The following is a 60,948-nucleotide window of genomic DNA, read 5'->3' on the forward strand; positions in this document are numbered from 1 at the left end:
CCTTTTCACTGGTCTCATCTCTCCCAGCTCATGACAAGTCACAAATTTGTGTTCACAAATGATCACCCCTTTCTTTTTCTTTACAGCACTTATATCACAATTTTATTGTTATTATCTTATTTCTCTATTATTTCATTTGCATAAGCCTCTCTCTTCTATAAGAGCTACATGAAGCCAGAAGCCTTATTTCTATCTTGTTTAGCGTTGTATCTGCAATGTTAAATGAGCCTGGCATGGAACAAGTACTCAGTAAATATTTGTTTAGTGAGCAAATGAATGAACAAATGAACACGAGGCAGTAGTATTGACCATCCATGTTTCCATGACTGAGAGTTAGAAAATGAAGTGACGATGAAGTCCACCCACAATGATGTTAATATACAAGACGTCTCTGTGCCTGCGGGTAGTTGAAAAGAAGTAAATGTGAAAGTTTTAACAGTTGAGAAAGTAGTGCATAATAATTGCAAACATATTGTTTTTGTTTGTTTGTCAGGCATTGTTCTAAGAAAAGGAAGCGTATTAATTCTTTAAGTCTCACTATAACCCCACCAAATAGAAGCTGTTATTAGCACCCATACTTTATAGATGAGGAAATAGTTGCAAAGGAGTTGAGTAAACTGATGCTGAAGGTCACACAGTTAGCAAACGTGAGGGGAGGATGTGAATCGAACAATCTTGTCCACATAGCTACCCCACTCTATGACTCTCTAAAGTAGTCTAACAGGCTCATCAACATGATACAGATGCTGAATGATGCAAGCAAGGATCATAGCTCATAACTGTTCATCTCCACTTAGCAGTTAATTCTCTGCCTTACATGTGCTGGTCATAGATCAGGTTGAATCGGAATTCAGCAGAGCAGGTGAGAAAAGAAAAGTCTTCAGCGAGACCTTAAAAATCAACACGTTAGTTGAAAGAATATTCTAGAGGAGGTCATCAGGAAAAACAAGATGATAAATAAAAACAGGGAACATTTTGATAATACAGATGATAAGATTTTTATAGAATCCAAAAAAAAGTCGAATGATTGAATGTTTCCAGGGAAAGAACAGCATCCCAAAGAAAGAGGGTAGCTTGACTAGACAACACAAATACATGATGAAACTGGCAAACAGAACCCTTCAGTGGAGAGGAATGATTCATGAGGCTTCATAGCTTGATGAAAATATGATGAAAATATCGTCTTTAGGGGCCATGCAAGTTTTAATTCACTGATTCCATACAGTGACTCCTTGGTACCCACGGGAGATTGGTTCCAGGACAACCTCACAGCTCTGTGTGTGTGTGCTAAGTTGCTTCAGTTGTGTCCAAACCTTTATGACCCCATGGACTATTGCCTGCCAGGCTCCTCTGTCCATGAAATTCTCCAGGCAAGAATACTGGAGTGGGTTGTCATAATGCCCTCCTCCAAGGGATCTTCCTGACTTCCCCCACAATACCAACAATTTCCAGATGCTCAAGTCCCTTATATAAAATGGAAAAATATTAACACATAACCTATACACATCCTCCTGTATATATTACATTATCTCTAGATTACTTATGAAACCTAATACAATGTAAATGCTACGTAAATAGTAATAAATACAATGTAAATGTCACACTGTGAATTGTTGCCAGTTTGCAGCAAATTCCAATTTTACTTTTTGGAACTTTCTGAATTTTTTCCAATTATTTTCAATCTGCAATTAGTTGAATCTGTAGATGTGGATCCTATGGGTACAGAGGGCCAGCTGTATTTACCAAGTAAACTTCAAATTTAAATTCAATTTCTCAATGTTTCCTGACCTGGAAAAGAAAGGTCCAAGATCATAGGCAGACTTGTTGTTGCCAATAGGGATGTGGGTATGGAAGGGATGGATTGGAAGTTTGGGATTTGCAGATAAAAACTATTATATATAGAATGGATAAACAACAAGGTCTTACTGGGAACTATATTCAGTATGGTTCTGTAATAAACCATAATGGATAAGAATATGAAAAAGAATATATACATGTATAACTGAATCATTTTGCTATAAGCAGAAACAAACACAACATTATGGTAAAGAATCTGCCTGCAATGCAAGTGGCCTTGATTGGATCCCTGGGTTAGGAAGATCCCCTGGAGAGGGGAATAGCTACCCGCTCCAGTATTTTTGCCTGGAGAATTCCATGGACAGAGGTTAATTGTCTATGGGGTCACAAAGTGTCGGACACAGCTGACCAGCTAACACACACTATACTTCCGCAGGAGTAGAGACTCAGATATAGAGAACAGACTAATGGATACAGAGGGGGAAGGATAGGGTGGGACAAATTGAGAGAGTACCATGGAAATATATACATTACCATATATAAAACAGATAGCTGGTGGGAAATTGCTGTGTAACACAGGGAGCTCAACCTGGTGCTGTGTTATGACCTAGAGACATGAGATATGGGGGCCGGGGACTGATAAGATAAGAGGGAGGTTTAAGGAGGGGGGTCATATGGGTGCCTATGACTGATTCATGCTGATGTATGGCAGAAACCAACCCAACATTGTAAAGCAATTATGCTCCAATTAAAAATAAATCCATTTTAAAAAGAGTTTGTTTTCAATCAAGAATTATGTATCTTAATCTCTCTAGTACACACACAGACATGCATGTGAGCACACACACTTCTTTCTCCCAGCATACAGTTATATACTATTCTAATACTATCATCCCCCTGACACAGACTACACCTGTAGACATCATAAGGGGTGAGAACTGGGAAAAGGAGCATGGAGTGACATTGATTGAAAGACTTGAATGAATTTGTTTACCCAACATGGTCTGATTTTCAGCATTATCCCAAGAGTTTTGGTGCCTGGGTCCTTCCCAAGGCTCACATTAATCAGTTGACATAAAAACACTCATAATTACATAGATCTTAGATAATAACTGGGGATACAGATAAAACGTATTCTAAAATAAAGGCAGTGCAGTTCATCACAGAAGGGCTCTGTTCAGTGGATAGGAAATAGAGGCTGGATGGCTGTAACATTACTTTATACTCTTGGAAATATGACCTTGACACCCTGGACTGTGTGGCAAGGCCTCCAGTCTTTCTCCAGTCTTAATTGAAATCAAACTAAACTAAATATAAGGCTTTCCTTCCCTCCCCCCTTCTCTCCTTCATTCCATTACTTTTTCATAGTTAATGTCTATGTGGAACTAACTGGCTGCACTGTTTTTCAATTCATTCTCCCCAAAGCCTCCTCTGGAGCCATAAAACCATGAATAAGAGGAATTAGCAAACAGAAAGCCTATGATTTTAGAGTATCTGGGGTAAATGGGAATATAATTAGGCTGGTGCTGGTTTACAATTAGGAGAGGGATTATATCTGCCTTTGCTCACTGTCTACCAAGGTAACCTGGAGAAATACGACTAATTTGGAAGAGAATTATCACGTTAGCCCATAGCTGTCGTTCAGCGTCTCTCTCCCCCAGCTGCGGTAACTCCACCTGCCCCTTCTTGCACAGAAAGCCCCCACTACCACCCCTGCTGCTTTATAAATGCTCTCTTCAACCCGAAGGGATTGTGCTCACAGCACAGTGCAATTTTCATTTAGAAATGGACTTCCAATCGTGTTGACACACCTCATTAGCTAAGACCGACCTCTTAAGTCAGGGAGTTTCATACAGGTGTTAAGTACTGGAGGAAAAAACAAAAAACAAAAAAACCCTAACAAGTCAACGAAGAAAAGCTTTATTCTTCACCCAAATAAATAAGGGAAGACAGCATTGCTTACTCCAAGTCCCTTGTACCGTGTAACTCTAAGCGTGATGATCTTCGCTGTTGCTATTGTTTTATTTTATTTTCTTTTTCTCCACTCTAGGGTGGAAAGTCGCATTATTTGTAGATGATGCGGGTGCGGTTACACACGAGTTTGGCTTTCTAGAATTATAGAAGAATGGCGCAATATTGTTTTTCTCTCCATGGCTTCCGCCCATGTGCGTTCTCCTCGTCAGGTGTGCCATTTGGAAGTATTCAGTTAAATGTATTTAAATGTTTAATTTGATCAGCCTCTGCTGAGCGTGCATTTGGCACTTTATTTTACTTATTGGTTTATCCGATGAGCTGTTTCTCAGTTGTCTAAGGGAGTATGTGTACTGATAACTGTGGCAGGTGTTTAAGCGTTTGGCAGGATTTGTCACTTGGAAGAGAACCAGCCCAGCTTGGGCCCTGTCCTGTGGTAGTAAATTTCAGCTCCGATGTAGGTTTCTCCTGCTCATCGATGATTTACTTGTCAGGGAAGAGCCTCTAAGAGGTTCTATTGAGTTAGATGACTCTGCCATCCTCAGAAATATTTAATGAATCAGTTCCCATTATAAGAGTAGGCTGGAGACAATCGCTTGTCTATTTTGCTCTTTTTCTTCCTGTTTCTTTCTAAGCCTTTTCCTGACAAAGAAAATTGCATCTAAACCTGCCCTATGTAATTAATGTATGATCCTTGCCTTTTTTTTTTTTTTTTTTTTGGACATCATTTTATGTTTCATGATGAGCGTTTGCTAACAGCAGAAATGGGATAGAGGATGTCAGGAGAGAGAAACTACTCGAAAGGCTTTATGTGATGAACCACATTGTCAAGCATTACTGGAAAAAATACAACCGCAGAACAATGACAAAACACAGGGAAGAGACACCAGTGACACCCACAGATAACCATGTGCATTTAAGTTCCTCTAACTTCCTTATTCACAGGTAGACGTTCTGCAAAGCAGATTCTGGAATGCTATTGGGGTAGATTGATAGCTTTTAGAACCAGGATGCTTTTCTTAGTAAACTTGGTGTCCCTCTCCAGGTTTCATGGAATCATTTTTGTTTTAACTCTCCTTCTAAGTCTTTTTCACTTGACCTATCTGTAATCTTGCTTCATTCTAACTATAGACTCTCTCTAATGATGTTTCCAGAGATGTGAAACAGTGACACTTTGGGGAGTTTTTGTTTTTAAAATTTTATTTCTTTTAAGTTAATTTTTTACTTTGTTTTTAAACTTTTGGCTTTGTGTTGGAGTATTAACAATGTTGTGATAGTTTCAGGCACACAGCAAAGGGACTCAGGCATATATATACATGTATCCATTCTCTCCCAAACTCTCCTCCCATCCAGGCTGCCACATAACATTGAGCAGAGTTCCACTTGCTACACAGTGGATTGTACCACCTCACTTAAAACAAGCAGCGACTAGCCCACTTCCTGATACACATACCCTGTTCTGTTCAGAAACATTTTCTGTGATTCAGGATTGGTGGCTTAGTCACTCAGCTGTATCTGAATCTTGTGACCCCATGGACTGTGGCCTGCCAGGCTCCTCTGTTCATGGGATTTCCCAGGCAAGAATACTAGGGTAGGTTGCCATTTCCTTCTGCAGGGATGTAACCCACATCTCCTGCACTGCAGGCAGATTCTTTACCACTGAGTCACCAGGGAAGTAGTGGTGTTAGAGTTTTTATTTGCTCACTTAAGACACTCGGATATCATCATAATTCTAGTTGGTTTCAGATTGTGTTCTGGAAAAAAATGCTCTAGTGCATCGTTACCAAAGCCTTAATAACTGTAAGAGTGATGCTGCTGCTGCTAAGTTGCTTCAGTTGTGTCCGACTCTGTGCGAGCCCATAGATGGCAGCCCACTACACTCCCCCATCCCTGGGATTCTCCAGGCAAGAACACTGGAGTGGGTTGCCATTTCCCTCTCCAATGCATGAAAGTGAAAAGTGAAAGTGAAGCCGCTCAGTTGTGTCTGACTCTTAGCGACCCCACGGACTGCAGCCTACCAGGTTCCTCTGTCCATGGGACTTTCCAGGCAAGAGTACTGGAGTGGGGTGCCATTGCCTTCTCCAACTGTAAGAATAACCTTCTTGAAGAATGTAGATTCTAGCCAGAAACTAGATTGACTTGGATCAGAATCTACAGAGGGAGGAGCCCAGGAATCTATAACTTTGACAAAGGCTTACTTTTACTATCAGACAATTTTGAGAAACATTGCTGTGTGTCTGTGAGCTGTTGGTCTAGGGAAAAGAAAATGGTCTATGAAGACAGGCAGACGTGGACTTGAGTCTCGGCTTTCTCATTTCCTAATTATGTGGCCTGGCAAGTAAACTTCTCTGATCCTCATTTTTCTAATCATTAGATTAAGGATAATACTAATAGAGACTGATATTAAAAATATTTGACAGCCTGGTGGCATGGCAGCCACCAATTAGAATCAATACTAGCCAGAGCTCTGTGCCAGGCATCGACTTCTTTTTTAAGTCTTTATTGAATTTGTTCAATAAAGACTTGGACTTTATTGTAAGTCCAAGGGTCCAATACAGAAGATCCAACCAGTCCATCCTAAAGGAGATCAGTCCTGGGTGTTCATTGGAAGGAGTCATGTTGAAGCTGAAACTCCAATACTTTGTCCAGCTCATGCGAAGAGTTGACTCATTGGAAAAGACCCTAATGCTGGGAAGGATTGGGGGCAGGAGGAGAAGGGGACGACAGAGGATGAGATGGCTGGATGGCATCACCGACTCGATGGACATGAGTCTGAGTAAACTCTGGGAGTTGGTGATTGACAGGGAGGCCAGGCGTGCTTGGATTCATGGGGTCAAAAAGAGTCAGACAGGACTGAGCAACTGAACTGAATTTGTTACAACTGTCTCTGTTTTCTGTTTTGGTTTTTGGCCATGAGGTATGTTGAATCATAGCTCCCTGAGTAGGGATCAAACCTGTGCCCCCTAAACTGGAAGATATAGTCTTAACCACTGGACCATCAGAGAAGTCCCCAGGCATCAACTTTTTAGTTCTCATTCATGGGGAGAGCAGTTGATGGCAAGAGAGCCTGGGAGTTGAGTCAGGTGGGGAGCACTTGGAAGACTAAGGCCGTGGGTATTTACTAACCCATGAGAAAACATTATAGTATTCCCATAATTGGGAAGGCTATGTCCTTATGCCTATCATCAGGCTAGCAGCTCTCAATAAATTCAGATGGTTGGGAATATTAAAATAATGCTTAAAACTGCAGTGCCTAGAATCCTGTAGGTATTCGAAAAGTAAAAGTTACTACTGGCATTCATGCTTTTTATTACTTATTACATATATTATTGTGGAACTGAACCAGACCAGAGAAGATCAGGTTTAAGAGTCCACAGACACTCCCAGAATCTCTAGAATAAGATTATAATCAAGTTATTGATCTAGCCTTGGGAGGGCAAGGATGTGAGTACAGAAAGGGGACTTGAAATTGGGAAATGATTCCAAGTGTGGAAAAACAGCTAAGATATGAATGAGGGTTAGAGGGAACCTCATGTGTCACCTTAAGCAGAGACAGAGCAGATAGTTACAGGGTCCACTGAGACCCCAACCCTGTAGAGAGAACTACCAAGAATCTAAAGAGACATGTATTCAGATACTCAGTAGTGGATGCCAAGAGCCTAGCTGCAGGGATGGGGTGCAAATTAGGTGAAAGACTAGGTGGTAAAGGTGACGCAGCAACTAGAATCCAGCCTTGAGGAGACTTGGTTGCACAAGTCACAGGGTCATAATAGCAAAAAAAAATGATGTAATGTGTTGATAAAGCTTCTTTAAAAGGAACACTTAGTCCTCTGCCTAAGGACTGGGCTGATTTTGCCCTATGGGTCAAATTGTAGCCTACAGAGGAAGGCTAACTGGACAATTATCCAAGCAATAACTCTGATCTATGTGATGATGGAGAAGCCCAGTGTTGCAAATTCCAGCGAGGGACTGAGAAAGGAGTGGGTGAGAGAGGATGGCGGTGATTTGCAGAGGTGGGGGCAGGGAAAAAGAAAAGAGGAGAGCTCAGCAGGCAAGGAGATGTCCTTCAGAGACCTGTCAGTCTTTTTCCTCCCACACTCACCGGCTGTCTCTGCCTTTAGACCGTTTTCCTCTCATCCATTGACATTTGCTCCCCAAATAATGTAATTGTGGAAGCCAATCTCTATTGCCCTAGGAAAGCATTATACACATTTATTAAATGGAAACAGAGCTATTTGTAGAGAGCTTAACTTAAAAAAAAAAGAAAAGAAAAGAAAAGAAACTACTACTCTTCAGGTAGTGACCGCAGTGCAGCCTGCAACCCTGTCATTGAGCCACTGCTGGAAGGAAGAACCCAGCTGTTGGCACTTCTGTGGGAGAAGCCCAAATTGAGAAAACTTCATGTTTTGTAACCCACAGCAGTATTGATTATTTTATGCTGCCTTCTGTGGGAACCAGAAATGATTTCAGCAAGAAGGCTGGCTGGGGGCAAATAGAAAAACAGGTTTCTGAGTAGTTCAAGAAGCACCAGAGAGGGAGCACTACCAAGTGGGACTTTGGTTCTCCTGCTGCCTTTCGCAACCACCACTTCTTCCATTTACCTCTGGCCAATGTTGATGTGGAGCCATTGGGAACATTAGAAAACCCCAAAGGGAAAAGTTACCAAACTGCTTCTTGGTTGCTCTCATTTCTGAATGTTGACACTGTTGACTTAGAGTGATTTCCAAGACGGGTACCTGGTCCTTCAGGACTTAAATAATGCATATTTATTTATATCTTTAAATAAGTTTCTTTAGGCACCTCCTATTCTCAGAACTGTCACAGTTAAGCTGAAGGGGGTGAGTTTGGGCTGGAAAGACAGTTTCTTTCTCTGGAGTTTAAATTAAATCCTTGACATTATGAAACGTTACAGATCCATTACCATTGTCGATTATGTACTCTTCCTATGTTTTTCCTATTGCATTATTCAGAATTAAGTTAAGAATTCTTTTTATTGTGTCTTAATGTTTCTGGGATGTGGACAGATCAATATTTCCAGCCTGTGCACACTCTACCTAAGGGCTGTGAGTCATATCTGCTTTGAAAGAAATAGCACTTAAGGACTGTCAGTCAAGTCAGTTGTAAGAAACATAGAACTCTTTAAGAATTACTCTGCCTCCTCCTCACATCTAAATATAGCCAACTAGTTGGAGTGTCTAAGGCAGATAGCTAAGCCGTATTTTTAAAATGGTACAATTGCAATTGATCTACACAAATAAAAAGCTCAATGTCTTATTACCTATGTATAGCAAATATATAATCTTTGTTAAACTAAAAACTATATAACAATATGAGTAAGGAATATAGGTAAGAAAATGACCCAGTTTCCTAAAGTCATTTGGACATCAATATTAACAGTATATTGTTTTACTAGGTCCTTGTGCCCAGGTTGGAAAAGCACTGGGGCAGGGTATGTGAAGATGAGATTTCTAGTCTCTGTTTGGTCACTGCTTAACTGCATGACCTTTATAAACTACTGCCTTCGACGCTTCCTTCCCAAGGTCTGAGTCTCCTTTCAGACTGCAGGTTAAGGACTACATATTAAGAATGGACTGTGTATTTTCAGATTCACTTGCTGCTTCTTTGTGAGAACTTGGAGTTCATATCAATCAGCTTGATATAGAAGAAATCCCCCTTTAACACTCAAACCGGCTTGCCTCATTAGAATTTGCTCATTGTTCCTGGAAGTAAATAAAAGCAAAATTGTTCCTCTGGTATCTAATATACTAATAACATAACAAGTATTTATTCAGTGATGACTTACCTTAAGCTCATCTCTGTGCTAGGTCTGTAGTTAATTGTCTCTCTGTATGAGCTTCCACTTACTGACCACATAATTTATATTTGCAAAGTGATATTTGGATTCTTCCAAATTATTGCCAAGAGCACTGATAAAGGAATCATACTATGCCCTAATATCCCTGATTATATTTGTATCAGTGTCATAGAGGTTGTATCAGCAGACAGAACAATGGACTGTACCATTAAATTAGCACAATTTTGCAGCACCGTCTGGCAGAAGCTCACACTTAATCCAAGAGGTTATTCAACCCTATCCAATATGATTACTCTATAAATATTTGCCCAAGCTCAGCACCAGCCGTTATATCACTAATCACACACAGGTTGGTTATAGCAAAGACCCCCAGTGTCAGCAATTTGAAAAACAAAGCTAATTAGTTTTGATTTAGGGATGGGAAGACTTATTAAGTTGAAAGTGGAGAGTTCTCACAGTATAGTGGCTATTTAGAGCACATAGGAATATGAAGGAGATTTACTCTTATTTGCATAGGATTTTGAGAAGGAATGGAAGGACTGCCAGGCTAAGAATACAGGCATGTGTGACAATAAGTGGCCTCAGTGTAGTGATGGCTGGGGGGTTGGGGTGGGCAATAGAATAACCCTATTAAAATAGAATGACCCCCTAAAAGCATGATCCTAAATGAATATTCATTAAGTAATCAGTGTGTTTCTATATATACCAACTTTAAGACAAGTCCTTGGTTTCCTTTTCCAAACAGAGTACTGATCCTAACTCTTCAACAGAGAATCCTGGTACCAACTACAGTGTTGACCCATGAGGTTTGATATGGAGGGTAGCAAAGGAATCCCTTCTGCCTGCATCCTTGAACCACCAGTCTACTGTGGTACTTGGGTTTATTATTATTATAGTCTTTCCATCCTCTAAGAATATTTTGAATCGGAAAAATTTTACTTAGTGACATTTTTCACTTAGCCCTAAATAATGCAGAGCTATTTATTCCACTTTTTGAAAGGCTATGTTTAACAGAAAGACCTCCTTAGACACTAAACCCTGGATAAGGGAGCCATTGGAGGCAAGCACTCCGGTGCCCTTGCCTGGAGAATTCCATGGACAGAGGTGCCTGGTGGGCTACATTCCCTGGAGTCACAAAGAGTCAGACAGGACTGAGATGTTAGCAGTCACACACAGACACTAAAGGAAGAGAAGGAACATTAATCAGCCCTTACATGGGACCAAGCTGGGACTTCCCTGGCAGTGGTTAGGACTTCATCTTCCAAGGCAGAGGGTACAGACTTGACCCATGGTCAGGGAGCTAGGGTCCCACATATCTTGGGGTCAAAACACCAAAAAAACATAATACAGAAGCAATATTGTAACAAATTCCACAAGACTTTAAAAACAGTCCACACCGTTCTTAGGTGTTTAGGTGTTTTTAGGTGTTTAGGCCAAAAATTGGAGTAAACACTGTTCTACCCTCTTTAAATACTCTCTCATTTAATTTAAAACTCATTACAATTTTCTTTTTAAGGTTCTTAATTTCCCCTTTAAAGATGAAGAAACTGAGACCCAGTGGGGTTAAATAATTTAGCTTGGGGCATTTCATACTCTTCCACTGATTACCAGATTTTTCTACTCACAGTTGAGATCTTGGGAAAGTCGTTCCTTTCTTTGATGTCACTTGCCTCCTCGGTGGAGTAACAGGAATAGCTAAGATCACCGGTCTCTCAACTTTTTTGATTATACTATCTTATTAATTTAAAAAAATTTGTGGTATTGGCACAAAGACAGAAATATAGATCAATGGAACAAAATAGAAAGCCCAGAGATAAATCCACACACATATGGACACCTTATCTTTGACAAAGGACACAAGAATATACAATGGAGTAAAGACAATCTCTTTAACAAGTGGTGCTGGGAAAACTGGTCAACCACTTGTAAAAGAATGAAACTAGATCACTTTCTAACACTGCACACAAAGATAAACTCAAAATGGATTAAAGATCTAAATGTAAGACCAGAAACTATAAAACTCCTAGAAGAGAACATAGGCAAAACACTCTCCAACATAAATCACAGCAGGATCCTCTATGATCCACCTCCCAGAATTCTGGAAATAAAAGCAAAAATAAACCAATGGGACCTAATTAAAATTAAAAGCTTCTGCACAACAAAGGAAAATATAAGCAAAGTGAAAAGACAGTCTTCCAAATGGGAGAAAATAATACCAAATGAAGCAACTGACAAACAACTAATCTCAAAAATATACAAGCAACTCCTGCAGCTCAATTCCAGAAAAATAAATGACCCAATCAAAAAATGGGCCAAAGAACTAAATAGACATTTCTCCAAAGAAGACATATGGATGGCTAACAAACACATGAAAAGATGCTCAACATCACTCATTATTAGAGAAATGCAAATCAAAACCACAATGAGGTACCACTTCACACCAGTCAGAATGTCTGCGATCCAAAAATCTGCAAGTAATAAATGCTGGAGAGGGTGTGGAGAGAAGGGAACCCTCCTACACTGTTGGTGGGAATGCCAGCTAGTACAGCCACTATGGAGAACAGTGTGGAGATTCCTTAAAAAATTGCAAATAGAACTGCCTTATGACCCAGCAATCCCACTGCTGGGCATACACACACTGAGGAAACCAGAATTGAAAGAGACACATGTACCCCAATGTTCATCGCAGCACTGTTTATAATAGCCAGGACATGGAAACAACCTAGATGTCCATCAGCAGATGAATGGATAAGAAAGCAGTGGTACATATACACAATGGAGTATTACTCAGCCGTTAAAAAGAATACATTTGAATCAGTTCTGATGAGATGGATGAAACTGGAACCAATTATACAGAGTGAAGTAAGCCAGAAAGAAAAACACCAATACAGTATACTAACACATATATATGGAATTTAGAAAGATGGCAATGATGACCCTGTATGCAGGACAGCAAAAAAGACACAGATGTGTATAATGGACTTTTGGACTCAGTGGGAGAGGGAGAGGGTGAGATGACTTGGGAGAATGGCATTGAAACATGTATAATATCATGTAAGAATCGAATTGCCAGTCTATGTCTGATGCAGGATATGGCACGCTTGGGGCTGGTGCGCGGGGATGACCCAGGGAGATGTTGTGGGGAGGGGGGTGGGAGGGGGGTTCAGGTTTGGGAGTGCATATACACCCGTGGTGGATTCATGTCAATGTATGGCAAAACCAATACAGAATTGTAAAGTAAAATAAAAAATAAATTAATTAAAACTTAAAAAAAAAGATGTGATTAAAAAAATAAAAATAAAAATAACATAAAAAAATCTTGGAGCATTTATAGACAAATATGTATTTACAGTAAGTCACACATATAATATTGTAAATCCATTCATTAATTAATGAGCTTATGGCTTTCTTAATTTTACACTAAAAATATAAATCTTTGTATTTTCCCCTCAGGATTGAATCAAGATATCAAGATCATATGCGCCCTACTTTGTAAACTGCAGGACTCAATGATCTCCACCAGCTTTCAAAATCTATGATTCCAGGCTGTCCGTTCAGCTTTGTAAATTATAGAAAGAGTACGTTGATGAAAATCTTCTTGGCATGAGTAAATTATGATTGAAGAGGCAGAAGCAACTGAAAAAACTAGGCCAGGAATGCTCAGTTGAAAGCCCTGGGCAATGTAATGTAGAAAAACTGGAAACCCAATAAATGGTGAGGAAGAAGAAGAGATGGGAGGAGATGATGATGATAATAACAACACAGTAGAATACTTGCTATGTTTTGGCCCTGAGTCATTTTACAAAATTTCTTTATTTTTGTAATCACCACCACAACACTACAAGGTAGGAGCTATTAAATGGGGAATGGAGGAGATGGAAATGAGGAACAGAGAAGTCAGGTATCTTTATTGATTGTATATCTAATAAAAAGCTGAACTGAGATTCAAAGCCAGTCTCTGGGTCTCAGAAATGAGACCAAAGGTCATAGAAAATTGCAAAGTATTAGTGGACATTTCTTCATTGTCTTATTATGACCAACTCAGTGATTGTTTTAGTCAGAGTTCTCTAAGACAGAGAAGGGTAGATAAGTAGACAGATAGATAGATGATAGATAGAGTTATTATTAAAAAACTGTGATGATAGAAGCTGGGAAGTCTGTAATCTTCAGTGTGGGCTGGCAGCTTGAAGACCCGGGAGACCAATGGTGCAGATGAAGACCAAAAGCAATTGGCTGAAAAAGTCCTTCTTGCTTTGGGAGGCCAACTTATTTTGTTCTATTTAGGTCTTCAACTGATTGGATGCAGCCCTCCCATATTATGGAGGACAATAGGCTTATTTGGTGTTCATCAATTTTAAAATTAATCTCATTCAAAAATATCTTCCAAGTTGACCTTACCACCTCATCAGTGTAAGCCATTCAGTGTATTTCATTTAAACTGTTTCTGAGATTCCAAGGTAAGGAGCAGCAGCTGCACTTTGCTGGAGCAGCCGTGAAGAGATACCCCATGCCCAAGGTAAGAAAAACCCAAGTAAGATGGTAGGTGTTGCAAGAGGGCAGACACACTGAAACCATAATCACAGAAAACTAGTTAATCTAATCACACTAGGACCACAGCCTTGTCTAACTCAATGAAACTAAGCCACGCCCTGTGGGGCCACCCCAGATAGGAGGGCATGGTGGAGAGGTCTGACACAATGTGGTCCACTGGAGAAGGGAATGGCAAACCACTTCAGTATTCTTGCCTTGAGAACCCCATGACCAGTATGAAAAGGCAAAATGATAGGATACTGAAAGAGGAACTCCCCAGGTCAGTAGGTGCCCAATATGCTACTGGAGATCAGTGGAGAAATAACTCCAGAAAGAATGAAGGGATGGAGCCAAAGCAAAAACAATACCCAGTTGTGGATGTGACTGGTGATAGAAGCAAGGTCCGATGCTGTAAAGAGCAATATTGCATAGGAACCTGGAATGTCAGGTCCATGAATCAAGGTAAATAGGAAGTGGTCAAACAGGAGATGGCAAGAGTGAACCTCGACATTCTAGGAATCAGCAAACTAAAATGGACTGGAATGGGTGAATTTAACTTAGATGACCATTATATTTACTACTGCGGGCAGGAATCCCTCAGAAGAAATGGAGTACCCATCATGGGCAACACAAGAGTCTGAAATGCAGTACTTGGATGCAGTCTCAAAAACGACAGAATGATCTCTGTTCGTTTTAATCCAAGTCTATGCCCCAACCAGCAATGCTGAAGAAGCTGAAGTTGAACGGTTCTATGAAGACCTACAAGACCTTTTAGAACTAACACCCAAGAAAGATGTCCTTTTCATTATAGGGGACTGGAATGCAAAAGTAGGAATTCAATAAACAGCTGGAGTAACAGGCAAATTTGGCCTTGGAATGCAGAACGAAGCAGGGCAAAGACTAATAGAGTTTTGCCAAGAAAATGCACTGGTCATAGCAAATACCCTCTTCCAACAACACAAGAGAAGACTCTACACATGGACATCACCAGATGGTCAAAACCGAAATCAGATTGATTATATTCTTTGCAGCCAAAAATGGAGAAGCTCTATACAGTCAACAAAAACAAGACCAGGAGCTGACTGTGGCTCAGATCATGAACTCCTTACTGCCAAATTCAGACTCCAACTGAAGAAAGTAGGGAAAACCACTAGATCATTCAGGTATGACCTAAATCAAATCCCTTATGATTATACAGTGGAAGTGAGAAATAGATTTAAGGGCCCAGGTCTGATAGAGTGCCTGATGATCTATGGACTGAGGTTCGTGACATTGTACAAGAGACAGGGATCAAGACCATCCCCACAGAAAAGAAATGCAAAAATGCCAAATGGCTGTCTGGGGAGGCCTTACAAATAGCTGTGAAAAGAAGAGAAATGAAAAGCCAGGGAGAAAAGGAAAGATATAAGCATCCAAATGCAGAGTTCCAAAGAATAGCAAGAAGAGATAAGAAAGCTTTCTTCAGCAATCAATGCAAAGAAATAGAGGAAAAGAACAGAATGGGAAAGACTAGAGATCTCTTCAAGAAAATTAGAGACACCAAGGGAACATTTCATGCAAAGATGCGCTTGATAAAGGACAGAAATTGTATGGACCTAACAGAAGCAGAAGATATTAAGAAGAGGTGGCAAGAATACACAGAAGAACTGTACAAAAAAGATCTTCACAACCAAGATGATCACGATGTTGTGATCACTCACCTAGAGTCAGATATCTTGGAATGTGAAATCAAGTGGGCCTTAGAAAGCATCACTATGAACAAATCTAGTGGAGGTGATGGAATTCCAGTTGAGCTATTTCAAATCCTGAAAGATGATGCTGTGAAAGTGCTGCACTCAATATGCCAGCAAATTTGGAAAACTCAGCAGTGGCCACAGGACTGGAAAAGGTCAGTTTTCATTCCAATCCCAAAGAAAGGCAATGCCAAAGAATGCTCAAACTACCACACAATTGCACTCATCTCACACGCTAGTAAAGTAATGCTCAAAGTTCTCCAAGCCAGGCTTCAGCAATATGTGAACCATGAACTTCCTGATGTTCAAGCTGGTTTTAGAAAAGGCAGAGGAACCAGAGATCAAATTGTCAACATCTGCTGGATCATGGAAAAAGCAAGAGAGTTCCAGTAAAACATCTATTTCTGCTTTATTGACTATGCCAAAGCCTTTGACTGTGTGGATCACAATAAACTGTGAAAAATTCTGAAAGAGACGGGAATCCCAGACCACCTGACCTGCCTCTTGAGAAACCTGTATGCAGGTCAGGAAGCAACAGTTAGAACTGGACATGGAACAACAGACTGGTTCCAAATAGGAAAAAGAGAACCTCAAGGCTATATATTGTCACCTTGTTTATTTAACTTACATTCAGAGTACATCATGAGAAACGCTGGGCTGGAAGAAGCACAAGCTGGAATCAAGATTGCCGGGAGAAATATCAATAAGCTCAGATATGCAGATGACACCGTCCTTATGCAGAAAGTGAAGAGGAACTAAAAAGCCTCTTGATGAAAGTGAAAGAGGAGAGTGAAAAAGTTGGCTTAAAGCTCAATAATGAGAAAACGAAGATCATGGCATCTGGTCCCATCACTTCATGGGAAATAGATGAGGAAACAGTGGAAACAGTGTCAGACAATTGTTTTGGGCTCCAAAATCACTGCGGATGGTGACTGCAGCCATGAAATTAAAAGATGCTTACTCCTTGGAAGAAAAGTTATGACTAACCTAGATAGCATATTGAAAAGCAGAGACATTACTTTGCCAACAAAGGTCCATCTAGTCAAGGCTATGGTTTTTCTAGTGGTCATGTATGGATGTGAGAGTTGGACTGTGAAGAAAGTGGAGTGCCAAAGAACTGATGCTTTTGAACTGTGGTGTTGGAGAAGACTCTTGAGAGTCCCTTGGACTGCAAGGAGATCCAACCAGTCCAACCTAAAGGAGATCAGCCCTAAGATTTCTTTGGAAGGAATGATGCTAAAGCTGAAACTCCAGTACTTTGGCCACCTCATGTGAAGAGTTGACTCATTGGAAAAGACTCTGATGCTGGGAGGCGTTGGGGGCAGGAGGAGAAGAGGACAACACAGGATGAGATTGCTGGATGGCATCACTGACGCAAGGGACTTGAGTCTGAGTGAACTCTGGGAGTTGGTGATGGGCAGGGAGGCCTGGCGTGCTGGATTCATGGGGTTGCAAAGAGTCAGACACAACTGTGAAGGACTGAACTGAACTGATATGGAGATGGATTCTTGACCTGATTAAAACCAATTAAGGCCAAGAAAGCTTATCTCTGTGATTTAATGTGTTTCCAGAGACAGGACTCTCTTGCAAATATGAGGGAAGAGGTTTCCTGGAGCACAGCCAACACCAAGGAAGCAAAGCAGAGTGGCAGAGAGACATCCCAATTTTATCTTATGAAACTTTATCCAAGCATTGTAGAAGCTAGATATACCTGTGGACTATCCAATTATGAGACTTGATAAATCTTTTCTAATTGAATTTGAGTATTCTGATACTTGCAACATAAAATGTTCTAACAAATATATAGAGAGAAGTTTGGCAGGGAATGATCCCAAAGGTTTTGAGATCAACTTCAGGTTATAGGCAGCTACCATGATTTATTGGGCTTCCCAGATGGTGTAGTGGTAAAGAATCTGCTAGGAGACGTAAGAGATGCAAGTTCAATCCCTGTGTGGGGAAGATCCCCTGGAGGAGGAAACGGCACTCCACTCCAATATTCTTGCCTGGAGAATTCCATGGAAAGAGGAGCCTGGAGGGCAATAGTCCATGGAGTCCCAAAGTGTGGGACATGACTGAGTGACTGAACATACCCCCCCACCTCCACACACACACACCATCAAAAAGACTGCAGCAGCTGACTATTAGACAGGTCCAAGAAAGCATTGCAGGCAGTTTTGTGTATTTCTAGGTTCAAGGAAAAGCCAGGCTGACCTTTTCTGCCAGATGAACTATTGCCTGCTTCATGGTTTCACCTAAGACTCAGTTAATGACAACAGATAAAGAGAAGGAGGTGGCCATACATCAATAAAATAAAACCAGAATTTTTTGAAGGCTTGGTGACTAAAATTGCTTTAATGTACTCTAGAAAACAATTCTTCTTAAGCTCCAGCAAAAATAATCTTTCACAAGTCCCTTGTACAAACATTTTCCTTTTTTTCTCAATCCTGGTCAATCTCACTGTATTTCAGACTTTTCTTTTGCTCACGTTGTCTCCCTGCTAACTGTCTATCTGATGGTACCAAAAAGTGCTGTCCTCTTCAAGAGCATTTTCCTGTTTGTTTTCACTCAGATTGATCTTTTTCTAAAACCATCAAGGTTGGTATTGCCTTTTCTACTCATCTGAGCACTTGGTCATGTCTTGTATGGACTCGTGTCCTTGAAAGAAAGAGAGATGAACCACTCCAATTCGTTCTTAGAAGAGCAAATTAGAATGCACTCAAAGATTTGCCCTATAGGTCAGGCAAGAAAGAAAACAGAACAGGGAAAGATCTAGATGTATTGCTTAACCTTAACTTAGAGATAGGCACAAGGAGACTGGAATGCTTTCAATTGCAAAATCAGACCATATTAGACAAAAAGGATGTCAGTACCTTCAGGTTCAAACATATCATCAGTCTCTCAAAGAAGGAGCAATGTAGTGATGAGCACGTGATAACAAATCAACAAATCAGGCATTGAGAACAAGCGCAGAAGTCAGGATATAGCCAGAGTGACAGAAATTTTTGGCAAAGAAGACTTACTTGGAGTCTGAAATGAAACCAAGACTTTAGGCATTGAGATTAGGGGCGTAAGCAGAGGGTAAGGACTCTCTGATTTAAATTAGATATAGATCTTAATCTGGAGTTAGGTCAGAGAAATAGAATGCTCTAAAATAATCCCCCCACCAAAATAAAATAAAATAATCCCAAACAAGAATCATGACTGCACAACATAAGAGCTGGAAACTTGGCCTTAGAAAATGTAGGATCTAGTTTACAGCTGAGTGATCTTGAACAGGCATTATAACCTCTCTGTGACTCAGTTTTCTCTCTGGTAAAATGAGAGGGTTGGGCCAAAGGAACCCAAGGTTCTAAGGGGGTGATTCAGGGTTCATATTTGCTCCAACCACTAAAGATTTTAGACCATCTAAGAATCCTGCACCTTGCTGAAAATTATTTTAAATATTAAGGTTCTGTGTAAGAGTTCGTTTGAAAATAGAACTCTATTGAAAAAAAAAAGTTTGAAAACCACTTGAACAGATGCTACTAGAGTCTGATTTTATGCTATAAACTAGAATTATTTACCCTTCCACCAAATAACCTTGGATGATAAGTGATTTGTGTTTTATTGATATCATTTGAGAACGTCTTGTGAAGAAAAGGGCCTAAAGTACCTTTGGCAAAGGAAGAAATCAGATATTTGGATTTCTGATCAAATATATTTACAATCGTATTTTACATTAAAAAGTAGGACACATTCTGATGTACTACATATAATACATTTTTTTAACAGTAAAGAGAAATATAAGGAAGAAGATGGAAATTATATGGATGCCTTTAAGCTGGAGAAAATAGTCATCACCATTTCAAATTTTCTTCCTGTCTTTTTTGTATTTGTGTGTGTGCATGCCCACACCACAATGTTTTTCAACAAACTTAAGGCCCTTTATTTATATTCTGTACATTTTAAGGTGAGTAGGAATAGTGTGGTAGGAGTGTTAAAATATTACAAAAGTAACCAGATTACAAGACCATGTAAACATGCCATAAAAGAGAGAAGTATAATCTGCTACAAAAGTTAAGCAGAAAGCTTCTCTGGTAGTCCAGTGGTTAAGAATCTGCCTTGCAATGCAGGGGACACAGGTTTGATGCCCGGTCTGGGAAGACTAGAGATCAAAGGTCCTCCATGTGGAGGAGCAACTAAGCCTAAGCACCACAACTACTGAGCCCACTCTTTAGAGCCCGTAAGCTGTAACCGGTGAAACCATGAGTGACAACTGAAACCCAGGTGCCCTAGAGCCTGTGCTCTGCAACGAGAGAAGCCATGGCAATGAGAAGCCTGCACACTGCAATGAAGAGTAACCCCCACTCGCTGCAACTAGAGAAAGCCCAAGTGCAGCAATGAAGACACACTATAGCCAAAAAATAAAAATAAACCTTTTTTAACAAAAAAAAGTTCAGCAGAAATGAGATCACTTTAAAGAAAAGCAATATTTTATTTTTTGGCTGCATCATAAGGCATGCAGAACTTCCTCCTTATCCAGGAGTTGAACCCATGCCCCGGCATTGGAAGCTTGGAGTCTTCCCTACTGGACGACCAAGGAAGTCCCTGAGATCACGTTTAACTGGGTAGAAGTTTCAGAATTAAGGGAAAAGAAGCCCAGTGGGTTTTAGATAGACTGATGTGAGAGAGAAGATATTATCAGATAAGAGGAAAGGTTATCGAAATGGAAATGAGGGGAACATGTGTTGATTGATCAATTCCAGAGTGAGAAATCCATCTAGGCTATCTCCCTAGTCTCTGCTTTCCGTTCCTGGCTTGGCATTTCACACACAGGCAGGCCTTGTCTTATTGTGCTTCACAGATACTGCACTTTTTACAGATTAAAAGTTTGTGGCAACCCTGCACTGAGCAAGTCTATCAGTTCAATTTTCCATCAACATTTACTCATTTCATGTCTTTGTGTCACAATTTGATAATTCTTACAATATTTTAAAGCCTCCACCAGCAAAAAGATTACAGTTCATTGAAGGCTCATATGATGGTTAGAATTTTTAGCAATAAAGTGCTTTTTACTTGAGGTGTGCACATTATTTTTTTTTAGACATAATGCTATTGCACATTGAAGAGACTACATATAATCCAAATATAACTTTTATATGCACTGAGAAACCAAAATATTCCTGTGACTTGCTTTATTGTGATATTCAGTTTATAGTGGAAGTCTGGAACTGAACCTTCAATATCTCGAAATTATATCTCTATAGCTAAAATAGTAGCATTATTTATAATTGCCAACATATGGAAGCAACCTAGGTGTCCATCAACAGATGGATGGATAAAGATGTACAATATATATACAATTTATGTACTGTATATATACAATATATACATACAATACACACAATGGAATATTACTCAGCCATAAAAAATAATGAAATTTTGCCATTTGCAACTACGTGGATGGACTCAGAGGGTATTATGCTAAGTGAAATACATCAGACAAAGACAAATACCATATGATATGTGGAACTTAACGAACAAGACAAACTAGTGAATATAACAAGAAAGAAAAAGACTCAGAGAACTAACTAGTGGTTACCAGTGGTGAGTGGGAAGAGGGGAGGGGCATAATGGGGGTAGAGCATTAAGAAGTAGAAACTACTATGTATAAAATAAATATTCTATAAGGATATACAGACAACACAAGGAATATAGTTAATGTTTTATAATAACTATAAATGCAATATAACCTTTAAAACTGTGAATCATTATGTTGCACATCTGAAACATATATAATACTGCGCATCAACTATATCTCAGTGAGAAATAATTTGTATACTGCTCCCATAACTATTAACATATTTTGGCTTTCCTAAGCCACTGCGGACATAGAATAGAAGATTCACAGTTGACGCAAAGAGCCCTGTCAATGTCAATGTCAATGTGGGGTACCTCTTCACAGCTGCTCCAGCAAAGCACAGTCGCTTCTCCTGACCTTGGACATGGGGTATCTCCTCTCACACTCCAGCACCACTCAGCACCACTTCAATATCATGGTTATCCAAGTCTATGCTCCAACCAGTAATGCTGAAGAAGCTGAAGTAGAACGGTTCTATGAAGACCTATAAGACCTTATAGAACTAACGCCCAGGAAAGATGTCTTTTTCACTATATGGGACTGGAATGCAAAAGTGGGAAATCAAGAAACACCTGGAGTAACTGGCAAATTTGGCCTTGGAGTACAGAATGAAGCAGAGCAAAGGCTAATAGAATTTTGCCAAGAGAACGCACTGGTCATAGCAAACACCCTCTTTCAACAACACAAGAGAAGACTCTACACAAGAACATCACCGGATGGTCAACCCCAAAATCAGATTGATTATATCTTTGCAGCCAAAGATGGAGAAGCTCTATACTGTCAGCAAAAACAAGACTGGGAGCTGACTGTGGTTCAGATCATGTATCCCTTATTGCCAAATTCAGACTTAAATCGAAGTAAGTAGAGAAAACCACTAGATAATTCAGGTATGACTTAAATCAAATCCCTAATGATTATACAGTGGAAGTGAGAAATAGATTTAAGGGACTAGATCTGACAGAGTGCCTGATGAAGTATGGATGGAGGTTGGTGACATTGTACAGGAGACAGGGATCAAGACCATCCCCATGGAAAAGAAATGCAAAAAAGCAAAATGGCTGTCTGTGGAGGCCTTACAAATAGCTGTGAAAAGAAGAGAGGTGAAAAGAAAAAGGAGAAAAGGAAAGATATACACATTTGAATGCAGAGTTCCAAAGAATAGCAAGAAGAGATAAAAAAGCCTTCCTCAGTGATCAATGCAAAGAAATAGAGGAAAACAATAGAATGGGAAAGACTAGACATCTCTTCAAGAAAATTAGAGATAGCAAAGGAACATTTCATGAAAAGATGAGCACAATAAAGGACAGAAATGATATGGACCTAACAGAAACAGAAGATATTAAGAAGAGGTGGCAAGAATACACAGAACTATACAAAAAAGATCTTCACAACCCAGATAATCATGATGGTATCATCACTCACCTAGAGCCAGACATCCTGGAATGTGAAGTCAAGTGGGCCTTAGGAAGCATCACTACGAACAAAGCTAGTGGAGGTGATGGAATTCCAGTTGAGCTATTTTAAATCCTGAAAGATGATGCTGTGAAAGTGCTGCACTCAATATGTCAGCAAATTTGGAAAACTCAGCAGTGGCCACAGGACTGGAAAAGTCAGTTTTCATTCCAATCCCAAAGAAGAAGTGAATTCGGTCAGTTGTGTCTGACTCTTTGCGACCCCACAGACTGTAGCCTCCTAGGCTCTTCCATCCATGGGATTTTCCAGGCAAGAGTACTGGAGTGGGTTGCCATTTCCTTCTCCAGAGGATCTTCCCAACCCAGGGATCGAACCCAGGTCTCCCGCATTGTAGGCAGATGCTTTACTGTCTGAGCCACCAGGGAAGTCAGTGGCCACAGGACTGGAAAAGTCAGTTTTCATTCCAATCCCAAAAGAAAGACAATGCCAAAGAATGCCCAAACCACTGCACAATTGCACTCATCTCACACGCTAGTAAAGTAATGCTCAAAATTCTCCAGGCCCAGGCTTCAACAATATGTGAACTGTGAACTTCCAGATGTTAAAGCTGGATTTAGAAAAGGCAGAGGAACCAGAGATCAAATTGCGAACATCCGCTGGATCATCAAAAAAGCAAGAGAGTTCCAGAAAAACATCTGTTTCTGCTTTATTGACTATGCCAAAGCCTTTGATTGTGAATCACAATAAACTAGAAAATTTTGAGAGACAGAAATATCAGACCACCTGACCTGCCTCCTGAGAAATCTGTATGCAGGTCAAGAAGCAACAGTTAGAACTGGACATGGAACAACAGACTGGTTCCAAATTGGGAAAGGAGTATGTCAGGCTGTATATTGCCATCCTTTTTATTTAACTTATATGCAGAGTACATCATGAGAAACACTGGGCTGGAAGAAGCACAAGCTGGAATCAAGATTGCTGGGAGAAATATCAATAACCTCAGATATGCAGATGACACCACCCTATGGCAGAAAACGATGAAGAACTAAAGAGCCTCTTGATGAAAGTGAAAGAGGAGAGTGAAAAAGTTGGCTTAAAGCTCAACATTCAGAAAACTAAGATCATGGCATCTGGTCCCATCACTTCATGGCAAATAGATGGGGAAAAAATGGAAACAGGGGCAGAATTTATTTTGGAGGGCTCCAAAATCACTGCTGATGGTAACTGCAGCCATAAAATTAAAAGACGTTTACTCCTTGGAAGGAGGGTTATGACCAACCTATATAGCATATTAAAAAGCAGAGACATCACTTTGTCAACAAAGGTCCATCTAGTCAAGGCTGTGGTTTTTCCAGTGGTCATGTATGGATGTGAGAGTTGGACTATAAGGAAAGCTGAGCGCCGAAGAATTGATGCTTTTGAACTGTGGTGTTGGAGAAGACTCTTGAGAGTCCCTTGGACTGCAAGGAGATTCAACTAGTCCATCTGAAAGGAAATCAGTCCTGAATATTCATTGGAAGGAGTGGTGTTGAAACTGAAACTCCAATACTTTGGCCACTTGATGTGAAGAGCTGACTCATTTGAAAAGACCCTGATGCTGAAAGGTGGGAGGAGAAGGAAATGACAGAGAATGAGATGGTTGGATAGCATCACCAACTCAATGGACATGAGTTTGGGTAAACTCTGGGAGTTGGTGATGGACAGAGAAGCCTGGCCTGCTGCAGTCCATAGGGCTGCGGACATGACTGAGCAACCTACCAGAACTGAACTGAATGTCAATGTAGAGCAATCTATTTTCAGATACTGTGTGAAGTAAGAAGCAACTATTTTTATCATAATAGAGGGTATAAACCCCACCCCTATCTTTCCTAAGCCATGTGAGTACCAGAATAGAACATCATTGATCTTACAGAGACGGCAGCATGAAGATCATCCTTGTCTGTAGTCAGTCAGCAATTTCCATACAGACTTTCATATATATATATATATGTACTGTGTTATGAGCAAGTAACCAGGTAAAGACTGATACTTCACCCCAAGGTTTCCAAAACAAGATGAAGCATAGGTTTGCTGGAGAAAACGAGTAGAACATGTAGGCAGAAAATTCAATCTGAATCAAGTTCTTGCTGGTTACTGAGCCATTGAATCCGGTGACTGCCAGTTTCTTTCCAAGGAAGAACTGACACTGGGATCAGAGCCTGCTGCGAATTCATTGTGTATTAGTTGTTTGATGAAGACATAGCTATGCTTCAAGGGGATTTACATTCTGAACCTGTTTGGTAGAGCCCAGCTCAGCACCTCTCATGAGTCCTTAAAGAAAAACCAACTCCCTAAGTCTTTAGAGAGTTGGATTCTTTATTGAAGACTAATGGGAAAAGAAAAGGAGGGTTATATTACATATGATGCTTGAAATCCTCATGAAAATCCTCTTTAGCTATATCTCTCCTCCCTCTGAAGTTCCTCTTTTTCACCAGCCACTTCATCTCTTTCTCAATACTTCCCTTAGCTGCTCCTGCTCATCTGCTGGCCCTGGTTTGTCAGGTATCTGCTCTAGTAACCCTCTTTCCTTATCTCTTTTCTATCTTATACAAAGCTATTTAAAGCTTCTCTCTTTTTTTTCAACTGTTTTTCCCTCAGTTTTTAAAAAAGTATTAAAAATTTTTTTCATATTACTTTATTTTTTGCCAACTTCTTTTGAAGGTGCCAGAAAATTGTAAAATTGCAAACTTTCTCTACTTTGAATTTCACAATTTTATATGTGCACTAACATGTATTGTCTGTTTTCAGAATGTCTGTTTAGTAATTTTCAACAAATCTTTCATACTCTTTCAACAGAAAGAAATTTGAGTTACTCATAAGCACTCTTTTGGGTACTATTATAATTGGTTACATGTCCAGTTGACCTCACTATTAGTGCCAAGGTTTTAATGTCCCAGGAGTTGACTGAACCTGATAATAAGACCATCCCATGTCCCGAGTACTTTACCTTTTCTTTCCTCCAATTCATCCCACTGATGAGAATGGCAAGACAGATCTGTTGAAATCATTGTTGCTTAAATTCTACTGCAAGTTTCTAGAAGAGTGGCTTAACTGGTGCTGTAGCAATGCTGGGTAGGCCAGATTGGTGGGGAAAGAGGCTAAAATTGGAGAATCCAGTTTAAAAATTCTGTTATTTCTGTGGCCACTGGAAAGGTGTCCGTTGAAGGGAACCTAAGATAATTCTCCAAGTTCTGCTATAGGCTGGGTGAGGTATCTTTTTGTTCTGGACAATTTATTATTTCCCATTTGCTTTTCCACCTAGGAAAGGAGTACTTCTTCTTTGTAAAGAAGATTTGACTAATCTGGTCAGTAAAAAGTCTTTTAAACCTATTTTTTAACCTAATAAAATTCTAGTTTTCTAAATCAGCAATACTAAATATACAAGTATGAATTCATTTTGGAGAGCCTGAATACTCATCTGGGCCAATAAAAGGGAAATATTTCAAATATCTTAATATTAAATTACATACGTATATGTAAAATAGTAAGACAGAGGAATCCATGTCTCATCTTAGTCAGTTTTGTCCCCACCTTCCCCTTTTCTTTTTAATTTCTTTTCTTCCTTTTTTAAATTTCTTTCTTTTTAATTGCTGTATTTCTTTCAAGGTCATTTATATCTGTTCTTCAGTTTCCTAATATATGTAAGGAAGATAATACTTTTTCTAAAGTGTTCTTTTAAGAATCAAATTACCATACAATGGAATATTACTCAGCCATAAAAACGAACACATTTGAGTCCGTTCTAATGAGGTGGATGAACCTAGAACCTACTACACAGAGGGAAGTAGGTCAGAAAGAGAAACGCAAATATCATATATTAATGCATATATATGGAATCAAGAAAGATGGTACTGATGAACCTGTTTGCAGGGCAGCAATGGAGACACAGACATAGAGTACAGACTTGTGGACAGAGTAGGGGAAGGAGAGGGAGGGACAAATTGAAAGAGTAACATTGAGACATCCACATTACCATATGTAAAATAGATAGCCAGTGAGAATTTGCTGTATGATGCTGGGAGCTCAAACCCAGAGATCTGTGACAGCCCAGAGGGGTAGGGTGGGGCAGGAGGTGGGAGGAAAGTTCAACAGGGAGGGGACAAATGGATATCTATGGTGGATTCATGTTGATGTATGGCAAAAACTAATGCAATATTGTAGAGCAACTAATCTCCAATTAAATTTTTTTAATTAAAAAAAAAGGAAAAAGAAGAATCAAATTATCAGTAGAAGAAAAGACACTAGGAAAAAAAATGAGGTGTTATAAACATTTAAAGTGATTAAAATTAAATCTATGACAGGAAATTATTTGGCCGTATGCTCCTATCAGTCATACCTGGCTGTACTGAAAGGGTTGTTGTTGTTGTTTAGTCGCTCAGTTGTTTCCAGCTCTTTGCGACCCCATAAACTGCAGCACACCAGGTTTCCCTGTGCTTCACCATCTCTTGGAGCTTAGCAAACTCAAGACCATTGAGTCAGGGACGCTGTCCAACCATCTCACCCTCTGTCATCCCCTTCTCCTCCTGCCCTCAATCTTTCCTAGCATCAGGATCTTTTCTAATGAGTCAGCTGTTTTCATCAGGTGGCCAAAGCACTGGAGCTTCAGGCTTAGCATCAGTCTTTCCAATGAATAATCAGGACTGATTTCCTTTAGGATTGACTGGGTTGGTCTCCTTGCAGTCCAAGAGACTCTGAAGAGTCTTCTCCAGTACCACAGTTCAAAAGCATCAATTCTTCAGCACTCAGCCTTTTTTATAGCCCAATTCAAAATACGTTAATTTATATAAAATGTATGCCCTTGTCTATGAATATTTACTGTCACAAGCTTAATTCTTGAAAATGACTAGTCTCTCAGTCATGTCTGACTCTTTGCAACCCTATGGACTGTAGCCCTCAGGCTCCTCTGTCCATGGGATTCTCCAAGTAAGAATACTGGAATGGGTTGCTATTCCCTTCTCCAGGGGATCTTCTCAACCCAGGGATTGAACCCAGGTCTCCTGCACTGCAGGCAGATTCTTTACTACATTCCTGGGAAAACAATGTAAAATGTCAAGAAACATTTGAATTATGCATATTATTTCCGAGGATAAAAAGTTTTGGTGGGTTTACATTGATAAGTCCATAAAAGTTTCCTGGAATGATTAGAAAGATGTCCACTGAAGCGAATCAAATCAGATATTCTCAGTTCAGGATAAACTGTTCTCTGCTCACCATAAAACTAATACTTCTTAATAACATTGAATAATCTCAGTGCGGAAGTCTCCCTTTTCTTGCACTCATGCCATTCCTCAGCCCTGCTTGAAAATTTGTACTCTTGCTACCACTGATATATCTGTTCTAGAAAGGAACAGGCTGTCGTTTCCAGGACTGTCAAATCAGGATCTTTCACGAGAATGCAAAGATTCACTCTATTATTGCACATCATAGAACTCATGCTTGTAGCTTGAAAATAGAAGTCTTTGGTGTAGGCATTTGCTTGTTTGACAGTTCTGTCCTAAATTTTGAAACCAGTGGTACTGTAAAGTGCCTGTCTGACAATGGTGTACCAGCGCTCATTCATGCAAAATAATTATTGTTCACGGTTCCTTAGCTGAAGTCAATAGCTCTGTGCAAAACACAACATAATGCAGAGATCTAAAGTTACTAAATCAAAACTGAGAAAAAGAAGAATTTTAAATGGGCTTGGCAGAAAAAAAAAAAAGCTTCAAGATTTGCCAAGTGCCTTTTCTCAACACAATGGAAGCTTCTAATATTTTTAAAAGAGCCTCCACAATAAGAAAATGATGGTAACTTTTATTAGTGTGTCCTGGTAATTGTTATCACAGAACTTCTATGATGTCAAAGAGATAAAAGCAATTATGGACATAGCAAGGGGTGCCCATTGCTTGGTCTCTAAACTTGAGACTATTTTCAGGTTTGCTTCTGTGAATTCAGGTTTTTGTCTTATTTTAATATCTATATCCAACATATTATCTACCCTGAAGGGCTTGATTTAATTAACCTAATTATGTATATGATTACTAACACACATATGGAATGCTGAACTAGCAAACTTTGGGTTGGCCCTGGTGGCCCAGACAGTTAAGAATCTGCCTGCAATGTGGGAGGCCTGGGTTGGGAAGATCCCCTTGAGAAGGAAATGGTAGTCCACTCCAGTATTCTTGCCTGGAGAATCCCATGGACAGAGGAGCCTGGCAGGCTACAGTCCATAGGGTCACAAAGAGTCGACATGACTGAAGTGACTTAGCACAGAGTTTTTATCCACACATAACACAATTTGTTTTCCCATTCTTCTTCTGATGGGCATTTAGGTTTTTCCAGTTTGGGGCAATTACAAATAAAGCAGTGAAGACATACTTAAGCAATCCCTTTTGTGTCTAAATGTCCTCATTTCTCTTGAGCGATACCTTAGAGTGGAAATATTGCATTAGGTCCTACTATAGGTCCAGAGAAAGAATTCCAACAACTCCAGTCACAAAATTCAATCATATACATGTGTGTGCACGTTAGTTGCTCAGTAATGTCCAACTCTTTGCGACCCCATGGACTGTAGTCTGCCAGGCTCCTCTGTCCATGGAATTCTCCAGGCAAGAATACTGGAGTGGGCTGCCATTTCCTTCTCCAGGGGATCTTCCCGACCCAGGGATCGAACCCAGGTCTCCCACCTGGATTAGGACCATAGCCTAGGCCTATGTTTTTGTTTATAGGAACCTATAAGATGATTTTCCTAGTGTGGATACCCCATTTTTACACTCACAGGTAACATGTGAGAATCCCAGTTGCTTCACACCCTCATCAGTATTTTATCTGTCTTTTTAACTGTTGCCATTCTAATGTTAGAGAAGAAATATCTCACTGTGGTTTGATTGCATGTCTCCTAAGACTAATGCCGTTGGACACTTTTGCATATGTTTCTTAACCATTCATATATCTTCTTTCATGAAGTGTCTGTTCAAAACTTTTGCATTTTCTCTGTTTTTAATTATATATTCTATCTCCTAATTACTGCTAGAGATAGTCTTTATATATTTTGCTTACATGTTCTTTGTTAGATAAATGTATTGAGACTATTTTCTCCCAGACTGTGGCTTGCCTACTCATTTTTTTTTAAGTCTTTATTGAATTTGTTACAATACTGCTTCTGTATTATGTCTTGCTTTTTTGGCTGCAAGTCATGTGGGATCTTAGCTCCCTGACCAGGGATCAAATTCAAATCCCCTACATTGGAAGGTAAAGTCTTAACCACTGGATCGCCAGGGAAGTCCCTATTCATTTCCTTAATGATAACATTTGATGAGCAGAATTCTTAATTTTTATGAACTCCAGTGTATCAATTTTTTTCTCTTACAAAAATAGTCTAGCCTAAGAAATCTTTGTCAACTCCTAGGTCATGAAGATATTTTCCCATGTCTTATTCTAGAAATTTTATAGTATAGTATTAGCTTTTAAGTCTATGATCCATCTTAAATTATTTTTATATGTATGGTGTGAGCTGGGGGTTGAAGTTCCTTTTTTCCCATATGGCTATCCAGTTGTTCCAGCTCCATTTATTGAAAACTTTCCTTTCTCTATTACATTGCTTTGCTGAAAATCTAGTGCTAGTGGTAAAGAACCCACCTGCCAATGCAGAAGACTCAAGAGATGTGGGTTCCATTCCTGGGTTCGGCAGATACTCTGGAGGAGGGCATGGCAACCCACTCCAGTATTCTTGCCTGCAGAATCCCATGGACAGAGGAGCCTGGTGGGCTACAGTCCATGGGGTCACAAAGAGTCAGACTCGACTGAAGAACTTGGCGCAGGGCACAATGTCCTGAAAGTCAACTGACCAGTTAAGTGTGATTCTATTTCTAGATTCCTTTCTGCTCTTTTGACCCACATGTTTATTCTAAACCTTTACCATATTCTCTTGAGTTTTATCATTTTTTTACTTCTGTTTTTGTGGCTACTTTTAACTCCAGCAGCTATTAGGTTCAGATTTTATTTTAAAAGTTAACACAATTTTCAAACTCCTCTGGACCTCAGTGACTGTAAAATAGGAAAAATAAAAACTCTCTTATAGGGTTGCTGGGAGAGATGAACAATCTAGTATACCTTTAAAAGGGGCTTTCCTGGTGGCTCAGTGGCAGAGAACATGCCTGCCAATGCAGGAGATGTGGGTTCCATCTCTGGGTAGGGAAGATGGCAACTCACTCCAGTATTCCTTCCTGGAAAATGCCAGGGACAGAGGAGTCTGGTAGGGTACAGTCCATGGGGTCTCAAAAGAGTTGGACATGACTTAGTGATTAAACAACAACAACACAATACCTTTAAAAAGTGTATTATAATTCTAAAATAATCTTTGTAAGATTAGAATGCTGCTTATTTTTCTTTCACTTTCTGCTTGCCTTCATCTTAAGACGTTCTCACATATATTTACTGAAATATCCAAGAACGATCTATATCCTTAGTTTCAGATTTGCAGAGGTAGGTACTGTATGGATTAGAGAATAAACAAAGTTCCAAGAGAATCAAAAGGAGTTATGGGCACCTGATTCCTTCCCAGTTATGCGAAACCTAGTGTAGCGGTGATAGCAATACTTTCTAACATTTTTCACTTGTCTATTTTTTGTTTTTTTTTATGCAAGAGCTATTAGATTTCTAATGCTTTATTCTTCCAGATCGTTCTGATTTGATCTCCCTTTTCTTTGTTGTAGCAGCTACTCTTTGCTGAATGACTTTTGCTCTCCCCACCCCATATCAGTGACCTTTTAAACTGTTTTAATACTTATTGTGGAATTACTTGTCCTGAGCCTTGGATTGAGTTTCCCTGAAAGATCTCATTATAGGCTTAAAATGCTGGTGAGCAGAAGGGTTCAGAGTTTGAACCCTTCCCTTTACCTAAACTAAAACAAGCTGAAAAATAACTCTTTCTCTTCCTCACTCATCTAAGGGCATGCAACAGAGATGGGTAGAAGTGTAAACTTATTCATAACCTTTTTCCTATTACTACCCTAGTGAGTAAGTGAGTGAAAGTCTTTCAGCCGTGTCCGACTCTTTGGGACACCATGAACTATACAGTCCACGGAATTCTCCAGGCCAGAATACTGGAGTGGGTAGTCTTTTCCTTCTCCAGGGGATCTTCCCAACCCAGGGATCAAACCCAGGTCTCCTGCATTGTAGGCGGATTCTTTATCAGCTGAGCCACAAGGGAAGCTATTACCACTCTAGATCATACCCCAATTATCATTCTCATTTTTAAACTGAAATTCCTCTTCCTTTGGTTTAGTAGCAGCTTCTTACTTTTGGCTAATGTTTTTACTCAATTGCAAACTCCTGGAGCACAATTATTTGATGTCATTTGTCTTAGTTTCATGGGCCTTCCCTGGTAGCTCAGATGGTAAAGAATCTTTCTGTAATGCAGAACACCCAAGTTTGATACTTGGGTCAGGAAGATGACCTGGAGAAGAAAATGGCTACCCACTCCAGTATTCTTGCCTGGAGAATTCCATGGACAAAGGAATCTGGCAGGCTATGGTCCATGGGCTCGCAAAGAGTCAGACATGACTAAGCAACTAACACACACATCTTAGTTCCAAATCTTAGCATCAAACCAAGTGCCCTGTATTCACTTCATAACTATCTATTAAATTAATTCTTTACAGTCAATAGCTGATTATTGTAGACAATGTCATATATATAATAGATAGGCAATAGTTGTACATGGTTTATTGATAGCAGGAATTCAGTACTTATTCACTGATTGATTAATAGTTTGAATTCATTTTATAATTAGAGCACCAGATGAGTCTGGTGATCATTTCAAAAACTTGTTAGAACCACTCAACTGGAATTCTGCATATCGAATTATTTAAATGATAGCTCTCTGTACCTTTTTCTGTAATGTTATCCATAAGCTTAAAGCCATTTTACCTTTTAATAAATGAAAGGAGTCTTCTAAATACTTGTAGTATTAAAATCCCTTGACAAGAATTCAGAATTATCTCAAATTCTTATTCCAGTGAGTATCACAGCCAAGTTCCAGTGTATTTGACTGAGATGGAATAAATATATGTAGTTTTCAAAAGACTCAGACAATGAAAGTGAAGCACTAATGCCCGCTGATGCTAGACTTTCTAATTCTTCTACTGATATAGTGCTGTAGAAAGTGTTCCAGGGCCTGTGATTAATTTCTGCTTCCTAGAGCAAACTGGTAAATCTTACTTCCTTGTTTGATAGAATATGGATTTGTCCATCAAATCTTAGACAGCTAGTCCTGGAGGCACCTTTTAAAGCCAAAAGGAGGTAAAATGAGGTCAAAAAAAGGACGTACGCTACATACTGCTACTGCTGCTGCTGAGAAGTCGCTTCAGTCGTGTCTGACTCCGTGCAACCCCATAGACAGCAGCCCACCAGGTTCCCCCGTCCCTGGGATTCTCCAGGCAAGAACACTGGAGTGGGTTGCCATTTCCTTCTCTAATGCATGAACGTGAAAAGTGAAAGTGAAGTTGCTCAGTCGTGTCCAACTCTTCTCGACCCCATGGACTGCAGCCCACCAGGCTCCTCCGACCATGGGACAGCAGGGGGTAAATGTGTAAGGGGTAGGAGCACATGAGAAATAACATAGATGGAAAACATAAATCCTTAAACATGTTTCAGTAAAGCCATGGACGTGTTGAATTTTAAAAAAATGCAGAATGTGAGAGTTATGAGTTATATTTTATCCGGGGAAAAATGAGGACTGCAGCCTGGGATACCTTCAGATAGCTCTAAGAAACTGTTGTAAAGAAGCAGGGGGAAAGGTCAATATACATGTGATTTGGTGAAGTGGGGTACATGCAATCAATTACATATATATATATATATTTTTTTTTTTTTTGCAGAAATTTTCTTAGTCATAAGGAGCAGATGTCATCATGAAGGATTTTCGTGTTTTTCTAGATATGAAAAGATACAAGAATTGGGCTCATAAAATCACCTCCTGAAAATACATATCTGAAGACCTGTTCTGCCAGTACTTCCTGCCCTGCCTCGACCTGTCCCCACATCCAGCCAGAGTGCCTCATTTCTGCTCCACTTTGAATTCTTCTTGGCAGGTGTTGCAAATCAGCAGCTGCAGTAGAACATATTTAATTCTTATAGAGATAGATGATAAGTGCCAATGGCAAGTGCCAATTTGTAGTTGACTGAAGTTACATCCATAAATACTGTTGTGGGACAAGGAGGCTTGAGATGTTGTTGTCATTCACTCGCTAAGTTGTGTCAGACTCTGCAACCCCATGGACTGCAGCACAGCAGGCTCTTCTGTCCTCCACTCTCTCCTGGAGTTAGCTCAAACTCATGTCCTTTGAGTCGGTGATGACATCCAGCCATCTCACCGTATGCGGTCCCCTTCTACTCTTGCCCTCGATCTTTCCCAGCATCAGGGTCTTTTCCAATGAGTGGGCTCTTCACATCAGGTGGCCAAAGTATTACAGCTTCAGCTTTAGCATCAGTCCTTCCAATGAATATTCAGGACTGTGATCTGCTTTAGGATTGACGGATTTGATCTCCTTACAGCCTAGATACTAGTATTGGAATAACTACACCTTTCTTAAACACTCCCCTTAAGTCCTTACAAAAGCTATACTAAGCTGATTGTGTAAGAATTGACCCATTTTAATTTCTTCCTCTCAACCCTTTCTGTTCAGAGTGGGGAAGCAAATTGTCCAGGATCACTGATTTGGAAGACTTTTAGGTAATCTACACCAAAGGTTACATTGTTGTCAGTGCCAACCTTTCGAAGCAGGGAAAGCAAAGTTCGACAGAAGTATCAGCGACCTCTAATCAGGTCCCTTCCTTGCCCCGCCCCCTAGATTTAAACCTTCTCTAAAGCTTTCAGTGGTTTCAACACTGAAACCTTTAAAAATTGTTTGCAACTACATAAACTTGAAAGGTCCCCAGCCGCTGCAGCGGGCAAGTGGCCTTTGGGGTTGAGCGCTTCAGCCCGCGCGGAAAAGAAAAAGTTCAGAAACCGCAACTGGTAGGCGGAGGTGGTTACCCCGGGAGAGAAAAATCAGGCGAGTTAGGGGAGGGGTTTGGCGAGGTCGACCGGTGTGCTTTCAGCGACCCGGAGACAAAAGCGGAGGAAATTAACCAGAGGGGGCGTGGCCTCTGTGTCCTGCCAGCCCCGCGCATTGAAAGTCCCACAGCTCCCGCGCGACCCGCTTCTGGGACCGGCTCGTGATCTTTCTCCTGCTCGGATTCACACCACCTGCTCGCGAGTAGTGTGTAAGCAGAGGGTAAGAAGAGAGAGGGTGGCGGCGGGAAGGGGGCCGGGGTGGCAGGTGCAGGCTTGGGGTATCTCTGCCGACCGGAAACTTGTTTGCACAGAGTAACTGCTAAAAGTTTGCTTTTCAATCCATTACTTTTAAAAGGGAGTTTCCTTCCTTTACCCTCCCACCCAACCCCGTAGATAAACTGTCAAACTCCAGGAATAAAACTTGAGAGAATAATTCTTTTTGTGTTTAAGTGATGATTTACCCACTTAAAATTCTCAAGCCAAGGGAGCATCCACTTGGAAAGGGTGCCCATTGAGCTCTCGGGGAGTAAAACGTGAGCTCATGTAACAGCAATCGAGGAATGGCTGCAGTTTAAGAAACTTCTGTTCATCCTAAGGGGGTAAAATCTTGCAGAACTTCTGAGATCTAGGACAAACTGGCCTTTGCGTCGCCTGAAAGATAGAACTTACTTTTCTTGGTTCACTATGACAGGCCAGAGAAACATCAGCAAGGTAAAAATAATACTAATAATGAACAAAGTGCAGCATGACCTGAATCAGATCCTATTTGATGAGTTAGATACCACAGAGTCGGACACGGCTGAAGCAGCTTAGCAGCAGCAGCAGCAGCAGAGTCTTTGATTGGAAAGCTAAGGATCAAACCCCTTGGGAAGGTTCTTGACTGTGGAGGTGGGTGGGGGGAGCCCAGTCTGGAGATGGAAGCCCTGTGGAAGGAGTAAAGGAGAGAGGAGCCCTTCTCTGGGAGTTAAGGCCTCATCTGTGACTGCCATTGCTGGACTTGGGCGGTGGGGGGCCAGGGTGCCTGCAGATTCTATCTCCAGGCTGCGGCGTTCTTTGAAATAGTCACAAGCCCTTTGGGTAGTCCTGACACTACTTTTTATTTTCTCCTTTTCCCTCTGCTGTTTACCCTCTAAGAAAGTGCCAAGGGGGCTGTCATCAAACATTATTGAATAGCCTTTGGAAACTTGTTCAGGCCCCCAGCTAACAGGCTTTAAACCAGGCCAGCGCAGTGTTCTCAGAGCCCTAGCCTGCTGTGAATACCAAAGAAGACACACCTTTTGCGTTCTCTGGGAATTAGGCTGGTATTGAGTTTTGCTGTCTTCTGAGGTTTCCAAAGTAAGAGGCCTGTGTGTGTTGACCATCTTTGGCCATCTTGAAAAATAGCAAATCGGTCCAAATTTGAATATTACTTTCTGTGGCAAGGGCGGTTTTTCTGAGGGTTTGTGTGAGAGTGGAGTTTCTTAAATGCTGAGACTAGAAAAGGAGGTCAGCATAGTTTCCTGAGCATAATCCCCCTCTCTGCACAACCCAGCAGCATTCCCCCACCCCGAACACCTGGGCCCTGAAGCATAGGGGGCCATGTCTGCAGTCAGTCTTTTCAGTAAATTCTAGAACTCACAAACAGCGAGGAGACCACTGACTTGTCTTTTCTCTTTATCTCATGGGCAGCGTTCTGTTGCTTTAAGAAGGTCTGAAATTGCAGAGTCATGATCATGGGAATGTGTGCTCACATTTTCTATGTGTTGCACAATATTGATGGAGAAAGGCCGCCATAAATAAGAGAACTTTGCTCTTTTTGGCCAAGAGCCTATAAAGAGAAGAGGACTATTTCTCAGTTAATAGTATCTGTCACTAAACTGTGATAGATAATAAGGGGGTGGGGGTGGGATTCTGGGGGGAGGGTGAGGGGGATAAGACAGGAAGGGGATTTGACAGAAAGAATTTCCCAGAAGACCAGGGTAGTCCAGAATTCTCCTTGATGGGGAATAGCCTACAGGTTCAATATTAGAGAAAACTGGGTTCCAGTCTTGGGCCCTCCACTGTGAATTTGGGTCAGATTACTAATTCTACCTCTCTGGGTCTCAGTTTCATTATATGTTCAAGGTAGAGACAAATATTATTTGCTCTGACTACTTGAATTTCTCCAAGTTCTCAAGAGAGATAATGCTATGGCCTTTGAAAACTCTGAAATTGTATCCTCAATGCCTAGAACAGTGCCAAGGTAAGAGCTTATTTATTCACCAAATACTTACCTAGCACTTACCAGATCCCACTACCTTTCTTTTTCTTTTTATTTTTTTATTTCAAACTTTTTATTTTGTACTGGGGCATAGCCAGTTAACAATGCTGTGACAGTTCCAGGCAAACAGCGAAGGGACCCAGCCACTCATAGGCATGCCTCCACTTTTTCCCAGACTCCCCACTTTATCTTTTATTCACTTAATGCTCCCAAGAGTTTTGTGAGGTAGGAGGTTTTATTAGCCTCATGTTGCAGGGAAGATTCGTTAATCACAGCTAGTAAATGGCAGAATTGGACCCACTATGTCTGGTTTTGGAGTCTGTCTTTGTCCTTTGTAAAGGCACCCCCTCCACATTAGGTGACTGAGTCCCTCTCTCTGGTGAGAGAGGTAGATATATTCTCTATTATGCCAACCAGTGTTGGACAATGAAAGGGACAACACACTGTCCAAATAGAATTCATCACTGGAATAATTTCTGTAACTCATCACCAAGGTTCATGTTTTGCTCTGCTTACTTTTCTTAGATAATTTCTACTGCATTCCTTGACTACTCAAATCACTGAGCACTTTAACCTCTGAATTATTATTACTGCTCTACTGCTCTCCTCTCTCTTGATGGCCTTTCATGAACAAAGCTTCTAGTAACTTCTTTTTGGAGTGCAGTGCAATGGCATGATGCAAGTTCAAGGCAGCTTATCAACAAATAAACCTTGAAAAAAAAAGTCCAGATTAGCACTGCCTAATTTCATGCTATAAACGACTCCTGTTTCTTAATGTCTTACCTTTAGCTCTGCTTACCCCACCCTCAGATGTGCTGGGAGTGGACTTCGTCCATCCTGAGAGGCGATTTGTGGGCTCACAAGAGTGCGGTGTCAGGAGCTCAGTATTGGCCATCTCCCAAAACCACAGACTGGAGGAGCTAAGCCACATTCTTGGTGATTGAGAAATTCTCTCCATGAAGTACACTTTGTGCATTGTTCACATTTAGAGAAAAAAAAAAAAATCCTGCCATTGACCTTTGTCCCCAAGTGCTCAAGATTTTGTGTTCTTTTCCCAGCAACAGTCTGAAAGTCTTCCATCTTTTCTCCGCTCTGTCAATACCCATGTTTACTGAGAGAAAACCATATTCTCGACTTTGCTTTCACTGATAAATGCATTTCATTCTGAGAACATTGGTGAAGACCTACAGAAACCTGTTGACTTTTAAAACTAGGGTTGGAGAGTAGCACCTCCTACTTGATAAACTTTTCTTAAGTTGTGTTTTTTTTTTTTTTTTAATTAACCTCCCTGCTGTGTCTGTCCAGAGGCATAGGATTTAGAGATTCCTTATTAAGCTAATTACTCCAAGTGCACTGTGAAGTCGGAGAAGGCAATGGCACCCCACTGGAGTGGGGACTCCAGTACTCTTGCCTGGAAAATCCCATGGATGGAGGAGCCTGGAAGGCTGCAGTCCATGGGGTCGCTGACGGTCGGACATGACTGAGCGACTTCACTTTCATGCATTGGAGAAGGAAATGGCAACCCACTCCAGTGTTCTTGCCTGGAGAATCCCAGGGAAAAGGGAGCCTGGTGGGCTGCTGTCTATGAGGTCGCACAGAGTGGGACAAGACTGAAGTGATTTAGCCGTAGCAGCCCTGTGAAGAAGAAAGCAGTTTATTGGTGACTTCTCCCCACCCCCATACTAGAACAATAATAGATACATTAAATGTTGCAAAAAGCAAGGGGTGGAGGCTTCCTGGCAGTCTAGAAGTTGAGACTCTCCCATGTAGGCAGGTGTGGGTTTGATCCCTGTTGGGGATGGGGCACTAAGATCTCATATGCCTTGGTGGCCAAAAAAAAAAAAAAAAAAAAAGCTCCATAAACAGAACCAGTGTTTTAACAGCTGGTTCTTTGCCCAGCAACAGTTGGGGGGAAAATCCACATCAAAAAAAAAAAAAAAAAATTAAAATGTTACTAAAAGTATAATATTATCTTGCACTGAGAAATGTGGACAGAAAAAAACATAATGTGAGAGCTCTGAGTTCAGTTTTTGTTGAGGCTTACTGAGGACTGTAGCCCAGGAGACAGCCCCTCAGCTAGCTTCTCTAAAGCTGAGGAACTTCTCTAAAGAGGTAGATGGGGAAGTCAGTATATAAATGACTTTGGTAAACGGGGTATGTGCAGTCAAACCCAGATCTTGGTAGAAGGTTGCTGCTGGTTATGAGGAATAGGTGTCTCCATTAATGATTTTAGTGCTTTTCTAGGTATAAGAAGATGCAAGAAATCTGGCTCATAAAAGTTTCTCCCGGAAAATGTCTAACTATCTGAAAGCCAGTTTTGCCAGTTTTCCTAGAACACAGGGTGACTTCTTTCTGATAAACTCTGAACTCCTTTCAGGGCATGATAAAGATTCTCATAGAATCAGATGGCAAGTGACAGTCTTTAGCTGGCAGAATCTATCATACTTGCTTTTAAGACTACTGACCTGTGGAGGTGGATTAATTTGCTGCTGCTGTATGTGTGAGAGTGTTTATAAATGCAGCTGATCCTTGAATATCATGGGGGTTGGGGACCTATCCTCTGGGTAGGTGAGAATCCACATGTAACTTATAGTCACCTCCTCCTTATACACAGTTGCTTTATATCCGTGGCTCTGCATCTGCAGATTCAACCAACTACTCTGTAGTTGTACCACTCTGGTATTTAGTATCGAAAAAAATCCAAATATAAGTAGCTCCACATGGTTCAGATCTGTGTTGTTCAAGGGTTAACTGTACATTTCTATTTGCCTGAACCCAAGGAGGCTTTTTTTAGCCTGCTTTTCAAAACAGATTGCTTAGGAAGCTTTGGATTTTTATTTCCAAAATGGGACTAATACTTACTTTGTAGCATAATTGGAAGAAGAAGGAAGATAACTGGTAGAATGGGTGCTGGCACTGGTGCAGGGCTAGGCTAGGTGCAGGGTAGGCTTCACCCAATGTTCATTGAGTCAGAATTAAGCAGTTTGCAGTCTCTTGAAGGAGACGGTGCAGTGTGGTTGGTATATGAGATGTGAGATCAGAGACTTGGGTTCCTCTCCCAGTGTGGCTGCTCAGTATCTCTAATTTCCATTTTTTTCATCTGTCAAATAGATGTACTCATGAGGATTATAGTCTTATAGAAATTATGTAAGGTAATGCACATAAAGTACATGGTATAATATAGCCAAGTCTTATAAAATTAAATATATATGTATTATATATATAGACATGTCACATTCAACAGTAACATACAGACAACTGGATGACCAGTAGCCGAGTCTGGAAAGATAGGTTTATAGATTATTGGTAGATGGATAAAATGATTAGAATAATCTCTCTAAATAGGTTGCATGCAGGAGTTGAGTTTTAAAGGCAGGAACAGATATGTCTACAAGAGACAACACTCCATGCTAAGCCAGTAAAATGGTGTTTACGCTTGGGTATGAGAAAAGATGGGCTTCTCAGGTGGCACTCGTAGCAAAGAACCCAACTGCCAATGCAGGAGACATAAGAGACGTGGGTTTGATCCCTGGGTTGGGAAGATCCCCTGGAGAAGGGCACAACATCCCACTCCAGTATTCTTGCCTGGAGAATCCCATGAACAGTGGAGCCTGGCGGGCTATAGTCCATAGGGTTGCAGAGAATTAGACATGACTGAAGCGACTTAGCATGCATGCACACATACACTCATGATAAAAGATGTGTGTTTATGTGGAAGAAAGAGAAGGTGTAGGTAGTGGGGCTGATAGTAGAACAGAGGAGGTTAAAAAGAATGTCAGATAGTACAGACTTTCAGCTTTTTCCTAAATTCTTACCCACTTGGATTTGAGTATCATTTGTGTCCCTCTTCTTCCTCCTCCTGAGCACTTCTCCAGTTACTCTTCCAACTCTAGATTCAGGGAGTTACATTCCATTTACTCTTGACAGCTTTTCGATGGGAGTAAATACAGAATGTGAAGTGACCTGAAGAGTTTTGTAAAGCTAATCCTCCTCCCCTTCTCCCTTCAACGAAACTATCATAAATGACTATTTCTGCCCCCATGTTTGCAAGCCTTTTATTTTATGTTTCCATTATGCTGTTTCACCCTCTTCACTTGTATTGGTGTGAATGAGGACCCTGGTCGTGGTGATAGTGATGATCATGATAAGGAGATAATAAGCTTTATTGAGGGTTTTCATGGACCTGGCACTGTGCTAGGTCATGTTATCTCACTTAAATCCTGACAATAACCCATTAAGTTGGGAGATGCTGACTCACTGGAAAAGACCCTGATGCTGGGAAAGACTGAGGGCAGGAGGAAAATGGGGGCAACAGAGGATGAGATGGTTGGATAGCATCACCAATGCAATCAATATACCTGAGTTTCAGCGAACTCCCGGAGATGGTGATGGATTGGGAAGCCTGGCATGCTGCAGTCCATGGAGTTGCAGAGTTGGACACGACTTAGTAACTGAACAGCAACTATTCCTATCTTACCAACGAAGAAATCCAGTTTCACAGAGGCTCAATCTCTCAATCAAAGACAATAACCAAATGATGTGACTGGAATTCAAATCCTGGAGTCTGAGATCTTGATTACCACTGAAATGACAAAAGGTTGTGAACTGGATTTATAAAGAAGGGTGTGTATTAGAACTTAGGCATTTCTACTCAAACATTAGGTACTACTATGTACATAGTTTGATGTTTTGAAAGAGATGGATTCTGGTTTGTGTCCAATTTGTGGCTCATCTTGATGCAAAATATGATTTTATTCTAGCTTTAGCGAAGTTTACCTATGTATATTTGCTTGTGATAACCCCTATATTTTCATTTTCACACAGTGCTGGTTTGATATGTTCAAGCTTAATGATACAGAGCCAGAAAAAGCCAGGGATGGGGGTGAGATGAATTGGGAGATTAGGATTGACATATATACACTATTGATACTATGTATAAAATAGATAACTAATGAATGAGAGCCTACTCTATAGCACAGGGAACTCTGTGTAGTGCTTAGTTGTGACCTAAGTGGGAAGGGAATCCAAAAAAGAGTGGCTATATGAGTAGGTATAGCTGATTCACTTTGCTGTACACTAGAAATTAATACCAGAGAAGGCAATGGCAACTGACTCTAGTACTCTTGCCTGGAAAATCCCATGGACGGAGGAGCCTGGTAGGCTGTAGTCCATGGAGTCGCTAAGAGTCAGACACGACTGAGCGGCTTCACTTTCACTTTTCACTTTCGCGCATTGGAGAAGGAAATGGCAACCCACTCCAGTGTTCTCGCCTGGAGAATCCCAGGGACGGGGGAGCCTGGTGGGCTGCCGTCTCTGGGGTCGCACAGAGTTGGACACGACTGAAGCGCCTTAGCAGCAGCAGCAGCAGAAATTAATACGACGTTGTAAAGCAGCTATACTCTAATAACAACAAATTTTAAAAAAAGAAAACCATGGATAAGAGCAAAGACTATTACATGTATTTCTTGACTTGCATAAAAAGAGTAACTTTAAATAAATGATTAAAATGGAAGAAAAGAATGAGAAAAAAATATGATACTAGTCATTAAAAAAATCTAAATGATTATTTCTTCTTCAAATAACCCAAAATATCTTCAAGAACAATATGGTTAATACTGTAGAATAAGGACACCAAGTGACCATCAAGTTATTTGGGGATATTTATGTCTGTTTTTTCCTATCTTATCTAAAATCTTTTTTAACATTCCAGACCAAAATCAAAAAAATGGTCAACCTTTCGAAGCTAATGGAGAATGAAGTATTCATGGCCTTTGCCTCTTACACGACGATTGTGCTTTCAAAAATGATGTTTATGAGCATTGCAACTGCATTCTATAGACTGACAAGAAAGGTAAGACATGGGAGGCAGTATTTTAACAGTTGGGATTCTGGAGAGCAATTTTCTTTTTTTTTTGTGTGTGTGTGAAACCCAATGGCATATTGTTTAATACTGTAAATGAATATGCAGTCATTTAGTTCAAGTGGTTCTGATATATTTACAGAATAGGTAGTTTCTCCCAGAAATCAGTAAATGGTTTTTTGTTTGTTTATTTTTATTGTTCAGTTAGCATAAGAGATTTCTGAACTATCAGATTTTTCAAGGAAACTTGATGATTTTGAAGTTAATTTTGCTAACTAGAGCTTAGAAAATAGTCACTTTCTAGACAGTGAATTGATGTTTTCAGCTCTATTACAGATCAGGGATATACCTTAGGGCACAGAATTAAGTTCTTATTGTTATCAATAGAGTCTCTATTATTGGGACAAGGCATTTGAATTTTATGTGGTTATGATTTCTTAAGTGAATAGTATTTCTACCCAGCATTATAACAATTTTTTTTTTTTAATGGAGGCTTGGGGAAGGTGGTAGAAAATTTTGAAACACATAACCCATATACAGAGGAAGAGCTTCTTGATGGCTCAGAAGAAAAGAATCCACCTGCAGTGCAGGAGATGTAAGAGACATGGATTCAGTCCCTGGTCTGGGAAGATTACTGGAGGAGAAAATAGCAACCCACTCCAGTATTCTAGCCTACAGAATCCCGTGGACAGAAGAACCTGGCAGGCTACAGTCCATGGGATCACAAAAAAGTTCGACACGACTGAGTGACTGAGCAGGCAACCTGTGTGCAAGTTGGTTTTGTGACAACAGTGACAAGGGAAAAGCAAAGCTACACAGTTAGATGATTTTTACTGGTGTGACTCCTGTGCCTGTTCACCAGCTTCTTTCTGTAAACATTTCTCTCTCTTGGTCCCGGTCCCGAGTTTCTGTCCTCCAGAGCCTTACTTTTATTTAGAAGTCACAGGCCTCCCTAAGCTATTTTCTTATTCCTATCTTGAGGTATCATTCCTTCCCAATGATGTTTGCATTTTAATGGAGCACATATCCACACGGGTAAACCTCTAACAGGGCAAGGTGTTTGAGCCTCTGGCTATAAAGTGGCTGCTACTACCAGGTCTTAACTCAGTGGTAAAGAATCCACCTGCCAGTGCAGGAGACACAAGAAATGAGGGATTTGATCCCTGAGTCAGGAAGATCCCGTGGAGCAGGAAATGGCAACCCACTCCAGTATTCTTGCCTGGGAAATCCCATGGACAGAGGAGCCTGGTGGACTATGGTACATGGGGTTACAAAAGAGTCAGACACAGCTGAGAGACTAAACAAGCAACCACCAGATCCTTACTATCCTCTAGAAATACTGTGGCATCAAGGATAGCAGAAATGTTGCTTGTCTTAGAAGAAAGTGAAAGTGAAGTTGCGCAGTCATGTCTGACTCTCTGCGACCCCATGGACTGTAGCCAACCAGGCTCCTCCGTCCATGGGATTTTCCAGGCAAGAGTACTGGAATGGGGTGCCATTTCCTTCTCCAGGGGATCTTTCCAACTCTGGGATCGAACCCAGGTCTCCTGCATTGCAGGCAGACACTTTACCGTCGAAACCACCAGGGAAGCCCAAGGGGCTTAGAAGAAAAGGGGAAGGGAATTCAAATTTGTGAAGTGCCAGTTATCTATGCTAGGCACCGTGACACTCTGTTTGTGTGTCACGTCATGGAAGCATTTTACATAATTGTTAGCATTATCCTGTGAGATGAGCATTGCTCTTCCCATTTTATGGATGAGGAAATCAAAATCAGAGTGGTTCAGTAGCTTTCCCAAGATTACACACCAACCAAGGCTGAGGCTGAGATTCAAATTCAGATTGGCTTAAACTCCTATTTCAAGCACTTTGTGTTGTAATACATTATTTGCTTATTCAAAATCTCTTTATTGAACATCCAGTATGTGCCATACATTTATTTCAGAACCAGACAGCCAGATCTGCCCTCAAGAGCTGATCAGTTCTCCTCAACATCTTTATCTGAAATAAATGCTCATGTCGTATTAAGAAAAATACTATAATATTTATGAAGTTTCTCCACTTAAATTAAGGCTAATTTTATAGTTCATGTTTTTCTTTATGATAAATCATTAAATAGTGGAACATAAGTATTTTTAAATACATGTTTCAAGTTTCAGGGAATGGGGAAATCATTTCAAAGAGCATAATAATGACAGGAAGGACTGTGTGAAAATATGCCCTGGAACATGTGCTTAGTGTTTATAGGAATACAGTTCAACTTCTTATATTTCACCGGATTGTTCAACCTAAAGTTTTATATATTCAGAGGAAAAGGAGGCACACACATCCTAACAAAGTACAAAACACTTTTCCTGTCCCCACTCTTTTATGCTGCATGCCTGTTCTCTGGTCTCTTTGGCAAATAAACTTATGACTTTCATAATGAGCCAATCAGTTGGAAATAATGTTCTTCAGGAGAAGTGCATCAACATTACTATTAAAAAATGCCAGTTCACCATAATAATAACTTTTTATTATTTTAATGAGGACTCAATTATGCTTTTTTCTGATTTTGCTGCCTTTTCACTGTTTTTATATATTGGTTTTTAAAGTTCCTATTTATGCTTCTCTTTAAAAGTCTTTTTACACTGTTATTAAAAATTCAGGTTTTAAGAAGAGATGCTTTCTCCTGTGTGTATGTGCTCAGTTGTGTCCAACTCTTCGCTACCTTATGGATTGTAGCCTGCCAGGCTCCTCTGTCCATAAGATTTCCCAGGCAAGAATTCTAGAGTGGGTTGCCATTTCCTACTCCAGGGGATCTTCTGGACCCAGGGATCAAACCTGAATTTTCTGTGTCTCTTATGTTAGCAGGCAGATTCTTTACCACTAAGCTACCTAAGAATCCACATTCTTTCTTCTACCCCTAGGTTTGATCTATAGCTCCCAAATTTTTTTTTCATAATGACCAAATGACCAACTTGGATGCCTGTATTTCTTCTGATAAAATACGAATATCAGGTAGAGTACCCCCCATGTTATTTGGTATTTGAAATAAATTTTTTTTTTCTTGGTATTTGGAATAGGTTTTTGCCAACCCAGAAGACTGTGCAGGCTTTGGCAAAGGAGAAAATGCCAAGAAGTATCTTCGGACAGATGACAGGGTGGAACGTGTTCGAAGGTAAACCAGTGTCTCCAGAAATGACTCATTTGATCACGGGATGTTGGTCTCAGAGTCAAGTGAGGATGTTGGGGTCTGAAGAAAAAGAAAAGTCAATCATTCTACCTACTCTGTATAATTATAGAAAATTAGCCATCTAGAAGTCTCCAACTATCACTGTGATTGCATGTATTTCCAATTTAGCTTTTCTGTGCACTTTGTTAGGATTAATGACTTTGTTCTGTGTAGGGATTTATCAAAATTAATGACAGGTAGGAGGTGAAATGAGGATGGTAGATTCTTGCAGGTTTTGTCCTCTTTCTCCAGAGGTGAGACTGTCAACTTGGGTAAAAGGTTGAAGAACTAGGTATTTTTGCATAAAATGGAAAGTATGAACTTGAGAAATCTCTACCTATCTTCTCTCTCTCTCCCTCCTTTGTAGATATTATATTTAATGTACAGAGAATTCAGTAAACAATGAAAAGCAATAAGCCAACATACCATCTACCCAGCTTCCTAATGATACCATTAATAAACTTATTTTAAAAGCACATTCAATTCTAGTTCTGAAGGTATATTTCTTAATCCTTGTCATAAAGTGATGTAAATTACAAGCCTTTTCTTTCATCTTTACTGAAGCTTAATTGACAAAATTGTAAGTGTACAATTTGCAGTGTACAATGTCATTTGATACACATATATGTTTCTAAGGAGTCCTTCCATTGAATTAGCTGACATTAATTAATGAATTTCATTAATTAACACATCCATCACCTCTCAGATTTCATCTCTCCTCCCCTCTTCTTTGGGGAGAACATTTAAATTCTACTCTCATAGCAACTTTCAGTTATATGTGCTATGTGTTCAGTTGCTCAGTAATGTCTGACTCTTTTGTGGCCCCCTGGACTCTTAACCCACCAGCCTCCTCTGTCCATGGAATTTTCCAGTCAAGAATACTGGAGTGGGTTGCCATTTCCTACTCCATGGGATCTTCCCGACCCAGGGATTACACGCCCATCGCCCGCATCTGCTGCACTGGCAGGCCGTTTCTTTACCACAGTGCCGCCTGGGAAGCCCCAGCTTTCAGTTACACAGTTACACAATTCCGTGCTATCTGCTGTAGTCAGTGTGTTATCCTTAGATCCTCAGACCTTGTTCATCTTATAACTGACCGTTAGTACTGTTTTATCAATCTCTTCAGATTTTCCCCGACCCCTATCCCCTGGCAACGACTACTTGCTGTTCTTATGAGTTCAGCCTTTTTTCCTTTCGCTGGAGTCCATTTATAAATGCTACCTTACAATATTTGTCTTTCTCTGTCTTAGTTATTTCATCCACTGTAATGTCCTTCAGGTTCGTTCAAATGACAAGATTTCCTTTTTTTTTTTTTTAAAGACTGAATAATAGTCTAATCTTTTTGGGATAATGGTAGGTAAGTTCTGTGCTATGCTCTGCTGTGCTTAGTTGCTCAGTTGTGTCCAACTCTTTGTGACCCCATGGACTGTAGCCCAAGAGGCACCTCTGTCCACGGGGATTCTCCAGTCAAGAATACTGGAGTGGGCTGCCATGCTCTCCTCCAGGTATCTTCCCAACCCAGGGGTGGAACGCAAGTCTCCCACACTGCATCTGAACCACCATGGAGGACCTTCCAAACTGTTCTCCATAGTGGCTGTACCAGTTTATATTCCTGGCAGCAATGTAGAAGAGTTCTCTTTTCTCCACATTCTGGCAACTATTTGCTACCTCTTGTCTTTTCCACAGTAGCCATCCTAATAGGTGTAATGTAATAACTCATTTTAGCTTTGATTTGCATTTACCCAGCTGATTAGTGATGATGAGTACCTCTTGGCCATTTAGATGTCTTCTTTAGAAAAATGGCTATTTGGGTCTCCCTTTTTTAATTGGATCATTTTATTTGTTTATCTATTAATTTGGGGCTATGAAAATTATATATTTTTAATATTAATTGCTTATCAGATATGGGGTTTGCAAATATTTTTTCCCATTCCATAACTTGCTTTTCAATTTTGTTGATGGCTTCTTTTGCAGAGCAGGAGCTTTTTGATTTGATGTAGTCCCACTTGTTTATTTTTGTTTTTTTTTTTTTTTGCTTTTGGTGTCAAATCCAAAGATATCATTTCCAAGACTAGTGTCAAAGAGCTTACAACCTTTATATTCCCTCTAGAAATTTTATGGTTTCAGGTCTTATATTCAAGTCTTTAATTCATTTTGAGTTGATTTTTGTGTAAAGTATAAGATAGGGTTCAGTTTCTTTTGCATGTGGAAATCTAGTTTTCCTGACACAATTTACTGCAGAGGCTGCCCTTTCCTACTGTGTATTCTTGGCTTCTGTGTAAAAAATTGAGTATACTTGCATGAGTTTATTTCTGGGTTCTCTATTCTGTTCCATTGATCTGTGAGTCTGCTTTTATGCCAAAAAAATACTGACTTGATTTCTATAGCTTTGTAATGTAGTTTGAAATCAGGAAGTATGAAGTCTCCAGCTTTGTTTTTATTGCTTAAGATTGCTTGGATATTCAGGGTCATTTGTGGTTTCACACAAATTTGGGGACTTTAAAAAAAAAATTTCTCAAAAAATGCCATTGGGATTTTGAGAGGGAGTACAGTACTCTGGGTTGTGTGGACATTTTAACAGTGTTAACATTAATTTTTCCAGTCCATGAGGAGAGAATATCTTTCCATTTATCTATATTTCTTCATTTCTTTCATCAGTATCTTATGGTTTTCGGTATATAGATCTTTCCTCTCTTTGGTTAAGTTTATCCCTAAGCATTTTATTCTTTTTGATGCTATTTTAAAGTTCGTCTTCCCCAGGTGACTCAGTGGAAAAGAATCCATTTGCCAAGCAAGAGACGGGTTCAATCCCTGGGTCAGGAAGATACCCTGGAGAAGGAAATGGCAATCCACTCCAGTATTCTTCCCTTGGAGATCCCATGGACAGAGGAGCCTGGTGGGCTACAGTCCATGGGGACTCAAAGAGTCAGGTACAACTCAGTGACTAAACAGCAGCAGCGGTAAAGTTAGTCTATTTTATCCTTCCAAAACATCAGCTCTTAGTTTCACTGATTTTTTTCTATTGTATTTTTAGTTTCTATTTCATTTATGTCTATTCTGGTCTTTGTTATTTCTTTCCTTTACTAATTTTGGGCTTAGTTTGCTTTTCTTTTGTTACTTTCTTGATACGTCAGATTAGGTTGTTCATTTGAGATTTTTTTCTTAAATGTGGGCGTTTATCACTATAAACTTCCTTCTTAGATTGCCTTTGATGAGTCCCCATGAGTTTGGTATGTTCTGTTTCTTTCTTTATCTGTCTCAAGATACTATTGATTTCTCTTGAGTTTTTTCTTTGACCTCTTTGTGAATTTTCCAATTTTCTTTTCGTAATTGATTTGTAGTTTCATATTGTTGTGGTTGGAATAAATGCTTGATTTTGCACTTCTTAAATTTATTAAGACTTGCTTTTTGGCTTAAGATATGATCTATCTTGGAGAATGTTCCATTTGTGCCTGGGAAGAATGTATATTCTATTGCTGTTGGATGTAGAGTTCTGTAAATGTCTTTTAGGTCCATCTGAGCTAAGTGGTCTTTCTAGATGCTCTATCCCTTGTTGAAAATGAGATATTGAAGTCCTCTATAATTATGGTATCGTTATTTCTCCTTCAGATCTGTTACTGTTTGCTTTATATATTCAAGTTTCCTATGTTGGGTGCATATATATTTACCAATGTTATGTCCTCTTAATGCCTTGATCCCCTTTATCATTATATAATGAACTTTTTCGTCTCTTGTTACAGTTTCTTTTGATAGAAGTATAGCTTTTTCAGCTTTCTTTTAGCTTCCGTTTGCATGGAATATCTTTTTCTGCACCCTCACCTTGTGTCTATGTATGACCTTAAGTCTTCATAGGCAGCATGTTGTTAGGGCCTGTCTTATTTTTATCTGTTCACTCATTCTTGTTTGATTGGAGAAGTTAGCCCATTTTGATTTAAAGTAATTTCTGATGCTTCCCTGGTGGCCCAGAGGGTAAAGAATCTGCATGCAGTGCAGCGGTCCTGAGTTTGATCCCTAAGTTGGGAAGATCCCCTGGAGAAGAGAATGGCTACCCACTCCAGTGTTCTTGCCTGCAGAGTTCCATGGACAGAGGGGCCTGGTGGGCTACAGTCCGTGGGGTCACAAAGAGTCAGACGTGACTGAGTGACTAACACTTTCACTTCACTTCTTGTACTTATTGCCATTTTGTTAAATTTTTTCTTAGTTGTTTTGGAATTCCTTTGTTCCTTTCTCTTTCATTGTAATTTGGTGATTTTTCTCTAAGGGTAAGCTTTGATTGCTTTCCTTGTATATCTGCTATGAGGTTTTACTTGGTGGTTACCCTGAGTCTTATGTAAAACATCTTGTTTTATATTAATAATAGTCTATTTTAAGTTGATAACAGCTTAGCTTTTAATGCATGCAAATGACTTAATGAGTAAACAACAACAACAACAACAAATCTTAATCCACATTTTCTAACTGATTTATTGAGAAAGTTGAAGAAAGAACCAAGTTTATATCAAAATGAAGAATATGAAGATGTGCACAAATGCAGGACTAAGTTAATCTTGAGACTGTATACCATAAGGGAATCTGTAGAAATCTTTGGAGGGGCTTCAGACTTTCCAGAAAATCAAAAGTGATAAGCCAAATATGATCTTGATTCTAAAGGGATTAGATGCTGCAGCTGATACCTGAATTAGAGAAGTAAAACTTTTTTTCAGTCTCCATTTCATTATCTATTTACACTCACCAAATTTTAGAAGTGTAGTCAAATATATTCATGGTGTTTCCTATCTTAACTATTCATCAGAAAACTAAACATCTAAATGTTTAAGTATGACTGTGAAAACTCCTTACTGCTTCTTTAATTTTATATAATTTTGCTTATCCTGTGAAATGTGTCTAGAATTATACCACAGTGTAGATATGCATTAGAAAATACTAAATGAAGATGGTACATAACTTCAGTGTTTCACATGTTAGAAAAGTGGATTGGCAATAGAATCTCAATAGAAAAAATTTTTCAGCGGGGAGGTCAGTCAAGATGGTGACATAGGGGACTCCTGAACTTCTCTCTTTACACTCATGTTGTTGTTGTTCGGGTTGTTCAGTGGCTAAGTTGTGTCTGACTTTGTGACTCTGTGGACCACAGTATGCCCATGAAAGCTTAGCTAAAGAGATTTTATTTGGGGATTTTAGATACCTTCCACTCTCCCTTCTCAGCCCCTACTTCTGTCTCTCCTTACCCATGGGATGGTATTTCTAAAGGAGAAAGCCATTATCTAAGCTGATCTTCTCATCAGATTGTGAACAACAAATAAAATTTAGTGAGAACAATTGCCTTTAGTTGTGAAAGGAGTGTGTCCTTGAGGAGGTGCAGGGACTGTGTTTACAGCGCCCCCTGGTGATCAGACACTGGCTTTTCAATGTGGCAAGAAAGACTCTCCAGGAAAGAGAAGCTTCTAGGTTCCAGGTGTATTTTTTGAGATCAGATCAGTTCTGTTAACAAAGTGATTTACTAAATCACTCTTGGAGATACTTTTCAGAATAAAAGTTCCCACAATCTCCCCTCTCCATTTTTAACCTAGAATTTTTCTTTTTCATTATTTCTATTTGTAATTATCAAGTTGTTTCTATTAGCATATTTTGGTGACAGGGACTGAATTTGGCTACAAAGGATGTGAAAGTTATGCTTTTAGGCATGCAATATTGAGAAAATATACACTACACATATAGAACCCTTAATTAAAAATATAAAGTAATATGTGTTGAAATGTCAAGATAAGTAGCCTAAAGTAAGTTATTTATATTTGGGGCATAAGGAAATCAATGATGATTAGAAAGCCTTTTACATTATGCATTTATTTAATCCTATCCCATATTGTTCTAGAAAGAATTCAAGACTATATACATTCCCTGTGTGTGTGTGTGCGCGTGCACATGCACGCACACCCTTAGTTGCTCAGTCATGTCCAACTCTTTGCAACCCCATGGGCTGCAGCCTATCAGGGTCCTCTGTCCATGGGTTTTTCCAGGCAAGAGTACTGGAGTGGGTTGCCATTTTCTGCTCCTGGGGATCTTCCTGACCCAGGGATCAAACACACGTCTTTTGCATCTCCTGCATTGACAGGCGAATTCTTTACCACTGAGCTACTGGGGAAGTCCCTTGTACATTCCTTACAACAAGATAAAGTTGTAAGGTAACCAGGACAGCTGAAGAAATAAGGTGAAACATTTAAAAGAGAAAAAAAAAAGGTTTTAGTACTTAGAAAGAGATGTTTAGAATAAGCTACCTTCAATGAAATTTTATTTGGGGATTTTAGATGCCTTCCACTCTCCCTTCTCAGCCCCTACTTCTGTCTCTCAATAGAAAATATCTCTTTATTGAGACTCTTCAGTGGGGTCCAGTTGACACTCACTGGGAATTCTTCAAGGAAGTGGAGGATGGGATTAAACTTAAAGCTAGATGATTCCTTTCTGGCCCCAGTGCATGAATGAAGCATTTATTGAGAGATTACTATGTGTCTCACTGTCACTCCTTTTATTGGAATGCTGTAAATTGGCTTGAAGACTGACTTCCTGCCCTTGAGGGGTTTATAACTTTCCCACTGAAAAGCAGACTAGCGTGCATGTAGTACTTAAAGAATGATATAAAGCTATCTCTCATTAGATGTTAAGTAGTAGGATACCAGTATAACTTCCTAGGGTCTTTGGGAATATTTCATAAGGGAAGAAGTTGAAGAATGTTAGGATTTGGAAGGAAAAAAGGAGATGAGAGAACATGGCAGTTTGGAAAAATTTCTTTGCAGGAACTTGAACACACTGCTACATGCTGAGCATAAAGAGCTTTGGGTAAGAGAAAGGAGTCAGCTGGTCTGGTGTGAAGCTCCTTTTGTGGTTGGCCACCTCCTGACAGTTCTCAATGATATATAGCAACTCTGGTTTAGGTCAGGGTGATGCTGAGATCCAAGTGGTTCTGATCTGATTGAAGCATCTTGAGCACAGAGCAGAGCTGGAGTTAAGGTCAGTCCAGAACAAGCTTGCACCAAGGGGCCTCTGCCCCAAAGAGAAAGGACATGGGAACATGGGATGATGGAGAGGAAGTAATAGACTCTGGTAGAAAGTGCCCCACTCCACTACTTTTGCCTGGAAAATCCCATGGACAGAGGAGCCTGGTGGGCTGCAGTCCATGGGGTCGCTAAGAGTCGGACACAACTGAGCAACTTCACTTTCCCTTTTCACTTTCATGCATTGGAGAAGGAAATGGCAACCCACTCCAGTGTTCTTGCCTGGAGAATCCCAGGGACGGCGGAGCCTGGTGGGCTGCCATCTATGGGGTCGCACAGAGTCAGACACGACTGAAGCGACTTAGCAGCAGCAGCAGCAGAAAGTGCTCTTAAAGATGGATGTCCATCTGCTACTAGATTTTGGTAGCCATCTAGGAATGACATAGAAATGAAGGAAACTTCCCCTTTAGGATGCTTTCTGTTGTTTGAGTAGAGAAAGGGTTATAGTGGGAAGGTGATGCTGAACTACAGCAGATGCTCACTGGGAGAGGGTGTGTCTGCAGTGGGGTCTAAAAGGAAGAGTGACCGATAGGTACACACTGTTGTATTTAGAAAGGATAACCAGCAAGGACCTGCTGTAGAGCACAGGGAACTCTGCTCAATGTTATGTGGCAGCCTGGATGGGAGGGGAGTTTGGGGAGAATGAATACATGTATATGTATGGCTGAGTCCCTTTGCTGTCCACCTGAAACTATCACAACATTGTAAATCAGCTATACTCAGATATAAAATAAAAAGTTACAAAATAAAAGTAAAAAAGAAGAGCATATAAGATGGCATAAATTAACACAGTGTGAGGCTCCGTTGAAAACTGGCCTTACTAGAACAGTGAGGAATACTGTGAGACCATTTTGAGGGTTGAGGACGAGGAAAAAGAACTGAATGAAAGAAATAGAGGGAGGACAGAAAAAAATGGAGAGGCCAGTAAGTTCCAAGGAACCCCTGCCCTTGAATTTCTTCCCCCAAACCCCCACCACTGGAGCTCTTTACCCCTAATTTTCCTTGACTTTCTTCTCTGTTTTCACACTGTATTCTATTTGTCAATTGCTTAATATAGACTTAGGGCTTCCCAGGTAGTGCAGTGGTAAAGAATCTGCCTGCTAGTGCAGGAGACATAAGAGACACAGGTTCGATCCCTGGGTCAGGAAGATCCCTTAGAGGAGGAAATGGCAACCTACTCCAGTATTCTTGGCTGGAGAATCCCATGGACAGAAGATCCACGGACAGGCTGCAGTCCATGGGGTCACAAGAGTTGGACACAACTGAGCAACTGAGCGCCAACATATTTCTACATGGTCTCATCATTATAGGCTCTTTCTCAACTTTAAAAATGTCTGTTCTCTTGAATGTGGTAAAGGAGAAAAGTAACATGGCCTAGATGGGAGGTGAAGAAATATCTGTGGTCCAGCAGGAAAATTCAAAGGATCCAAACAAATACCCTTGATGTTATTGGTGATGTGAGCTCATCTTTAGTAGAAAATAGTGTTTCTGCCCTTTCTTGCCCACCTCGCTTTCAGTAACCTTTGGGTTGTTCCATGAAACAGAGGGAATAAGAACACTCATACCCTTTCTGTCTTTGCTTTATTTAGGAACATGTGGTTGTTTATTTAAATCTTTCAAAATTGTTATGTATCTAAGTTACTGTTACCTTCTGCATGCCTCTATGTTGTTATTCTGTTTGTCAGGAGAATTTAGAGATAATCTACAGAAAACAGGAGAAAGGAAAGGAGGTGATAATGGTGATCTTTGAGCAAAGATTATTTAGTAATTACACTTTTTTTTGACTAAAAGAAAAAAGTGAAAGTGAAATTCGCTCAGTCGGATTGACTCTTTGCGACCCCATGGACTCCATAGTCTATGGAATTCTCCAGGCCAGAATACTAGAGTGGGTAGCCTTTCCCTTCTCCAGGGGATCTTCCCAACCCAGGGATTGAACCCAGGTCTCTATCTTTCATTTTGAAACATGTATCAATAGCTTACAAGTTCTATCAAAATCTCAATTTATAGTCTAGCAGTTTTTCTTAAGCAGTTTTTTTTTTTTTTCTTAAGCAGTTTTTAACTGTGGAAACTAGAACAGGGTTACCAGATTTGAGAATTAAGCACTTTATAAATATATTTATAAAAATATATTTTTTTTATAAATACACACTTTATATTATAAAAAAGTCTTGTCAGTAATTGACGTGTCTTATGTTTACAATCCTAGCCAGAGGTGCCATGAATTGGAGAAAAAGTTGTGTCTAAGCCATGCTTTCTGTTTTCTTCTAGCTGTGGTATGAAATTCAGATCTAAATGCATGACTTTCCTTTTATTATTGTCTATCATGTTTGTGTATATTTTGCCCCATCACTACTAATTCCTTTTGTAATTTTAGGATAGGTTGGCTGATATTTTTCCCATGTTTGGAAGGCTAGTTATATATTCTGTAATCTGTATGTGGAGAAAATGAAATTCTTGATATTAAGATTGGTAAATTGATTTCTGGTAACCTAGTGGCTTGGGTGAATGGGCAAGGGTGGTATCAGTGACCATTTTGCATCGTAGCACAAGTGAGGAGGGGAGTCTTAAGAAAGATACTAACCCAGAGGATTTTCTGCTTTTGGGAAGAAGAATTTTTATAAGAGGAATCTTGAATTGCTGTTGTACAGACCTCAGAAGAAAAAATATTTTATATGTATAAAAATGATGAGAGTTTTATTATGTAGATGCACTTTTGATATTCTTGGAAGTGCAAAAAGTCTTCTTTCTTATATATTGAGATACACTGAAAATAAAAGAAACAAAATAATGAGCCATTCTAAATAACAGCCAAGTGGATAGGGAAGCAAGGGAATTTGAGAGAAATAAAATGAATCTTACTCTGCGTGTTTAAGATCCATTAACACTTCTATTTAGTTTCAGAAGAGAGGGAAAAGTGGATGTATTTCTGCTGATTTTGAAATTAATGTTTTACAAGTCTTCTTTTTTTCCACAGAGCCCACTTGAACGACCTTGAAAACATCGTGCCATTTCTTGGTATTGGCCTTCTGTATTCCTTGAGTGGTCCAGACCTCTCTACAGCCATCCTGCACTTCAGACTCTTTGTCGGAGCACGAATCTACCACACGATTGCGTATTTGACACCCCTTCCCCAGCCAAATCGCGCTTTGGCTTTTTTCATTGGCTATGGAGTTACACTTTCAATGGCTTACAGATTGCTGAAGAGTAAGCTGTACCTGTAAAGAGAATCATACAACTCATCATCCAATGATTTTCTAAAAATTCTGTACTTCCAATTTGTAATGAATCCTTTCATGATTTTAAGCAGGAGGGGAGCAGAGAAATTAAGATAGAGAAAACCCAGTCTGCATATTAATGCCACCAATAGCCTTTATTCTTGTTTTGTATTTACACAGGACATTTAACATAATTTTTAATTCCTTTGTCTTATTCATAAAGTACTTTGTTGTAAATTTTGATTCTAATTTGTAACATTTGTTCAACATTTCATATTTTAAATCTTTAAAGAGTAAGTATGTGGATGTTAAACCTGTATTTCAATATTGATGAGATGGGCATATGGAATAAAGAATTCAAAGGATAATTTCATTTGGTTTTAACTTTCTCAAAATATTTTCAAAAGTTTCAAGCTACAGAAAAGTAGTACCGTGAACTTTTATATATGTTTCACCTAGATTTACCACTTGTTAACATTTCCCCATATTTGCTTTAGCTCCATCACTCAATGTTTTTTCTGAACAATTTGAAAGTTGTTCAATTGCTAAGTCATGTCTGACTCTTTTTGGCCTCATGGACTGTAGCACACCAGGCTTCCCTGTCCTTCACTATCTCTCAGAGTTTGCTCAAACTCCTGTCCATTGAGTCAGTGATGCCATCCAACCATTTTGAAAGTGAGCTGCTCGTAAGACACTTCACTCTAAATACTTCAACATGTATCTCCTATGTACAAAACAGTCTCCAAGTAACTATATCATTATCACACCAAAGAATTTAACTAAGATGGTATATATGAAGCTATTTGCAGGGAAGAAATAGAGATCTCACTTGGTGCTCTGTGAGGACCCAGATGGATGGGATGGGGGTGGGAAGGAGGTCCAAAAGGGAGGGGATATTTATGTATACATATTGCTGATTCACTTCTTTGAACAGCAGAAACTAATGAGACACTTTAAAGCAATTATACTCCAATTTAAAAAAGAAATACAACTCTAATACAATAGTATTATTTAACATAAATGGTGAGTAGTGAAAGTTGCTCAGTCGCGTCCGACTCTGTGACCCCATGGACTATACAGTCCATGAAATTCTCTAGGCAAGAATATTAGAGTGGGTAGCCATTCCCTTCTCCAGGGGATCTTCCCAACCCAGGGATCGAACCCAGGTCTCCTGCATTGCAGGCAGATTCTTATCAGCTGAGCCACCAGGGAAGCCCATTTTAACATATATATTTAACATACATAGTTCAATCTTGTCCTTTATAACTACTTTATTTTTGATCTAGGAATCAGACAAGGACCTCACACTGCTTTTTTGTTATCATTTCTATTTACTTTTCAATAAAATGGATGAGTTCTTTTTTTTTTTTTTGTCTTTTATGACTAGCATTTTTTGATGAGTTTGAGGCTGGTTTTACAGAGTGATCCTTAATCTGATTTGATTTTCTCTATTATTTTCTCATTCTTGGATTGAGATTAAACATTTTTGGTAATGTTGTGTTCTTCACATTACAGTACATTAATATACATATGTCAGTTTGTCCCGTTAGAGGTGATCAATTTAGTAAGGTAGTATTGACCAGATTTATTCACTGTAAAGCTATCTTTTAAACTTTATAATCATATTTGGGTGATAAATTGAGACTGTGCAAATCCTGTCTTCCTATAAACTTTTACCCAATGGATTTAGCATCAAAAATGCTCTTTTGTTTCCATATAAAAATATATAATCATAAAACATAAATGTTTACAAGCCTATAAAACACTGTATACATCTATACACATTTAGATTTTTTGGTCTTAAATGGAATTATGTGTACTTAAACCTTTTTAATAAATGATGAACATTTAAAATAATATTTTTCTGATACTTGACATTTATATTATTAGTTTTTCTATCTCGTGATTGATCTTAATTCTAAATACATATTTCTTAAATAGTGCTTTTAGTGGCTCTCATAATTGTTCATTTAAGTTTACCACACAAAAGAAAACTTACTGTGTTGTATTATAAGTTTCATAATTTGAGCAGCTCTTTAGTTCATAAAATGTTTTAGACAGTTGACCATGAGAGTTCGGTACAAGTTTCATTTTACTTCTTTTGCTAATGTTAAAAGCAGCTTTGCTTATCAGGAAAGCTTTGTGCTGTAAATAATGAGAAAGACCATGAATTCAGAAGTGAAAAGTTCAAAATTTAAGGATTATCTCTACCTGCATAAACACACACATATGCACATACCCAACCCTCTGAATTTGGGTAACCTATTACCCCATACAATATGTAGTTCCCTTATACTTTTGAGAATTTTTAAGGTCAAATGATCTATGTACATGAAACATATGAAGATAGGATATTCTAAACAATGAAGTGTCCTCCATATGTAAATTACTTGGGTAATCTATCAAGCACAAAGATTCAGTTAGCTGAGTTCTATATGAGATACTTGTTTAACCATCATCACTTCTATAATTGTTTTAATAAATTTTCTACTTCCCTGGTATTGCTTCGCAGAGTAGCATCAGAATGCACTGTGGTTATTATAATGGGTATGCACTCAGCGGCTAATATTTGATAGCCATTACTTAATGACTATGAGGAAAAAGAAAGGACATTTAAGTTACATATTTGGAGAGATATAAGAACTATGTATATGTCCAGAACATGCCTAAGAAGAAATGAAAACGTCTAGACATTACTAACTTCCCATTTCCAAGTCTGAATAATAGTTTTAAAGATAATTTAAAGTGGTTTCTAACTGTATATTCACTCAGACGAGAAGCTGTAAGTGTTGGAGAATTTATTAGTGAAGCTTTTAATGGGAGAGAGTGGATGAAGGGTAAGAATATTTACTGGTTCAGTGTCTCCTGCACCAAAGAATCACCCCCGATCACACGACACATTGGGCTCTGGGGCGGAATCTGTGCCATAAATGGCTTTGCCTTGTGATGGGATAGCGGTGGAAAAGAGATTGCACAACTTGTATTAACACTGTTAACCTGTGAGGGATGTGATGAACATGCTCATGTTTCTACCACTTAATTAGAATTCTTTGAAAGCAACAATTGTGTTTCTTTATCTTTGTATATATATTTTGATTCATGTACATGGACATACACATCGGTATTCACATACCCCATTCTCGGACTCCACACACACACACACACACAGTTAAAATTATACCACCACCATCACCAGTATTAAATTAACCATTATGGATATACTTAGTAATTAGGTAACAAGTTACTTTTTCAAATTTCACCAATCCCTTCAACCACACCTTGGTGTCTCATTACAGACCCTAAACAAACTGCAATAAGTAAGTCAAGATCTTTCTGCAGAAATCAGAAGGTATTTATCTGTAATTCTTATGGTGATGGGAGTTTTAAGGGAGAGGGTGCTGCTGTTGCTGCCGCTGCTAAGTCGCTTCAGTCGTGTCCGACTCTGTGCGACCCCATAGACAGCAGCCTACCGGGCTCCCCCGATCCTGGGATTCTCCAGGCAAGAACACTGGAGTGGGTTGCCATTTCCTTCTCCAATGCATGAAAGTGAAAGTGAAGTCGCTCAGTCGTGTCCGACCCTCAGCGACCCCATGCACTGCAGCCTTCCAGACTCTTCCGCCCATGGGATTTTCCAGGCAAGAGTACTGCAATGGAGTGCCATTGCCTTCTCCGAGGGAGAGGGTGAGTAACTCTCAAATGGGGCTGGAGGATGAGGCAGATTTTATCAGTATCTCTACAGCTAGCATTTACACACACAAGATATATATATCTATAATCTATGTTATTTAGGACATATTCCCTATGGTTATTTCATGTAGTATTATATAGAGTAGAATCTTGTTAGCAGGTGGGGACATCTACCTCTACGATGTACTTCTTTGGCCTAGACATGTTGAAAGCTGGTTGTGGGACATCAGAATTTTATATATATTAAAAGGCTCTCTGGTTTCAAAAGACTGAGCAAAACTTATCTAATGTGGGTGAGTCCCTCTGTTTTGAAAACTCATTACTTTATCAGGGTATCAACGTGACTAGGCCCTGAGAGGTAGGCTCATGAATGAAAATTGAGTGTAAACCATAATAGCAAAGAATTCATAGAAACTCAGACTTGTAACTTCCTCATGATCAAGTGGTCTGAAACCCAGGGATTAGTCCATTCTGGCATTGTGGTTAAGCTGCTTTGGAAACTAAATTATGATCAGAAATAACCTGTTGAATTTCTCTGGGGGAGTATTGCCAAAGGTACCAAAGTTACTCCATGACCCAGTGCTCTAAATAGTGAAAGTAGGCTTATGTGGCAAAAAAAAAAAAAAAAAGGTTTGTGTGACCTGGTGAGCATGGATTTAGACCAGAGTTGGATGAGTCAAATATGCAATGACATAAGATTAGGCAATCTGATACATCCATTTCAAATGGATC

At 39.8% G+C, this 60,948-nt stretch overlaps 1 protein-coding gene across 4 annotated transcripts; it reads left to right on the forward strand.

Annotated features, from left to right (window-relative positions):
* Window positions 1–34,838: 34,838 nt before the first annotated feature.
* MGST1 (microsomal glutathione S-transferase 1) lies at window positions 34,839–56,902 on the forward strand. 4 transcript variants are annotated; one of them, XM_040235266.1, is made up of 4 exons: window positions 34,839–35,175; window positions 42,905–43,045; window positions 46,117–46,211; window positions 56,289–56,902. In XM_040235266.1, exons 2-4 carry the CDS (start codon window positions 42,920–42,922, stop codon window positions 56,533–56,535), a joined length of 468 nt encoding a protein of 155 aa, XP_040091200.1. In that variant the 5' UTR covers window positions 34,839–35,175; window positions 42,905–42,919; the 3' UTR covers window positions 56,536–56,902. The 4 variants fall into 4 exon arrangements, with proteins under 4 accessions (XP_040091200.1, XP_040091201.1, XP_040091202.1 ...); XM_040235267.1 differs by having other exon boundaries at window positions 34,985–35,164; XM_040235268.1 differs by having other exon boundaries at window positions 35,026–35,175; window positions 42,885–43,045.
* The last annotated feature ends 4,046 nt before the right edge of the window (window positions 56,903–60,948 follow it).

Source organism: Oryx dammah, unplaced genomic scaffold, assembly GCF_014754425.2.
Source record: "Oryx dammah isolate SB20612 unplaced genomic scaffold, SCBI_Odam_1.1 HiC_scaffold_29, whole genome shotgun sequence".
NCBI classification, from domain to species: domain Eukaryota; kingdom Metazoa; phylum Chordata; class Mammalia; order Artiodactyla; family Bovidae; genus Oryx; species Oryx dammah.

Bases quoted from the DNA above. Each gene is read 5' to 3' on its own strand.
- MGST1 (XM_040235266.1), top strand. From the start codon at position 42,920: ATGGTCAACCTTTCGAAGCTAATGGAGAATGAAGTATTCATGGCCTTT. The intron at 43,046-46,116 runs GTAAGACATGGG...TATTTGGAATAG, and splicing joins TCTATAGACTGACAAGAAAG to GTTTTTGCCAACCCAGAAGA. The intron at 46,212-56,288 runs GTAAACCAGTGT...TTTTTTCCACAG, and splicing joins AGGGTGGAACGTGTTCGAAG to AGCCCACTTGAACGACCTTG.